General features: G+C 40.7%; 3 protein-coding genes across 3 annotated transcripts; all 3 read left to right on the top strand.

The window, feature by feature from the left end:
* Positions 1 to 53,540: 53,540 nt before the first annotated feature.
* LOC138874811 (uncharacterized) lies at positions 53,541 to 55,489 on the top strand. Its single transcript, XM_070153597.1, has 2 exons — positions 53,541 to 53,862; positions 54,654 to 55,489. The coding sequence occupies exons 1-2, from the start codon at positions 53,541 to 53,543 to the stop codon at positions 55,487 to 55,489; spliced, it is 1,158 nt and encodes a 385-aa protein (XP_070009698.1).
* A 2,312-nt stretch (positions 55,490 to 57,801) lies between these two features.
* LOC138874810 (uncharacterized) lies at positions 57,802 to 62,255 on the top strand. The gene is made up of 3 exons (XM_070153596.1): positions 57,802 to 58,104; positions 58,186 to 58,550; positions 62,162 to 62,255. The coding sequence occupies exons 1-3, from the start codon at positions 57,802 to 57,804 to the stop codon at positions 62,253 to 62,255; spliced, it is 762 nt and encodes a 253-aa protein (XP_070009697.1).
* Positions 62,256 to 65,487: 3,232 nt separating this feature from the next.
* Positions 65,488 to 65,904, top strand: LOC138874809 (uncharacterized). The gene has a single exon (XM_070153594.1). It carries the CDS (start codon positions 65,488 to 65,490, stop codon positions 65,902 to 65,904), a length of 417 nt encoding a protein of 138 aa, XP_070009695.1.
* The last annotated feature ends 6,185 nt before the right edge of the window (positions 65,905 to 72,089 follow it).

Below are 72,089 nucleotides of genomic sequence, written 5' to 3'. Positions count from 1 at the left end.
CACGCCAAAATCGTGATGCTGGCTATGCTAGGTCTACCGCATGTTGAGTGGAGGGGTGCTTTAGATCACACTCCCAGTAGAGTTATTTCTTTCCTTAAGCTCAGCGTATGGTTGAGAAGGGATGTGACACATATCTAGCTTATGTGAGAGATGTCAGTATTGATACCCCTTCCGTTGATTCAGTCCCAGTAGTATGGGATTTTTCTGATGTGTTTCCAACTGACCTTCCAGGCATGCCACCCAATAGAGATATTGATTTTGGCATTGATCTGTTGCCGGGCACTCAGCCCATTTCTGTTCCTCCGTATCGTATGACTCCTCCTGAGTTGAAAGAGTTGAAGGACCAGTTACATGAATTGCTTGATAAGAGTTTTATTCGGCCCAGTGTATCACCGTGGGATGCTCTTGTCTTGTTTGTGAAGAAGAAGGATGGTTCTATGCGTATGTGAATTGATTATCGCCAGTTGAACAAAGTTACAACGAAGAACCTTAATCCTTTGCCTCGTATTGATGATTTGTTTGACCAGCTACAGGGTGCACGAGTGTTTTCTAAGATTGACTTGCATTCAGGGTACTATCAGTTGAAGATTTGGGAGCCAGATATCCCAAAGACTGCTTTCAGGACTCGGTATGGTCATTACGAGTTCCTTGTTATGTCATTTGGGCTGATCATTGCCCCAACAACCTTTATGCATTTGATGCACAGTGTGTTCGGCCCGTATCTTGACTCGTTCGTAATTGTCTTTATTGATGATATTCTAGTGTATTCCCGAAGTCGGCAAGATCATGAGCAACACTAGAGGACAGTGCTTCAGACCTTGAGAGAAAAGAAGTTATATGCTAAGTTCTCGAAATGTTAGTTTTGGTTGGATTCCATGGCATTCTTAGTGTTGAGCCTCGTATTCAAGTGGATCCGAAGAAAGTAGAGGTAGTGCAGAGTTGGCCCAGACCATCCTCATCTACAGAGATTCGCACTTTTCTTAGCTTGGTGGGTTACTACCGTCGTTTTGTTGAGGGGTTTTAATCGATTGGAGCCCCTATGACCAAGCTGACCTAGAAGGGTGCTCTGCTCCAGTTAACGGAAGATTGTGAGGCGAGCTTTCAGAAGCTCAAGACAGCTTTGACTACAACCCAGTTTTGATATTGCCTACATGTTCGGGGTCTTATACGGTCTAGTGTGATGCCTCAAGGATTGGCCTTGGAGCAGTGTTGATGCAGGATGATAGGGTGATTGCCTACGCGTCCATACAATTAAAGGGTCATGAGAAGAATTACCCTGTCCATGATCACGAGTTAGCTTCCATTGTTCACGCCTTGAAGATCTGGCATCATTATTTGTACAATGTGCCTTGTGATATTTATACTGACCATCGGAGCTTACAACACCTGTTCAAACAAAAGGATCTTAATTTGCGCTAGAGGAGGTGGTTAGAGTTGCTGAAGGACTATGATATCACTATTTTTATCACCCGGACAAGGACAATGTGGTGGCCGATGCCTTGAGTCGCTGGGCAGAGAGTTTGGCTTATTTATCAGCATCGGAGAGGCCTATGGCAATGGATGTTCAGGCCTTAGCCAGCCGGTTTGTGAGATTGGATCTTTCGGAGCCCAATTGGGTTCTAGCTTGCGTGGTTTCTTGGTTTTCCTTATTTGATCATATCAGAGATTGTCAGTATGATGACCCTCATTTGCTTGTCCTCAAGGACAAGGTTCAGCATGATGATGCCAGAGATGTGACTATTGCTGATGACGGAGTATTGAGGATGCAAGGTCAGATTTGTGTACCCAATGTTGATGGGCTTTGGGATTTGATTTTAGAGGAGTCCCATAGGTCGCAGTATTCCATTCATCCGGGTGCTGCGAAGATGTATCAGGATTTGAGACAACACTATTGGTGGAGGCGAATGAAGAAAGACATAGTTGGGTTTGTAGCTTGGTGCCTTAATTGTCAGCAGGTGAAGTAGGAACACTAGAGACCAGGTGGGTTGCTCCAGCAGATAGAGATTCCGGAGTGTAAGTGGGAGCGAATCACCATGGACTTTGTAGTTCGGCTCCCACAGACTTTGAAGAAGTTCGATGCCATTTGGGTGATTGTGGATCGGGTGACCAAGTCCGGGCACTTCATTCCTTTGTGTACTACATATTCTTCAGAGTGTCTATTGGAGATTTATATCCGGGAGATTGTTCGTCTGCATGGTATTCTAGTTTCCATCATTTTAGATAGAGGTACTCAATTCACATCACAATTCTGGAGGGCTGTTCAGCATGAGTTGGGCATTCGGGTGGAGTTGAGTACAACATTTTACCCTTAGACGGACGGACAGTCCGAGTGCACTATTCAGATTCTTGAGGATATGCTCTGTGCGTGTATGATTGAGTTTGGAGGGTCTTGGGATCAGTTCTTGCCATTGGCGGAGTTTGCCTACAACAACAGCTATCAGTCCAACATTTAAATGGCACTGTATTAGGCTTTATATAGTAGGCGGTGTAGATCCCCGGTGGGTTGGTTTGAGCCGGGCGAGGCTAGATTATTGGGCACAAACTTGGTTCAGGATGCTTTGGAGAAGGTTAAGGTGATTCGGGATAGACTCCGTACAGCCCAGTCCAGATAGAAGAGTTACGCAGACCGGAAGGTTTGTGATGTTTCCTATATGGTTAGAGAGCGGGTTCTGCTTCGGGTTTCTCCTATGAAGGGCGTTATGAGTTTTGGAAAGAAAGGGAAGTTGAGTCCGAGGTTTATTGGCCCTTTTGAGATATTGAGGCATGTTGGGGAGGTTGCTTATGAGCTTGCCTTACCTCCCAGCTTGGCAAGAGTTCATCCGGTATTTCATGTTTCGATGCTCAAGAGGTATCATGGTGATCCATCAGACGTGTTGGATTTCAGTTCAGTCTAGTTGGACAAGGATCTATCTTATGTTGAGGAGCTAGTGGCAATATTGGACAAGCAGGTTAGAAAGATGATGTCAAAAAACATTGCATCAATGAATGTTCAGTGGCAGGGTCAGCCGGTCGAGGAGGCAACCTGGGAGACCGAGCAGGATATGTGCAACCGTTACCCTCATCTTTTCACTACTTCAGGTATGTCTCTATACTCGTTCGAGGACGAACAAATGTTTAAGTGTGGGAGGATGTAACGACCCGGCCGACCGTTTTAAGAATTTATGCCCCAATCCCCTATTTACTGCTTTCCCCGTGTTTGTTTCTGCTATTGTGAGTTGCCGGGAGGAATTATTGGAGTTTTGGAGAGTTTTGGGACACTTAGTCCCTAAATGAGACCTTAACTTTTGGAAATTTGACCATTGTCAGAACAGTGTGAAGACGACCTCGAAATGGAATTTCGTTGGTTCCGTTAGCTCCGTTGGGTGATTTCAAGTTTAGGGGCGTGTTCAGATTGTGTTTTGGAGGTCCGTAGCTAATTTAGGCTTGAAATGCCGAAAGTTGAATTTTTGAAGTTTTCGGTTCTATAGTGAGATTTTGATCCGCAGGTCGGAATGGAATTCCGGAAGTTAGGGTAGCTCCGTAGTGTTGATTGTGATGTGTGTGCAAAATTTCAGGTCATTCGGTCGAGGTTTGATAGACCTTTTGATCGAAAGCGTATTTTGTGAGTTTTTGAAGTTCTTAGGCTTGAATCCGATGCTAATTCATTGATCCGATGTTATTTGAGGTGTTGCGGAGATTTGTATAAGTTTGGACAGTGGTATAGGAATTGTTTGTGCTTTTGGTTGAGGTCCCGGGGGCCTCGGGATGATTTCAGGTGGTTAACGGGAAGTTGGAAAGTTATAGTTTGCAGCTGAAGTGTCAAATTTGTTGTCATAACCGCACATGTGGCTTGGGAACCGCAGGTGCGAGACCGCAGGAGCGGTAGAAGAACCGCAGAAGCGGCTCGCATCTGCGGTAAGGAAGTCACAGGTGCGGAAAACCCCCCTTTAATGAAATGTCGCAGATGCGACCGGGTTTTCACAGAAGCGGGACCGCAGGTGCGGTTTCACTCGTCAGAAAAAGGGACAGAATCAAGGGTTTAGTACAAAACTTGTAAAATCAAATTGGAGCTCGGGAGAGGGCGATTTTGGGAGAAATTTGAAGAGGAAATCATTGGGTAATAATTCTTTAGCACTTTCTAGTTGTACTCCATTAATCTATTGTTAGTTTTGTCATTTAATTTCGGATTGGAGGTGAAAATTTGGGAAAAATTGGAAGAAAGTTCTTAGACCTAGAATTCGAATTTTGATTGGTAATTTGACCCTGTATTTGAATAATTTTGGTATGCATGAACTCGTGAGAGTAAGAGAATTCTGAAAATATAAATTTTACCCAATTCCAAGACGTGGGCCTGAGGGGTGTTTTGGTCAATTTTACCTAATTTCGTGTATTAGCTTAGAATTATTTGTAGAATCAGTTACTTGAAGTGTTGTTTATATTATGCAATTGGATTGAATAGATTCGGGCCATTTGGAGTTGAGTACTCGTGGCAAGAGCATGGTTTCAGATTAATTTTGAGCTGGTTCGAGGTAAGTGGCTTGCCTAACCTTGTGTGAGGGACATTCCCCTTAGGATTGGTATTATGATAATTGAAATGCCTTGTACGTGAGGTGACGAGTGCGTACTTGTGCTAATTATTGAAAATCCTGTCTTCACGAAAGAAGCATTAATTGTGTTTTTCCTTTCCTGCTTACATTACTTGAAATTTTAGCCCGCTGCTAGCTTAGATAAGCATGTCTAATTGACTTAACTGCTTTATTTGCTTAAACTACCTTATTTGTATTATGTGAAGCATGCTAGGTTAGAATTACTTGTTTTACCTTGGTATGAAGTTGAATTTAATTGAGTATTCTTTGTATTATTGTTGTGTGTTTTACTTTGGCACTACGGGACGACATCCCAGGAGATCCCCTGTACATACTTGATTTGAATTGAAGTGAAGGATACCAAGAGATCCCTATTATATATTGAGGATACCAAGAGATCCTTGGGATACCTAGAGATCCCTGACATATATTGAGGGTACTAAGAGATCCTCGGGATACTGAGAGATTCTTGGCTATTATCCTTGCGAAGAGTGGTATTTACTTGTGATTGTTTTTGTCTCTATTTCAGTTGTTGTTATCCTTAATATCATGTATTAAATTTTACTGTTAGTTTTCAACTTAACTGCTATCTTATTATGTTATACCTCATATTTTATTTAATCTCAGTAGGGCCCTGATCTTCCTCGTCACTACCCGACCGAGGTTAGGCTTGGCACTTACTAAGTACCGCTATGGTTTACTCATGCCCTTTATGAGCATGTTTTTTATGTGCAGATCCAGGTACCTCTACTCAGACTTATCACGCGTGAGACGATGCGCTTGTAGAGATTTCGAGGTATATCTGCTGCGTCCGCAGACCGAAGAGTTCCTTTCTACTCTTTTTTTCGTATTAGCCCTTCTGTACTTTCGTTTCTTTGTTAGATATTCTGGATTTAGATGCTTGTTGACATTCAATGGCTTATGATCATGAGATTCCGGGTTTTGGAAAATGTTATTAGTTTTGAGAGTTGTTATTGTGTATGCCAAACAACATTTTAAACACTATTTTATTTCACTATTTCGGTTTTAAATTATTTTTTCTGCAATCTTGTTTATTTTTTGCATTGATAGGCTTACCTAGTCGTAGAGATTAGGTTCCGTCACCATAGTTCATGGAGGACGAACCAGGGTCATGACAATAACAATCAAAAGTATTGAGCTAAGATAGTTTAAGAGATTTACCATCGAAGTATCAATATTAAAGAATAGATAAAACACTTTTACCCAAGAAACAAAAGGAAAAAGAAAAGGAAGGTGTTGGTATATCTAGAGATGATTTGGAAATGGGGAAGACAAGTTGATGATTATAAGATCACGAAATCTATATCACAGTAGGGTGATCTTTGAGAGTGTTAAATCGTTTCTTGAGTTTTCGCTGGAAAAGTTGCACGAGTGTTTGACAAAAAAACTTAGATGTTGTTCAAAAGGAGGTTGTTGATACGAGTGCTCAAGCTTACCGGTATGTTAAAGCTATTCCTTCTTTCTTTTTGGCATGATCCAAATTATACAGAAGAAACGAGCAAACACATAATTTTAATAAACGACTCTATTCATAGAAATACTAGGGCTCTCTGTGTTCTTGATTCTTCATGTGACATATTATTCTATCATCTGTTCACAGATCTCAGAAAAATACGTAAGTTGAAAAAATTTACTTCATGATATTAATCAAAGGCATAATGGTCTTAGTTTGAAAATTAAGAATATTTTGATGAATAACACTTTACCTCCTCTTACTAGGACACTCAACTAAATTGGAATTAGTTGGCACAATAAATAGGAGTATATAATTTCAAATACGGAATACGTAAAATAGACAGCAAATTATAGCTCTCTAGAGCTTCTAAATCCGTCTTTTTCTCTTTTGTTAATAATTTGTGGTAATGAGTTAATAGTTTGTAGTATATAATTATATGTCCTGGCAACGGTTAATTGAAATTAACTATAACTGTTAATTAAAAAAATTATATATCTGTCACGATCCAAAAATCCCTGGTCGTGACGACACCTAACTTAACCTGCTAGGTAAGCCAACTAATAGACAATATAACTCAACAAAGATTATAAGAAAATAAAGAATAGATAACTGAATATTTATAATTTACCAAGACCTGGTAGTCGACTCATGAGCTTCTAAGACTTGGAATTTACAAAACTGGTACGAATAAATATACGTTCTGTTTGAATGATACGTAAACAGAATAGCAAAATCTAAGCTACCAAGGAAAAGAGGCAGCTATATCCGGAATGAGCGAACATCTTCAGAATCAGCACCCGATATCACCAATAGCTTAACTTCAGAAATCTGTACACATCGTATAGAAGTGTAGTATCAATATGTGATGACCCAAAAGATCATCACTTGATTTATATATCAATTCTATATTCCGAGGCCTTAAAAACCTCCTTTTATCTTATCTCTATTTGCGTGCATAGTCCGCACGTATATCTGGAACGCTTTTATATGGAAAGTTGATAAAAATGCTAATTTTGCCTTAAAAATTGAATTTAAGTTGACTTCAGTCAATATTTTGGGTAAACGGATCCGGACCCGTGCTTTGACGGTCTTGGAGGGTCCATAGAAAAATATGGGACTTGGTCCTATGCCTGAAATCGAATTCCGAGGCACCAAGGCCGAGAAATGAATTTCTGAAGAAAATTATTTAATTGAAATTTTAAGAGTTTTTGGAAATTTAAATGTGTTTGAAATTGATGGTATCGGGACCATATTTTGGTTTCGCAGCCTGATACAGGTCTTATATGGTATTTAGGTTGAGCCTGTAAAATTTGGTAAGAAACGGACTTGATATGATGTGAATCGGACCCTCAGTTGTTAAAATTTAAACTTAAGAGTTATGGAGATTTTTCTTTGATTTTGATGTTAAACTGGTAGTGCGAAATGTTAATTTTGCAATTTGATCGCATGAGTAACTCCATATGATGTTTTTGAGTTAGTATGCATGTTTGGTTTGGAGCCCCGAGGGCTCAGGTGAGTTTCAGATAGGTTTCGGGGTGTTTTGGACTTAGGATTTTCTGTTGTTTTGCTACTTCTAGTGTGCTGGTGTATTGTTCTTCGCGTTCGCGAAGGAACCCTCGCGAACACGAAGAGTAAGTTAGTTTGAGGGAAATTTTCCTCTACGCGAACGCGAGGCTCAGGACGCGACTGCGAAGCATTGGGGGTGTTATCCTTTGCGAACGCGAAGGCCATTTGGCTGGGAACTGGGGGAAGGGATTTTACCCTACGCGAACGCGACGTAGGTCTCGCGAACGCGAAGGTCAGGGGGGTTAACCCCACGCGAAGAAGACCTGTCTAATGAATTTAAAACAGAACCAAAATCGGGAATAAGCCATATTTTCATATCTCCTTTCCTAAAATCAGACCTTAGGCGATTTTTAAAGAGCAAATTTAATCCCAAATCATAGGTATGCGTTCCTAAACTCATCTCCTTCCTTTTCCATCAACACCCATTAGATTTTTTGGCTTAAATATTGTTCTTCCATGGTAGAAATTAGGAATTTGGGTAGAGTTAAGGCTTTTTGAATAATTTGAATTTAGACCTCGTTTTGGGTCGAATTTTGAAACTAATTGCATATTCGAGCTCGTGGGTGAATGTGTGATCGGGTTTTGGTCCGAACCTCAAGTTTTGACCAAGCGAGCCCGGAGTCAATTGTTGACTTTTTAGGGAAATGATAGAAAACCTATAATTAAGCATTGGGTATGAATTATTTAGCATTTATTGATGTTGTTAAATTAATTTGGGTTAGATACAAGTAAATGGAGGTGAATTCTAAAGGAAAAGCGGTATCTGAGACTTGAGTTGGCCGTGGAAGTTCGAGGTAAGTGTTTGGTCTATCCTTAGCTTGAGGGAATAGATATTGTGACTTATTTTCTATGTGCTAGTGTAGTGTACGATGTATAGGTGTGGTCACGAGTATCTATACGTCAGTGTCAAGCATGTCTGTGAGTCTTAAATTGTGATCGTTGTGTTTCTTAATACGTACTACAAATGCCTAAATTGTTGATTCTCCGTCTTGAGCAAGACTTATGATTATCTTGTGTTATTTGTTTATTGTTGAGAATTGGCTCCAGTTGAGGTTTTGTTTGTGAAATTAATTGTTGGTACAAGTTTGGTTATAGCTGATTCCCTTGCCGAGATGTAGTTATTTCTTACTATTGATTCCCTTGCCGGAATGTGTTTATTCTTGTTGTTGATTCTCTTGCTGGGATGTTGTTGATGCTATTGTTTGGGTGAGGAAAGAGAGATAAAGCACGAAGGGTGATGCCGTGTACATTTTCATTGATATTGATTCATATGGTGAGGGAGAGAGATAAAGCACGAAGGGTGATGCCGTGCACATTTCTAATATTTTCATGGTGAGGAATAGAGATAAAGCATGAAGGGTGATGCCGTGTACATGTTCATTACCTAATTGCATTGGTGCGGATTGAGAGTAAAAGCACGAAGGGTGATGTCATGCACTTATTGCCTATTCGTTATGATTTCTTGCTATTTTCGGTTCAACTATCTTAATTGCCTTATTCCACTATTACTGTGATTCTTTATGTTGGTATTTTTCCCCCATAGCATGTTACCCATCCCCGGTTACTTTTGAATTGCTTCTATTACTGTTATTCTGCTAGGTATTGTTTAACTACAGGTTATGTTAATTGTTGTGTCCTAGCCTTGTCACTATTTCGCCGAGGTTAGGCTCGACACTTACCAGCACATGAGGTCGGTTGTGCTGATACTACACTTTGCACTCTTTTATGCAGATCCCGGTACTGGAGCATACAGACCTTTGCTAGGGGTTGCTACCTTCAGTCCATCAGGAGACCTGAGGTAGCCCTGCAGGTGTCTGCAGGCCTTGGTGTCCCCTTCCTATCTAGTTTTCTTATGTTCTTTACTATTTCAGATACAGACATGTATTTACTTCGTTCGGACCTTATTTGTGGTATTCTTAGATAGTCCGTGAGATTGTGACACCAGTTCTGGGTGGTTATGTTTATGGATTCACATTGGTATTAGCTTAAATTGTTAAATTTCTTTCTTCGGTATTATTATTTTCCGCTGTTTATGATATGTTGACTTGAAATTGTTAAGAGGTTAAAAATAAAAAAAGGTAAATTAATCGAAATAGTTAGCTTGCGTAGCTTTCACCAGTATGCGCCATCATGATACCCGAGGGTAGGAAATCCGGGTCGTGACAAGTTGGTATCAGAGCTCTAGGTTGCTTAGGTCGCACAATTCACGGACAAGATTAGTAGAGTCTGACGGATCGGTACGGAGACGTCTGTGCTTATCCCCCAGAGGCTATAGAGTTAGGAACAGTTTCACTTCTATTCTTCTCTGTCGTGTGATTTGATTTCTCAATATTAATTGAACTTCTACTCTTTCCTTTCGTAGATGGCCAGAACACATGCTTCTTCATCCGCTAACTAGTAGCTCGAGCCTTCGACAGCAGCTCCCACAAGGGGCAGAGGACAAGGCGGATGCCATATTAGGGGATGAGGCAGAGGCAGAGCTCAGCCCAGAGCAGTAACACCAACGGGGGAGCCTCAGGTTGAGTTTGATGATGAGGTTCCAGCCCAAATAGTTCTGGTGGGTCCAGCTCAAGTCCCAGAGGTGTTCATTGCTACCCTAGCACTCCAGGATACCCTGGTCCGTCTAGTGGGCCTTATGGAGAGTGTCACTCAGGCAGGCTTGCTTTTTGTAGCACCAACCATCTCTCAGGCTGGGGGAGGAGTACAGACTCCCGCTACCCGTACTATAGAGCAGATGGCTCCCTAGTTTCAGACTCCAACAGCTCATCCAGTTGGAGCAGTTCAGCCGGGTGTAATAGCTTAGACCGGTGATGGACTAGCTATGTCTGCCGATGCTTTGTGGAGGTTGGACAGGTTCATCAAGCTGTTCACTACTACTTATGATGGTACATCTTCAAAAGTTCCCTTGGATTATTTAGACAGCTGTCATGAGGTTCTTAGGAACATGGGGATAGTGGAGACCAATGGGGTCAACTTTGCTGCTTTCCATCTGTTAGGTTCCGCCTAGAAATGGTGGAGAGATTATCATTTGGCTAGACCAGTTGGATCACCAGTTCTCACTTAGGACCAGTTCTCATAGCTATTTCTTGAGAAGTTTCTTCCCGTCACTCAGAGAGAGGAGTCCCGCAAGCGGTTAAAGCGTCTCCAGCAGGGTTCTATGCCTATCACCCAGTATGAGACGTGGTTTATTGATTTGGCTCGTCATGCTCTTCTGATACTCCCCACCAAGAGAGAGAGAGAGAGAGAGAGGGTGACGAGGTTTATTGAGGGACTCACTCAGCCTATTAGACTACAGATGGCTAAGGAGACAGGTAGCAAGATTTTTTTTCAAGATGCGGCCAATGTGGCCAGGCGGGTTGATATGGTTTTAGCTCAAGGGAGCGGTCAGGGGTCTGATAAGAGGCCTCATCATTCTGGTAGATTCAGTGGTGCCTCGTTTGGAGGTAGGGATTATTTTGGTAGAGTCCATCCTCCTAGGCCTTTTCAGTCATCACTTCAGGTTTCTCACGGTGCTCCAGGTGACCGTGGTTCTCATATGCAGTATTCTAATTAGTTGCCCTACAGTGCACCACCAGCACCTATCAGTGCACCTCCGCTCCAGAGTTTTTAGGGTGGTTATCCAGGTCGTTAGGGTCAGTTCCTGGGTCAACAATCTTAGCAGCCCAAGTCTTGCTATACTTGTGCTGATACGAGGCATATTACTAGGTTTTGCCCTCGAGCCTCAAGCAGTTCTCAACACCAGGGTTCTCGTGCTATTGTTCCTGCACTGAGTGTTCCGCACCCGCTCAGCTAACTAGAGGTAGGGGTAGAGGTGTTAGAGGTGGAGGCCAGGCTGTTAGAGGTATAGGTCAGGTAGTTAGAGGTGGAGGCCAGCCAATAGGAGGCCGTCTTAGGGATGCAGTTTAGAGTGGTGGGCCCCAGCCCTGATGTTATGCTATGCTAGGCAGACCTGAGGCTAATGCCTCCGATACAGTTATCACATGAACGGTTTCAGTGTGCAGTAGAGATGCCTCAGTTCTATTTGATCCAGTGTCCACATATTCTTATGTATCATTTTATTTTGCTTTTATCTGGTTGTGCCTCATGATTCTTTGAGTGATTCTGTATGTGTGTCTACACCGGTGGGTGATTCTATTGTGGTAGATCATGTTTATCGTGCTTGCGTGGTCATTATTGGGGGTCTTGAGACCCATGTAGATCTCCTACTTCTCGACATGGTGGATTCAACGTCATTCTGGGGATGGATTGGTTATCCCCATATCATGCTATATTGGATTGTCATGCCAAGACCGTGACCTTAGCATTACTAGGTTTGCCTCATTTGGAGTGGAGAGGGACTCCTAGTCATTTTACCAGCAGGTTTATCTCGTATATGAAGGCTTGTCGTATGGTTGATAAAGGATGCTTGGCCTATTTGGAATATGTTTGTAATTCTAGTGCTGAGGTTCCTTCTATGGATTCTATGCCCATTGTTCGTGAGTTTCTAGAGGTATTTCCTTCAGACCTTTAGGTGATACCACCCGACAGGGATATTGACTTTTGCATTGATTTTTGCATTGATTTGGCTCCGGGAACTCAGTCCATTTCTATCCCGCCATATCGTATGGCCCCACCAAAATTGAAAGAACAGTTGCAGGACTTGCTGGTTAAAGGCTTTACTAGACCGAGTGTCTTACCTTGGGGTGCGCCGATGTTGTTTGTTAAGAAGAAGGATGGGTCGATGAGGATGTGTATAGATTATCGATAGTTGAACAAAGTCACCATCAAGAACAAGTTTCCATTGCCAAGGATTGATGATTTGTTTGACTAACTTCAGGGTGCCAAGGTATTTTCGAAGATTGATTTGAGATCTAGCTACCATCAATTAAGGATTAGGGCATCCGATGTCCCTAAGACAGCTTTTAGTACTCGGTACGGGCATATGAGTTCTTAGTGATGTCATTCAGGTTGATAAATGCCCCAACAACTTTCATGGATTTGATGAACCGAGTATTTAAGCCTTATTTGGATTCCTTCGTGATTGTCTTCATTGATGATATTTTGATTTATTCCCGCATCCGGGAGGAGCACGAGCAACATCTTCGAGTCATTCTTCAAACTCTGAGGGATAGTCAGTTGTATGCTAAGTTTTCGAAGTGTGAGTTTTGGTTGAGTTCGGTTGCATTCTTGGGTCATGTTGTATTAGCAGAGGGTATTCAGGTGGATCCTAAGAAGATTGCGGCAGTCAAGGACTAGCCTAAACCCACATCAGCTATAGAGATACGGGTTTCTTGGGTTTGGCGGGTTATTACTATCGGTTTGTGGAGAGGTTTTCATCTATTGTAGCCCCGATGGCCAAGTTGACCTAGAAGGGTGCCCAGTTTAGGTGGTTGAACGAGTGTTAGGTAAGCTTTCAAAAGCATAAGACAACTTTGACTACAACGTCGATGTTGGTGTTGCCCACAAGTTCAGGGCCATATACAATGTATTGTGATGCATTGCGTATTAGACTTGGTGCGGTGTTGATGCAGAATTGCAAGGTTATTGTATATGCTTCACGACAGTTGAAGATCCACGAGAAGAATTATCCAGTTCATGATTTGGAGTTAGCAGCCATTGTTCACGCGCTGAAGATTTGGAGGCATTATTTATATGGCGTGTCATGTGAGGTGTTCACGGATCACAAAAGTTTACAATACTTGTTCAAGAAGAAGGAGTTAAATTTGAGGCAGAGGAGGTGGTTGGAGCTGTTGAAAGACTATGATATCACCATCTTGTATCATCCAGGAAAGGCCAATGTAGTGGCCGATGCTTTGAGCAGGAAGTCAGCTAGTATAGGCAGTCTTGCATATATTCCGGCCGGTGAGAGGCCCATTGCTTTGGATGTTCAGGCTTTAGTCAATTAGTTCGTGAGGTTGGATGTTTCGGAGCCTAGCCGTGTTTTAGCTTGCACAGTCGCTCGTTCTTCATTATTTGAGTGTATCTGAGATCGGTAGTATGATAATCCTTATTTGCTTATTCTTAGAGACACAATCCGGCATGGAGGTGTCAAGCAAGTTACAATTGGAGATGATGGAGTTTTGAGGATACATGTTCGTATTTGTGAGCCTAATGTGGAGGGGATTCGTGAGTTGATTCTAGAGGAGGTCCATAGTTCTCGGTATTCTATTCATCCGGGTGCCGCTAAGATGTATCAGGGTTTGTAGCAGCATTATTGGTGGAGGAGGATGAAGAAGGACATTATCGTCAATGTAGCTCGGTGTTTGAATTGTTAGCAGGTAAAGTACGAGTATTAGAGACCTGGTGGTTTGTTTCAGAAGATTGACATTCTTGAGTGGAAGTGGGAGTGGATCACTGTGGACTTTGTTGTTGGACTCCCACGGACTCATAGGAAGTTCGATGTCGTATGGGTTATTGTTCATAGACTGACCAAGTCAGCGCATTTCATTCCTGTGGCAGTCTCCTATTCTTCCGAGAGGTTAGCTGAGATCTATATCCGGGAGATTATTCGTCTTCATGGTGTGCCCGTGTCTATCATTTTTGATCGAGGTACGTAATTTACCTCGCATTTTTGGAGGGCAGTACAACGTGAGTTGGATACGCGGGTCGAGTTGAGCATAGTATTTCATCCTTAAATGGACGGGAAGTCTGAGCGTACCATTCAAATTTTGGAGGATATGCTCCGAGCATCTGTCATTGACTTTGGAGGTTTGTAGAATCAGTTCTTGTTGTTACTAGTTGAGCATATAGATGGCTCCCTATGAGGCTTTATATGGTAGGCAGTGTCGGTCGCCGGTTGGATGGTTTGAGCCGGGAGAGGCTCGGTTGTTGGGTACGAATCTAGTACAGGATGCCTTAAATAAGGTAAAGATCATTCAGGATAGGCTTCGTACCGCTCAATCCAGGAAGAAGAGTTATGCTGACCACAAGGTTCATGATGTGGCCTTCATGGTCTGAGAGCGAGTGTTGCTTTGGGTGTCACCCATGAATGGCATGATGAGATTTGGGAAGAAGGGCAAGCTAAGCCCAAGGTTTATTGGTCCTTTTGAGATTCTTGATCAAGTGGGAGAGGTGGCTTACAGACTTGCGTTGCCGCCGAGTTTATCAGCTGTGCACCCAGTGTTTCATGCGTCCATGCTTTGGACGTATCACGGCGATCCATCCCACATGTTAGACTTCAGCACTGTCCAGTTGGACAAGGATCTGACCTATGAGGAGGAGCCGATAGCTATTCTAGATCGGTAGGTTCGTTAGTTGAGATCGAAGAAGCTCCCTTCAGTTCGTGTTCAGTGGAGAGGTCAGCCTACCGAGGTAGCTACTTGGGAGTTCGAGTCCGATACGCGGATCCGTTATTCCCATCTTTTCCCTGACTCACATACTTCTTTTCTATGTCCGTTCGAGGACGAACAGTTGTTTTAGAGGTGGAGGATATGATGACCCTAAAGGTCATCACTTGATTTATACGTCAATTCCGTGTTCTGAGGCCTTAAAAACCTCTTTTTATCTCACCTCGATTTGCGTGCGTGGTCTGGACATATATCCGAAATGCTTTTATGTGGAAATTTGATAAAAATGTAATTTTGCCTTAAAAATTGAATTTATGTTGACTTCGATCAACATTTTGGGTAAACGGACCCGGACTCATGATTCTACGATCCCGGAGGGTCCGCAGAAAAATATGGGACTTGGGCGTATGCCCGGAATCGAATTTCGAGGTCCCAAGCCCGAGAAATGAATTTCTGAAGAAAATTGTTTAACTAAAATTTTAAGAGTTTTTGGAAATTTAAATGTATTTGAAATTGATGGTATCAGGCACTTATTTTGGTTCCGGAGCCCGATGCATGTCTTATATGATATTTAGGTTGAGCCTATAAAATTTGGTAAGAAACGGACTTGATATGACGTGAATCAGACCTTTGGTTGTTAAAATTTGAACTTAAGAGTTATGGAGATTTTTCTTTGATTTTGATGCTAAACTCGTAGTTCGAGATGTTAATTTGGCGATTTGATCACACGAGTAAGTCCATATGATGTTTTTGAGTTAGTATGCATGTTTGGTTTGGAGCCCTGAGGGCTCGGGTGAGTTTCAGATAGGTTTCGGGGATGTTTTGGACTTAGGATTTTTTGCTGTTTTGCTGCTTCTGGTGTGCTGGTGTATTGTTCTTCACGTTCGCAAAGGAACTCTCGCGAACACGAAGAGTAAGTCAGTCTGAGGGAAATTTTCCTCTATGCGAACGCGAGGCTCAGGATGTGAACGCGAAGCATTGGGGGTGTTACCCTTCGCGAATGCGACAGGCTTCTCGCGAACGCGCAGACGACCTGTCCAGTGAATTAATACAAATGAAATGGCACGACATCACCCTTTGTTCTTTTACTCTCAAATGATGGTGCACGGCATCACCCTTCGTGCTTTTACTCTCAATAACATGGCATGGCATCACCCTTCATGCTTTACACTCTTCCTCACATGATAATGAATATAAAATGGCACGACATCACCCTTCGTTCTTTACACTCTTCCTCACATGATAATGAATATTAAATGACACGACATCACCCTTCGTGCTTTACACTCTTCCTTCCCAGGCATGTGAATATCAATAAAATGGCAAGGCAGGAAGTATAAATAACATCAAGGAGAGTGTTCAACGGATATTCCAAACAAATTCTCAATCACTGGTTTACAAGCCAACAATGATTCAATGATCCCTCAAGGGCCATATAATTCAAGTACTTCCACAAATCCCACAATTTATCAACAACACAAGTATGGAATCTAGTATCTCAAAATATCGGCCGTAGCAATGTATTAATGATTATGCATAGAGATGACCGAAATAGATGCATCTATGTATTCTTCGAATTCCATCAAATTTGATCAAGTTATATTAGTCTAAGTCTCGATTCTAATATTTAATGCTATGTTCTCAATATCTAGAAGTCAAGTGAGGCATGAAGCAAGAAGGACATGAAATTCTACAAACACAATTATAACATAATCCACCCCCCGAGTATGATTAACCCTGGCACATATATATATACGCTCGTCACCTCATATATGTATCACCCCCGCATGTAGCAAAAAATAACAAATAGGAGAAAAAATTCACTCATTAAAGTTAGGAAAGACACTTATCTCGAACAAGCAAATTACAATACCGAGCAAGCCAAGCGATGCTCCAAAAGTGCCATCAGGCGCGTAATGACCTCTGAACGGCTCAAAAATAGCCAAAAACAACTCAAATACATCAAATAAAGCCGAAAAAATAATTCCAAATGATAAAGATCAAATCCTAAATCAAACCCCAAATCGGGTAAAAAATCACACCCGGTCCCACGCTTCGGAACTCGACAAAACTCATAAAATCCGACAACTCATTCAATTATGAGTCCAACCATACTAGTTTCACTTAATTCTGTCTCCAAATCAATGTTCAAAACTAAAAAATTCATATTATGAAACTTTAGGCCAAGACCCCCAATTTTCTCTTTAAAATTCATCAACCAAAAGCTAAAATCGAAGATAGATTCATGAAATATAACAAAAACCGAGTATAGAATACTTACCCCAATTCATATGGTGAAAATCACCTAAAACATTGTCCAATTCCGAGCTCCCCAACTCAAAATATGTTAAATGAATAAAACTCTCGTTTTAACACCGTGCTGTCTCGTTTCTTGTGCCACATAATCTCGAAACTCACTTTTTATGCCTCCAGTGGATTCCTTGTGAAATGCTAGTCAAGTTAGGCTCTTAAATCACTCAATTTGACCTTATATTGAAGGAAATAGGTTGGTTTCAATATTTGGAAATAGTGTAGATTTTTAAATATGAAGTCAGTGGCAATTTCGTCATTAATCTGAAAAAAAAACTAGCAACCCAATTCTTAATAAAATGACCATAAACTCCTCATACGATGTCCAAATTCGATGATTCTTTTTGTTATGACTCCAAAATTACGATATAGATCTAATGCTTCAATAAAAACAGAAATTGTAGGTCATTTGCTTAATGTAGTCCCATTTATGCTTAAAGAAACAATATCGAAACATAAAAAACGAGCGCAACACAAACCAAACCTATCTGAAAATCAGTCGAGCCCCTTGGGACCAAGTCCAATCATACCAACAAGTCCCATAACATAACACGGACTTACTCGAGGCCTCAAAACACACATAACAATATCAAAACGATGAATCATACCTCAATCCAAAAATTAATGAACTTGAAACTTCAAACTTCCATAACCGATGCCGAAACCCATAAAATCATGTTTGATTGACCTCAAATTTGGCACACAAGTCACATTTGACATTAAGGGTCTGCTCCAACTTTCGAAATTAAAATCCAACCCCGATATCAAAAAGTCCTCTCTCGATCAAACTTTCCAAAAAATCCAACTTTCGCCATTTCGAGCTAAATTCAACTATGGACCTCCAAATCACAATCCAGACAGGCTTCTAAGTCCAAAATCACCCAACGGAGCTAAAGGAATTATCAAAATTCCAATCCGAGGTCAAATATTAATAAGTTAAATTTGGTCAATTCTTTCAACTTAGAACTTAAATCTTGAAGTTCATTCTTCCAGATTGATTTCGGATAACTTGAAAACCAATACCGGCGATTTACGCAAGTCATAATACATTATGCGGAGATAATCGAGCCATCAAAACACCGAGCGAAGTGCAGATAATCAAAATGACCAGTCGGGTCATTACATCCTCCACCACTTAAACACACGTTCGTCCTCGAACGTGCCAGGAGTCTTCCCAAAGCTATTAAATCACGATGTAACCTCACTAAGCACAAACTCGGGGGTGATCCCACGTCACCCTGATCCACATAAGCTCGACAACACATCATAACTAGAGTTCTTTATTCGTCCCTAGTCCTTAAATCTTAGAACTCAATCTCCAACCCAGAATTCACTACAAGACCCGAATCCCACATCTACATACTGTGCAAGTCTGGGTAAGCTGTATCAAATCATGACCATAACCCAATATGTAATCATATGATATACCCCATCACTTCGACACTCATAGTTGACCACCATCACTGTCGAAAAACAAATTCGGTGCCGGTAGCAAACCTCATACAGATAAGAGCCTCGTTCAAAACATTTATACCCTGCCGATGATGAAAGAAACACGCATAACCACTTAACCACCCTTCTGATCAATAAGCCAAGAACTCACTCGCCCGACCAGGGTCATTGTCCAAATCCTCAATAAAATATAGTTTTATTCTTCCAAACCTTCCTCATCCAGTACAATAACACGAATCTCAAATCTAGAAACCTCATTTAAGCCAACACAAGCAGCCACACTGAGAAGCATCAACAATAATCATATGGAACCCCACATAACCCGGTTCCGTACACTAACAAGTAATAATTCAGACATGACAGATAACAATAAGAAAACTAAATAAAAAGACTATTAAATAAGCTAAACAGGCAGGGAAATTTTAGCACTTCACTATGAACTTTTCTAACAAAGTGAAAGAAAAATACACAATAGGAATAAGGAGTCACATTTCATCACTGTACCATTACGCCATGCAACCCGATCCCATCATATCAATCCACATAGGGTACCCATCAAGCCATAATACTCGGGCTCACTGATCACATGTACGTCAACATCAAGCACAATAGAGTGCACAAAATACAACTGTAGGGAAATCATTAGGAACAAACAATACTGGGAAAGACAAGCACGACTATGGTGCAATAAGCTAAGTAACATCACAAAGACCACCTCGCCCATAGTGCCATGAGGCCTAAACTGAATCACAATATGCGTGCGAAGAATCAAGTAGCCCTCATAACCCGTCGTAGTATAAGAAAGAAACATATAACATAAACCAAGGTGCGAATAACATCCACTCCACCCGATGATATACATGTGATAAAAATTTCGCAAAAAACAAATGAGTCTGATATGATACAGAATACACATTCTCATTAGACTCAAAAGAAACTCCCAAACCAATTTTCGATCATTCCCCAACATGTAATTAACCTTCCAAAATCCGTGGCAACTTTCCGTAACACCTACCATCAATCATCCAATCCTCAACATTTCTTCATAGCTCGCAATCAAGGAATAGCTTGCCAACGAGAACATCCAGTCTCTGAACCTCACGAATACCAGAATCTTCATTCCTAGTTTCAACACCGCTGCTCAGATGGCTGACACATAACTCATGCTACATCATCTTTCGGTAATGCACCCATAAGTCAAAACACAATGTAATTGCCAACAGGCACTCCGATGAAAACATATAGTACCAGTAAAATATTAAACACCCGAAATTGTCCGTGCCATCAAGAACTCATATCCTTCCCTTCAAAACTATCTACAACCTTGTACATACCACTCTGGAACCTCACACGACGCATCGCCTCTAATGTGCTTACCCGCAACACTACAAAAATCTCATAATCAACTTTGAACCATAAGAAAATTGAACACCTCATCAACCGAGAATCTTTTATTTAACTCAATCCAGGAGAACACCACCACATGCAATATAGCTTCGATACCTATAGAAAACATCAACTCCGACTGTGGTTATAACCATGATAAATTCTTTGAAACTCAGTTACACATAATCAAGTAATCATAACTAATCGCCTCCAACACAACCAAATCATGCAGAACGCCAACCCAAAAGCAACTCAATCCGATATGACCGCCTGAGGGAACTTCCTAGAAATCCGAAGCCACTTCTTGCCTCACCCCAACATTGACATGTAGAACTTTCTTGACAAGAAAATACGACAAATCCGATTACCATTCACTATCGATTTCAAGCCTGCCCGTAGATAAATTCAAAAGTCCTTAAAGGCTACATAAGACCTGAAACTTGCCAGAACCTTCTCGATAACCACTCATCTTACTCTGATCTTCAATACATAGCTAATGTGCATCGAGCAAACCGTGCTTCACCAACATATGCTCATTCAAAGGAATAACCAAGCAATCTCTCGGCCCGAAAACTGATACGGCCCATGATCCTACCATCCGATCATCATTAACATACTCCACCACTTAGCTCGAAGCCATAGAACACCTCAAAGTACCATATCTTGACAACGTGCCCTAATCCTTCATGAGTATTTAGCTGAATATTTCAAAAATTCATTCAATACTGATCATAGAACACCCCGAAGACTCTAATGCTTACCCATTATTGCAATAGTCAAACAACTTTCCCAAATGCTCTGAAATGATAACATATGCACTCCACCGAATGGAAACCTCATACGAGACATACGATCCAAACTCATCATGCAAGAGATGGCCTACCGGTTATACTCAAATCGACACCTTGCCATAAATCCACCTCAATCATATTAGCCTGGTGATCAACCAATCATTCCCATGTCTGTGCTTATCAACCAGACATATGAACCCGCCTCATACCACAAATGAACGACTAGAAGATGTAACACTGCATCCACTTTTGACGCTAGACAACACATCACGATAATAATCAAGCATCCATAGCCCGTTGTAATCTATCTGCAGCACCACCAATCGCCAGCACATAGCGAATACTGAGCACGCAATATCACATATGAGCGATCAAGAAGAGTCAATATCATAGATTTCAAGCTAAAACAAGGACGCACAATAAGGAAAGAAGAAAGGGAAATTTTCATAAATGCCCTATAGCCTCCCGAAGATAGGTATAGACATCATCATACCGATCTGTAGGACTCTACTGGACACTTGGTCATGACTTGTAGAACCTACGAACCTAGTGCTCTGATACCACCATGTCACGATAAAAAAATCCTTGGTGGCACCTAACTCAACCCACTAGGTAAGCCAACTAATAGACAATATAACTCAATAAAGATTATAAGAAAATAAAGAATAAATAACTGAATATTTACAATTTACCCAAGACCTGGTAGTACGACTCATGAGCTTCTAAGACTTGGAATTTACAAAGCTGGTACGAATAAATATACATTCTGTTTGAATGATACAAATACAGAATAGCAAAACCTAAGCTACCAAGGACAAAAGGCAGTGATCGCAGCCTACTCCACACTACTAAAAAGTAGGAAGAGAGGGTTGCAATAGCTTTTACCCGATTTGTGGGTCGGGATCAATTTCTACAGAGAGCTAGGAATGGAGCCGAGTATCTATTTAGGTTGGAATTGCGTATTTGTTCCAAATATCACTTCTAATCATTTTTGGGTTTTCTTTATATTCTACTATTATCAAACTACAAATTATAATTGCTACTAGATTAACTGCGAGTAAATTGCTACAAGTTGTATCTAATAGTTTAAAAGGCACTAGGGTAGTGGCATCCTCCTAGGTGGCCAATTGACGGGTAATTGAACCTAAGGCACAATGGAAATGATTGGGGAATATGCTATAACCGTTGCACAATTTTACCCACTCTCACACCTCTCGGTAGAGAAAGTGATTTTGCCCAATTGACTTTATCAAGACCAATAGGGTAGGCAAATTTGCTCAGGCAACTGGGGTTCAAGTCGGGTATTACTCTCTCGAGGTTTAACCCTTTAATTAGGACTATCAATTCTCTTGAGTCCATCCCAATTTCTTGATGGGTCAATTTCGGAGACTTAGGCCTCTTTCTCAAGAAGAACCAAAGTCAACTTAGCACAAACTAGTGTTTGCTACCACCAATTTATAGATTAAACCATGAAATTGCCCCAAATAACAAACACCCATAGTCAATCTAACCTTAAATCACAACACCCATCAATTACTCACACTAGGGTTGAGCCACAACCCTAGCTAATGGGTCTAGCTACTCATACTTGAAGAGAAAAACAGAGAAATGGATGAAGATAAAGACATATTAATTAATTGCTAACGTAAATACAAAGATTCAATGATAAAAACTAAGTAAAAATGCCCAAAATGGCTAAGAAAAGTCTTCTCACAAGTGCGGCTAACGCTTGATAATATCTGTTGCCCTAAAAATGGAAAAAGGTTCTATTTATACTAAGATGGAAAAACTGGACAAAATTGCCCCTGCGGGGTTAGTGCGGACCGCACAAAATGGTGTACGGACACACTAGGCTCTTGAACTTGCAATCTTGACTCTCTGAGCCTAGGCTCTGGTGAACACACAAAATAGACTACGGCCGCGGAGGCTTCTAGCGCGGTCCTCACAAACTCGACCATGGGCCGCACAGGCTTGAACCTCTGAACTTGGCTTCTCTCTGAACCTTGTCTCTATGGACCGCATAGAATGGGAGTGCGGCTACAGAGGTCCACCGCGGACCGCACAAAGTGTAGTGCGGCCGCATTGCTTCGAAGCCTGAAATGCTGAGTCTCTGAACCTCTCTAGTGCGGACCGCACAAAGTGTAGTGCAGCCGCACTAGGCCTTTTTTTCCCGAGTTTGTCTTGTCTTTGGTACTTGTGCAAGTTTACTCCTTTTGAGCTGATCTTTGACATCTTGTCACTTTGTTGATCAAACTTGCAATTAAGCACAACTTATGAGCCTTTTAGGACTATTTTGTATGAATCTATAATCAAAGGGCAAGCAAGAAGGAGCATAAAAATGCATCAAAATCCCTAGTTATCAACTCCCCCAAACTTAAGCTTTTGCTTGTCCTCAAGCAAACAAAATATGACCCACCCCTTAAGGAAAATCCAAGAAATTTTCAGTTGTCCTAAAGCAATCTCAACTAGTATTAATTGGGACTAACAATTGCCCTCAATACAAATGAATCATTAACAACATTTAACCTTCGAAAAACCATGGATCAAGTGCGATACAAGAGCATCAAGAGTTGACTCAACACATCAAAGAACTCTCTCAATTACTTTGGTCATTGTGGAACCCAAACTCACACATCCTCAACTCTCCCTAAGCAAACCTCACCTTTTTAGAATATTGGCACACAAACCGAGGTTAATGAAAATTCACTCATCTCTCTCAAGAAAAAGTCACAAGTCTGGCTCTAAGTACCATATGCTTGCCTCTTATGTGAGTATCCACTAATGTAAGTTTCATTCAACTCAAGATCATATAGGGCTTTTGTGGAATCATTGTGAAGGCTTTTGGTTCAGGGTAGGAAATGTTTTGGTCTAAGTGGGTTCCATCTTCCCTTTAGCACTTCTTTTGATTCATTTGGCAAACATTCTCTTGAATCTTTGAGTCATTTCACTTTTTTTTCTAAGGGGTTAGAGATACACATTGTCACTCTTTCTTATGCTTTTCAAACCTTTTCTCCTTTTTCAACTTTTTCACACCTTTCATTCTTTGATTTTCTTGAATCCCTCTTTATTCCTTTTCATATTGATCACTCTTTTTGTCTTTTGCTTTTATTTATTTTTAGTTGCCTTTTTTGTGCCTTTTTACCACTTTGTTGCCATCCTCATCTCTCCCCTCAAACTTAGACTTTTGCCATGTGCTAAAGGAAAGATCGGGTGCCAAGAGAGAGTATCTTTTAGAACGGGTATAGGCTTGTATCATGGTCCTTGAAAGATGAACGTCTAATGCTCAAAAGGGTTAACTAGGGATCATATCATTGGTAGGATATGGATTTGTTCAAACTATCATTTGGATCAAGGAGGGCCTATAATCATGCCTCAAGTCAAAATTCACTTATGATTTCGCCTCAACAAACATTCAGGGCAAGTTCTAGACTAATGGCTCGGGACTTGGACTTACAATTTCAATTACTCACCACACAAGCTGAGGGATTGCTAAAGACATAGAGTCGGGGGCCCACAACGACCTTAGATACGATTTGAGCACACAATGGTCCTAAAAAACCACTTGATGATTATCGGTCAACACAAGAATCTCAAGGTCACGACTTTCACCATCCTAAACACAACAGTTTGCCTTTGACCATGGGATCAAAGGCAAATGTGCTAGGCCCAAGTGAAGCTTTGCTTGAGGTACCCTTAACTACAAACTACTAAAACAAAAAGAAAAACGGGCTCAAACCCTTAAGAAGGTTGTCACGCCATCCATCATTAGGAAGAGCCACCCAGTTCACACAATACTCTACCTTTGGAAAGAACCGTGGCATTAAGAAAACCAAAGGCTTATTGAAAACTTCCAAAACAAAACAAAAAGCTACGAACATAAATAAGAAGCTAAAAACGAATTTTTTTTTGCGAAAAATAGAATGAATATATACAATATAGGATTTGAATATACACCGGCGGATGAATATATACAATGTGATGTAACTTTATATACAGACCCAAAGAAAGATAAAAAGTGCGATAAAAGTAACTAAATATTAAATTATATATAGACCAAATGTGAAAAATCAAGAAAGCATAAAAAAAATATCAATATATACAGTCATCCAAAAAATAATGTAGGGCTCAACCCCTCAAATAAAAGCTGGCAGTGTCCCCAATGCCAACTAGTCTAACTAAGAACCAAAAATATAGAGAAAAAGGATATAGAAGACTCCCTAGGCCGTGTCTATCTGCATAGGATCATGGGTGGTCCTTGGGTCCTCTGTGTGCTCGGGAACATCATACTGGTTCCCGGTGGTCTGCTCTGCTGCTACTGGGACCAGGGCCTGGACCTTGATAGGATGTGGAACTGGTACATCCGGTGGCTGATTGGAGGAAGTCTCCGGTGGGTCCGCCAACTGGATGATGGCATCATATGCTCTAGGAATCCTCCTCCTCTTCGGAGGTTTCTATGTCTGCTCCGGCTGTGGGTGAGTTGCTAGCACTGGGTTATCAAGTAACAAGTCTAAAGGCAGCTGGTATACCCCAGTCTATCAATATCTGCTCGCAGCACTTTCATGGACTCCTTGGAGGCCCGTGTCTTCCTAAGCTTCTTGTGCTCCCAAGCAAGCTCCTTGAGAGCCTTGCTGTGTGAATCAACTGCCTTGGCCAATGCATCCTAAGTGGTAAGGATTTTCTTCTGGTTCTCAAGTATCTCCTTCAAAGCATCCTCTATCGACTGTGGGACCTGTGCTGGTTGAGGTGCCGACTGAGCCTCTATAGTAGTAGTCAATGTGGACAACTTGGATGAGGCAGTCTGCATCCAGTTGTTTATACTCAGCAGGGCCTAGCTCAGCCGGTGGGCAGTAATGGGATGGGCCCGGGTAGATTGGATCTCCGGGCCTACTGATGTGGAAGAGCTAGGAGGAATGGCTGAAGATGTGGAAGGTCCAGGGGGTAAGTCAGCAGAAGTGGAGGTAGGATCAGCAGGGACCTCTACCACAACTGGCGCTTTAGACTGTCCAGTTGGGGCAGAAGCAGGGGCTTTGTAGTTCTTGTCCTTGGGGTTGTCATTCCCCTTCAAGCTATACCAGGAAAATGGGGCTGTCGCCTTGACCTTGATGTCATATGGCTTCGGCTCCACCTCTAGATCTGTGAAGTACTCAGTGAGGAAGCTAGGGAAAGGGTAGTTCCGGTCATGCTCTGCTCCCACAATGGTGATAACTCTGGACATCACATTCCCCATGTTGATGGGGTACCCCCGCCATAATAGAAGCAACAAAAATAGCTTGATGGAGAGGAAGGGTCTGGTCATGAGTGGTCGGGTCCAACCGGCTGCAAACAAAGGTCTCCCAACCCCCCGCCTCAAAGTTTAGGGTCCTCCGCAATATTTTGACCCCAACTATCAACCAATCAGTAATGGTACCTAGGATTGCCAGCTACTGAGCTAACCATGGACGGACCTCCTCGCCCATCTCCATTTTCGCCATATATAGAGTCTCATCCTCCTCATCGAAACCCAAGTATTCATTAATTGACTTCCCATCGAACAAAACTTTCAAATTACGAACTTTGGTCACTTTGGAGCCCTTTTTGATGTGGGATACATTATAATAAAACTCTTTGACCAAATGCTCGTTGGCGTCCACACAATTATCTAAGAAGTGCTCCCAACCCACTCTAGTTCTGAACTATCTCTGCACGTTGGGGTTGTGGGGTAGTAGATCATTTTTAATGAAACTCTGCTCCGGTATCAACTTTCTCACCAGCCACCACTCCCGAAATTTGTGGTATGCCACCTCGCTTACGAACCTATCCTCCCAGACATCAGGTTTTCATGTTCTGGCAATACCTCCCACCTGAGGCTCACCACCTCCAGCTGCCTCCTCATCTCCCTGTACCTCCTCCTCACCTCCGCCTGCACCATCCTCGGATAATGAAGCTGTGGGGGAGGTGGAGTATTCACCACTGCCGGCTGCTGAGCCCTCAGAAAACTTAGTAGAAACATGCCCTGGTGTTTGGGCAGTGGGTGATGAGAGAGGAGTGCCTCTATGTTTGGCCCTCTCCGGATACGGAATATATTCTAGGACTGAGTCCGAAGAGATCTCCCGAGAGGGATCGTACTCAATCCCCGACATGTCAATGCCTCTGTCAGCCGCTTTTATAGCCTTCCTCATGTTCTTGATGTTTTGCCTAGCTTGGGGAGTGAGTTTGACCATTTTCTGTTTTCCACCCCGGGAGGATTCACCTCTACCGGGTTATTTTGATCCATTGCCTCTTTGTTTTACCATTGTCTTCAAACATCATTCAATGTATTTGTTAGTACCAATCAAGGCAGTTCAAGTTATTGCAGCAGAACAAATTGCAAAACATAATCAAAGTGTTCCAGACAGTCCTCAGAAGCTACCCAGTGTGGACCATACAAAATGGAGTGCGACCGCACAGGGACTAGTGCGGTCCGCATAAAATGCTAGTGTGGTTCGCACAGGGGTGGGGTTCAGAATATCCACCCTCTAAATCTTGACAGTGTAGCCCACACAAAATGGTACTGCGGCCGCACTGGGCCAGTGCGGACCGCACAAAATGTAGTGCGGCCGCACTGCCCATGGGTTATCTTTCAGGAGTTCAACAGTGCGGTCCGCACAAAGTGGTACTACGGACCGCACTGAGGCACCGCGAACCGCACAGGGTGCCCAGAAGTGGCACTAAGTTAGGTCTTGAGATTTTGCTTTTATGATCAATTTCCACCTAATTAGAGGCCCTAATCGATTACCCAGTCCATTAAACTACTAAGTCCCCAGGAATCAACATTTAAAATTATCTAACCTAGAAATCGAACTAATTACGGGAGGAAGAAGAACAGAAGTTAAGAAAAATGGAAATTAAACAAAATTACAAAATTAAACAAAGAAGAAATGAGTGTAATGTTACCAGATTATGAGATGAAGTGAAGTTAAACAGTGCCAATCAAGTAATTATGATCAAAGAAGAAGAGGAAAGTATTTAGAGTCTCTGAGGTTCAATTTTGCGAAAGGGGTAAAAGGAGGCCCTCAGGGTCTATTTATAGAAAAACCCCTGGGGCCCATTTTCACCTACCAGTGCGGATTGCACGAAATGGACTGCGGTCCGCACTGAGCTGTTATGATCAAACTTGGCCAATTATTACACTGCGGTCCGCACAAAGCAGACCGCGGCCGCAGTGGTCCATTGCGGACCGCACAAAGTGTAGTGCGGCCGCAGTGGCCAACTTCAGAGAGGTATCACTTTGGCCTTCACCAGTGCGGACCACACAAAGTGTAGTGCGGCCGCACTGGCTACTTCAGAGACTGAACAATTTCTTCATTATGTCTTGCACTGCATCAACACGATTCCTGCAATATCTCACAACCAGTTAGCCCAAAAATCAATCCTATACTACAAAGAAAATCAAAGAAAACAATAAGAAGAAATACACAAGGGTTGCCTCCCAAGAAGCGCCTGATTTAATGTCGCGGCACGATGCAGGTTACCATCACATCATTTGAAGTGAAGAAGTGCCACCACATGGCTGTTATCAATTTTCCCAAGATAATGCTTGACCCGGTGCCCGTTAACTCTGAAGACTTCACCATTTTTATTTTTCAAATCAAGAGTACCAAAAGGGGTCACAAATACAACTTCAAACGGTCCACTCCATTTGGATTTGAGCTTTCCCGGAAATAGACGTAACCGGGAGTTGAACAAGAGAACCAAATCACATACTTTGAAATCCTTTCCACGAGCATATTTGTCATGAAGCTACTTCATCTTGTCCTTATACAAGGACGAACTGGAGTAGGCATGGAATCTAAATTCATCGAGTTCATTGAGCTGCTCTACACGAAGATTGGCTGCAACATCCCATTCAAGATTCAACTTACTCAAAGCCCACATGGCCTTGTGATCTATCTCAACCAGAAGATGGCATGCTTTCCCAAACACCGACCGATACGGAGACATCCCAATCGGAGTTTTGCATTGACCGTATTTGACAATATGCTTTTGATTTCTTGGCTGGAGACTTCCACTTGACCACTTTCTTAAGGGTGATAGGGGGTAGAAAATTGTGATTGACACCGTACTTAGAAAGCAATATGTTGAAAGCTTTATTGCAAAAATGAGATCTCCCATCACTAATAATCGCACGGGGAGTGCCAAACCTTGTGAAAATGATCTTCTTAAGAAATGCAACAACACTCCGGGCTTCATTATTAGGCAAAGCCACGGCTTGAACCCATTTTGAGACATAGTCAACCGCCACGAGAATGTAAGTATTCCCACAAGAGCTAACAAATGGACCCATGAAATCGATGCCCCAAACATCAAAGATATCCACTTCAAGAATGGTATTGAGAGGCATCTCATCCCTTTTTAAAATTCCACCCGCTCTTTGGCATTCGTCATACCTCTTCACAAAATCACCCGCAACTTTGAACATGGTTGGCCAATAGAATCCACAACTAAGAACTTTCGAGGCGATCCTCACCCCACCGTGATGGCCACCATAGGGTGAAGAATGGAAAGCCTCTAAGATACTCAATTGTTCTTCCTCCGGGATACATCTATGAATCACACCATCCATGCAAATCTTGCACAAGTATGGCTTATCCCAATAGAAATCTAAACTATCCTGCTTGAGCTTCTTCCTTTAGTTAGAAGAGAAATCACATGGGATTGCTCCAGTCACAAGGTAATTGGCAACATCGGCAAACCATGGCATATCATTCATTGACACCGCAAGGAGTTGTTCGTTGGGAAATGAATCATTGATCTCAAGGCCATTACAAGGCCTCCCCTCCTCCTCCAAACGGGATAAGTGGTCCGCCACTTGGTTCTCACTACCTTTCCGGTCCACAATTACTAGATCAAACTCTTGAAGTAGTAACACCCATCGCATAAATCTTGCCTTGGATTCTTTTTTTGTCATCAAGTACCTAAGAGCGGCATGATCGGTGTGAACTATGACCTTGGCCCCCATAAGATACGGCCGAAACTTTTCCATTGCAATTACTATAGCCAATAACTCTTTTTCGGTAACCGTGTAGTTCTTTTAAGCCTCATTCATGGTCTTTCTTACGTAGTACACCGGATGAAATATTTTGTTAACCTTTTGACCTAAGTCAGCCCCAACCGCAACGTCACTTGCTTCACACATAAGCTCGAAAGGCAAGCTCCAATTTGGTGCGGTAATGATTGGGGTAGTGGTCAACTTAAGCTTGAGAAGCTCAAATGCTTGCATACATCCCTCATCGAACACAAACTTTGCATCCTTTTCTAATAGCTTGCACAAGGGGTTTACCACCTTTGAAAAATCTTTTATAAACCTCCGGTAGAACCTCGCGTGCCCAAGAAAATTCCTCACCCCCTTGACGAAAATGGGGGGAGGAAGCCTTGAAATCACCTCTATCTTGGCTTTGTCAACTTCAATTCCATGCTTTGAAATTTTGTGAACCAACACTATACCCTCTTCAACCATGAAATGGCATTTTTCCCAATTGAGTACGAGGTTTGTGTCTTCATATCAGGCCAATACTCTATCCAAATTTCTCAAACATTCTTCAAAGGAATCACCAACCACACTAAAATCATCCATTAAGACCTCTAATATATCTTCCACCATGTCGGTGAAAATAGCCATCATACATCATTGGAATGCTACCGGAGCATTACACAATCCGAACGACATCTGAGAGAAAGTGAAGGTTCCATAGGGACAAGTAAAGGTGGTTTTCTCTTGGTCCTCCGAATCAATTAAGATTTGATTATACCCCGAGTACCCATCCAAAAAGAAATAAAAAGCATGCCCCACGAGACGATCAAGCATTTGGTCAAGGAATGGCAATGGGCAATGGTCCTTTCGGGTCACCTTGTTTTGCTTTTGGTAGTCCATACAAACCCTCCAACCTGTAACTATCCGAGTAGGAATAAGTTCATTGTTTTCATTGGTCACCACATTCATACCACCCTTTTTCGGTACACATTGCACCGGAGAAGTCCATGAGCTATCGGAAATGGGGTACACAACCCCGATATCCAACCATTTGATCATTCTTTCTTCACCACTTCTTGTATAGCCTCGTTCAATCTTCTTTGATGCTCCAAGGAAGACTTTGCATCATTATCCAAGATAATTTTGTGCATACCAAATGCGGGGCTTATTCCCCGAATGTCAGCTAGAGTCCATCCAATTGCCCTTTTCCGCTTTTGAAGCACCGCCAAAGTGGCCTCAACCTGCATGTTAGTAAGGCAAGAAGAAAGAATAACTGGTAAAGTAGAGTTTGAGCCTAAGAATTCATACCTGAGGTGTGGAGGAAGTGTTTTCAACTCCAACACCGGTGGCTCCTCAATTGATGGTTTTGTTGGTGGAGTTTTTCGGTTTTCAAGATCCAAAGACAATTTTCTAGGCTCATAAGAATAAGAGCCCATCCCATGTAAGGCATTAATGCACTCCACTCTATTTGCATCCTCATTGACATCAAGATTTAGTAGCACGGCCTCAAGAGGATCCTCCACGTTGATCGTAGCACTGGTATCATCCACAATCACAGCTGTGACAAGGTCGACAAATGAGCACACCTTGGTGCTATTGGGTTGCTTCATAGACTTGCAAACATGGAAAACGATCTTTTCATCTCCCACTCGGAAAGTGAGCTCACGCGCTTCAACATCAACCAATGCCTTCCCCATTTCAAGGAAAGGCCTTCCCAAGATAATAGGAACCTCATAGTCCACCTCACAATCTTGAATCACAAAGTCGGCCGGCAATATGAATTTGTCCACTCGGACAAGCACGTCATCAATAATACCCAAAGGTCGCTTCATCATTCGATCCGCAATTGAAGTCTCATTGAGGTTGGCCTAGGTTGCCCGATACCTAAAGTTTTGAAAACCGAGTAGGGCATCAAATTGATACTAGCTCCTAAGTCACATAGAGCCTTGGCAAAATCCACACTCTCAATGGTGAAAGGAATGGTGAAAGCACCGGGATATTCAAGCTTCGGGGCCATTGAATGCACTATAGCACTAACTTGGTGAGTCATCTTTATAGTTTCACAATCCATAGAACACTTCTTTGTAACCAAGTCTTTCATGAATTTTGCATAACCCGACATTTGTTCTAGTGCCTCCACCAAAGGCACATTAATAGATAAGCTCTTCATCATGTCAATGAACTTTTAAACTGATTATCATTTTTCTGCTTCGTGAGCCTTTGAGGATAAGGTGGAGGTGGCCTTGGCAAAAGAGCCTTGGATTTTGGCATAACCGGCTCCGGTATGTCAATTATGTGTTCCCTAGATGGGTTCAAATCATTTTGAGTTTCCACCTCGACTTATTGAATATAAATCCTCACTTCACTGTTCACATTTTCATCAACCACATCTCTAACTACTAAAGGGACTTTGTCATCTTGCAACTCAACATCATCATCCACGACTTGCTTTTGCTTAGAGGCATTCACATTACCGCCTCTCCTACTTCTTGTTGTGACCACCATAACATGATTGTTCCCACTCTTTGGGTTCACTACCGTATCACTAGGTAGAGCACCCTTCGGGCGAGTATTCAATGACCGAGAGATTTGGCCTAATTGCACCTCCAAGTTTCGGATAGAGGTGTTATGAGAAGCTAACTGTGCATCAGAATCTGCATTCCTCTTCATCATCTGCTCGAACATCATTTCAATTCAACCTATATCATTACCCGAAGAACTAGGACCTTGAGATGGAAATGGTGGTGGATTGTTCGTTGTTGGTACATTGGGGGCCTTTGAAAGCCTTGCCCCCGGTTTCCTTGGTTTCCATTGTTCCATCCTCCTTGATTATTATTGTCACCCCAATTATTGTCATTACCATTCCAATTCCCTTGGTTGCCTTGATTGTTGTTCTGATTGCCCCAGTTGTTGTTTTGGTTGTTGTTTCCCCAATTGCCACTGTTTTGTTATTGATTGCCCTAATTGCCTTGAGGTCTCCACTGTTGTTGGTTGAAAGAGTTGCCCCATTGGCCTTGATAGTTGTTTATATATTGAACCTCTTCACTTTGGTCATCATAACCATCATTTTGAAAACCATCACATGCATCATAAAATTGCTCAGAATTCCCTTGGTTTTGTTGCCTCCTTTGCCTTCTCTTGTTGACAAGCATACTAATACCCTCCATGGCATTCACTTGGCGAGGATTCTGAACTTGTTGCAACTGTGCCTTAGACAATTGGTTCATAGTAGTAGTAGTAAGCTCAGCTATTGCTTACCCGTGATCATGTAATTCTTTGTGCAAATGGATAACTGTAGGGTCACCTTGAAGCACATTTGCTCTACTCTGCCATGCTAAAGAAGTGTCTGCCATTTCATCAAGTACATCACATGCCTCATCATAAGAAAGCTTCATAAAATTTCCCCCGGCCAATTGGTTCACAATGCATTGATTTGTAGTATTTATGCCCCGGTAGAAGGTTTGTTGGATCGTGGCCTCGGTCATATCATTGTTTGGGCACTCCTTCACCATTGTCCTATACCACTCCCAAATATCATGCAAAGGTTCCATTGGCTCTTGCTTGAAGGCTAATATTTCATCTCGAAGTTCCGCCATATGACTAGGAGAGAAGAATTTGGCAATAAACTTATCCGTCAACTCATCCCAAGTTGTGATGGAATGGTTGGGGAGTCTCTCGAGCCAGTCTAATGCCTTCCCCCGAAGTGAGAACGGGAAAAGTCTCAATCTCAGTGCATCCTTGAAGACATTCGTCTGCTTGCTCCCCCAATATTTATCTACGAACCCCTAGAGATGTTTGTAGGCATTTTGATTCGCAGTGCCCATGAAGTACCCACGCTGCTCAAGTAAGGTCAACATCACATTGGTTATCTGAAAGTTGCCTGCCCGGATTCTTGGTGGGACAATAGCACTTGCATAACCCTGGTTCGGAAGTACTTTGGGAGTGACTCTTGGAGGTGGCGGAGGAGGGTCTGGAATATTGTCATTTGGATTCGCATTGGCATTACGGACTCTACGTTGTCCTTGAGGTGCAAGAGGCACCTCATCTTGCTCAAGATCATGTACCTCCTCCCCCGCTATCACATTTCCAAGAGGGTCATTAGCGTTGTTTAAAGCCATGTTGGTACTTGAGTAATGACACAAACAAGTAACAAAGAAGGAAAGAAGAACAATACACAAAACTAACTAAATAGATAGCCAAAACCGTTAGCTCCACGGTAACGGCGCCAAAAAGTGATTGCAACCTACTCCACACTACTAAAAAGTAGGAAGAGAGGGTCGCAATAGCTTTTACCCGATTTGTGGGTCGGGATCGATTTCCACAGAGAGCTAGGAATGGAGTCGAGTATCTATTTAGGTTGGAATTGCGTATTTGTTCCAAATATCACTTCTAATCATTTTTGGGTTTTCTTTATATTCTACTATTATCAAACTACAAATTATAATTGCTACTAGATTAACTACGAGTAAATTGCTACAAGTTGTATCTAATAGTTTAAAAGACACTAGGGTAGTGGCATCCTCCTAGGTGGCCAATTGACGGGTAATTGAACCTAAGGCACGATTGACATGATTGGGGAATATGCTATAACCGTTGCCAATTTTAACCACTCTCACACCTTTCGGTAGAGAAAGTGATTTTGCCCTATTGACTTTCTCAAGACCAATAGGGTAGGAAAATTTGCTCAAGCAACTGGGGTTCAAGTCAGGTATTACTCTCTCGAGGTTTAACCCTTTAATTGGGACTATCAATTCTCTTGAGTCCATCCCAATTCCTTGATGGGTCAATTTCGAAGACTTAGGCTCTCTTTCTCAAGAAGAACCAAAGTTAACTTAGCACAAACTAGTGTTTGCAACCACCAATTCATAGATTAAACCAAGAAAAATTCCCCAAATAACAAACACCCATAGTCAATCTAACCTTAAAGCACAACACCCATCAATTACCCACACTAGGGTTGAGCCACAACCTTAGCTAATAGGTCTAGCTACTCATGCTTGAAGAGAAAAACAGAGAAATAGATGAAGATAAAGACATATTAATTAATTGCTAAGGTAAATACAAAGATTTAATGATAAAAACTAAGTACAAATGCCCAAAATGGCTAAGAAAAGTCTTCTCACGAGCGCAGCTAACGTCTGATAATATTTGATGCCCTAAAAATGGAAAAAGGTTCTATTTATACTAAGCTGAAAAAACTAGACAAAATTGCCCCTGCGGGGTTAGTGCGGACCGCACAAAATGGTGTGCGGCCGCAGTAGGCTCTTCAACTTGCAATCTTGACTCTATGAACCCAGGCTTCGCGGACCGCACAAAATGGACTGCGGCCACGGAGGCTTCTAGCGCGGACCGCGTAGTGACGAGGCTTTTAGTTAAAAGATGCTTATAGTTATAACCTGTACATTAGTTTAATAGTAAAAGCAGTTCAAAGCATAATAGATAAAAGTATCGTATATAACTCTGCGAGACAGTCAACAATTACTAAAAGGAATTACAGTAGTAGATTTACAATCTTTCCTGGTATAAGAAGTATATCCAAGATATCACGTCAAACGACTCAGTAACACCCTTCGTGCTTCTATCTCTGCCTCACCATATATATATATATATATATATATATATATAATTAATTAATTAATTAATTAATTAATTAATGACAAATCAATTAGCACGGCAACACCCTTCGTGCGTTCAACTCATCCTCCCAAATGTACGAGTAAAAGAAACAACCAGATGATAGAAATATCGATAACATGAATTACAAAGTTGGAAATACGCAAGTAAAATAATGGAAAAGGATACACATGTGGGAAACAATAAAAGACTAAGTAGAAAGCACGTGAGTAATGACAACAATTGGAAAACAAAGAATATCAACTTCAATTAACTAGCATATTGGAGGCCTAAGTACAAATATAATAAATAAGACGGAAAAACATGATTTTTACAAGTTGACAGGTAAGGGCATGAATGGCTAACATGGTGGAAGGCTTATACTAAAGTGCAACAGAATAGATACAACATGAGTATAATTATAAAAGCCGGAAATATGCATAGTATTTGCAAGTTAAGCAAGTAGAAGGTATGAGCAACACATCAACAATTGAAATAGAGATCAATGACATGACAATAGCAATAAGTCACATCATATCTATAATTATGATAATAACAATTCAAGGTAAAGACATGAACATATACACGGAAGAATGATATCAAACATAATGCATGTCCCTCATCCTCGCATGCACGGAGACATCGATTGTGCCATGACCTCACGATAACACATAATCATAACAATATAAATGAAATGGCACAGTATCATCCTTCGTGCTTTTACTCTCAAATGATAGTGCACGACATCACCCTTCATGCTTTTAATCTCAATAATATGGCACGACATCACCATTCGTGCTTTACACTCTTCCTCACATGATAATGAATATAAAATAGCACAACATCAACTTTCGTGCATTATACTCTTCGTCATATGATAATGAATAAAAAATGGTACGACATCACCCTTCGTGCTTTACGCTCTTCCTTACCAAGCATGTGAATATAAATAAAATGCAAAGGCAAGAAGTATAAATAACATCGAGGAGAGTGTTCAGCGAATATTCCAAACAAATTCTCAATCACTGGTTTACAAACCAACAATGATTCAATGAACCCTCAAGGTCCATATAATTCAAGTACTTTCACAAATTCCACAATTTATCAACAACACAAGTATGGAATCTAGCATCTCAAAATATCGGCCGTAGCAATGTATTAATGATTATGCATAGAGATTACCAAATTAGACGCATCTATGTGTGCTCCGAATTCCATCAAATTTGATCAAGTTATATTAGGCTAAGTATCGATTCTGACATTTAATACTATGTTCTCAATATCTAGAAGTCAAGTGAGGCATGAAGCAAGAAGGACACGAAATTCTACAAACACAATTACAACATAATCCACCCCCCGAGCACATACATATATGCTCGTCACCTCATATATGTATCATCCCCGCATGTAGCAAACAATGACAAATAGGAGGAAAAAATCCCTCAATAATGTTAGGCAAGACACTTACCTCGAACAAGCAAATTACAATACCGAGCAAGACAAGTGATGCTCCAAAAGTGCCATCACGCACGTAGTGACCTCCGAATAGCTCAAAACTAGCCAAAAGCAACTCAAATACATTAAATAAAGCCCAAGAAAATAATTCCAAATGATAAGGATCAAATCCTAAATCAAATCCCAAATCCGGTCAAAAATCACAATCTGGCCCACACCTCGGAACTCGACAAAACTCACAAAATCTGACAACTCATTCAATTACGAGTCCAACCATACTAGTTTCACTTAATTCCGTCTCCAAATCGATGTTCAAAACTCAAAGATTCATATTATGAAACTTTAGGCCAAGACCCCCAATTTTCTCTTTAAAATTTATAAACCAAAAGCTAAAATCGAAGATAGATTCATAAAATATAACCAAAATCGAGTAGAAACACTTACCCCAATTCATATGGTGAAAGTCACCTCAAAAATTGCCCAATTCCGAGCTCCAACTCAAAATATGTTAAATGAATAAAGCCCTCATTTTAACAATGTTCTGTCTCGTTTCATGTGCCAAATAATCTCGAAACTCACTTTTGATGCCTCCAATGGATTCCTTGTAAAATACTAGTCAAGTCAGGCTCTTGAATCACTCCATTTGACCTTATATTGAAGGAGATATGTCGGTTTCAATATTTGAAAATAGTGCAGATTTTTAAATACGAAGTCAGTGGCAATTTCGTAATTAATTTAAAAAATATGGCAACCCAATTCTTAATAAAATGACCATAAACTCCTCATACGATGTACAAATTCGACTATTATTTTTGGTATGGCTCCGTAATTACGATATAGATCGATTGCTTCAATAATAACGGAAATTGGAGGTCATTTGCTTAATGTAGTACCATTTATGCTTGAAGAAACAACGTCGAAACATAAAAAACGAGCGCAATACAATCCAAACCTATCTGAAACTAACCCGAGCCCCTCTAGACCACGTCCAAACATAACAACAAGTCCCATAACATAACATACACTTACTCGTGGCCTCAAAACACACATAAAAATATCGGAACGAAGAATCATACCTCAATCCAAAAATCAATGAACTTGAAACTTCAAACTTCTACAACCGATGCCGAAACCCATTAAATCACGTTCTATGACCTCAAATTTTGCAAACAAGTCATATTTGACATTAAGGGCCTGCTCCAACTTCCGGAATTAAAATCCTACTCCGATATCAAAAAGTCCAGTCTCGGTCAAACTTTCTAAAAAATCCAACTTTCACCATTTCGAGCTAAATTCAACTACGAACCTCCAAATCACAATCTGGACACGCTTCTAAGTCCAAAATCACCCAGCGGAGCTAAATGAACTATTAAAAATCCAATTCGAGGTTAAATACTAAAAAGTCAAACTTGGTTAATTCTTCCAACTTAGAACTTAAATCGTGAAGTTCATTCTTCCAGATTGATTTCGGATAACTTGAAAACCAATACCGGCGATTTACGCAAGTCATAATACATCATTCAGAGCTAATCGACCCCTCAAAACAACGAGCGAAGTGCAGATACTCAAAACGACCAGTTGGGTCATTACAATATATACATACACACACACACACACACACATATATATATATATATATATATATATATATATATATATATATACATGGTGGGTATTATCATGGAGAGTATTTATACAATATAGACATGACGTTCCAAGAGATTTTATTGACATACTTCTCATGCATTGCATTCATTTGCATGTGCATTTACCTATGACTCAGATGTCGTTATATACGCATATATATATATATATATATATGTATATGTATATATGTATGTATATGTATATGTATATGTATATGTATATATGTATATGGGATATGGGAAAGGCTATGGCATTATATACGCACCACCACCTGATCAGCTGGTATTCGTTGATGATTTTGCCCACTGTAGCCGAGATGATATTATGGGATGCCCTCAGAGGCCTGATGATGTTATGAAACATGTACCTATGCACGAAATGACATTCATACGCATATGCATGACACTATAATTATTTTCGAAAGGTATAATAAAATTTTTAATAGTAACAAATAATCATGTCCTACGTTCATGTTACTAATTTTACTTTTACGATTACCTTTAGGTATCTTTAAGTGATTAATTTATTTAAATTTAAAAGAAAATTCAATTTAAGTTTGACTTCAGAAGAGTTTGTTTAGCTGATTAGGTACGTTTTTACTTAATGTGGAAATCACTTTCCATAAAGATGGGGTTGGAAAAAAAAGTTTTAAATTTTCTCAAAGCTTATGGTTATTTCATTTTTTTTCCCAATTAGATGGTTAAATAAATAAAGAGACATATCTATTAATGTTTGTTGAAATGTTGGACTACATACAATGTCATTATTTGGACAGGTTGAGTCAATTATTCTATATTCTTTCCATATTTGTTATGTACTTATTTATGTGCCTTACATACTCAGTACATTATTCGTATTGACGTCCTTTTGTTGGGGACGCTGCATTCATGCCTGCAGGTATAGATAATCGGTTTGACGAGCCCTCATAGTTAACGAGATTTGCTTCAGAGAAGGATCGGTAAGACTCCACCTCATTCGGAGTGTAGCCGAGTCTATGAGTCATCGCATCAGAATTTTGCTACAGACTTATGGGTAGGCCGGTACCCTATCCCATATGATGTCAAATAATCTTAGAGGCTTTGTAGACAGAGTTTCATTTTGTATAGTATGTTAGAGGCCATGACGACCCATATATATTCATGTTTTGGGAAAAATGGTTCAGTGATATAGTGTTGTCAACTTACAGTTATACACTATGAGTTATTTCCATGTTAGGCCACGATGGTCACAGAAAGAATGAGTTACAGAGTTGTTCACTAGGGTCAGGGCAACACCGGGTGCCAGCAACGCCTCCCTAGGTTTGGGGCGTGAAACACATCACTCCGTAGCCTATCCGAAACTCACTCGAGCCCTCGGGGCTCCGAACCAAACAAGCACACAAGTCATAAAATATCATACAAACTTATTTGTGTGATTAAATTTCCAAAATAACATCTAAAACTACGGATCTAACACCAAAACACGCAAAATTCTTAAGAACATTTGAAATCACTCTTTTCTCAACCGGATGCCTGAATCACATCAAATAAACTCTATTTTCACCAAATTTTATATATATGACTTAAATATTATATTAAACATGTACCAGGCTTCAGAACCAAAATACAGGCCCGGTACTAATGAGATCAATCATTAATCTAATTCTTTGAATCATTAGATTTTTAGTTCTACAATTTTCATCAAAAATTTATTTCTCGGGCTTGGGGCCTCGGAATTCGATTCCGGACATACGCCCCGGTCCCATATTTTATTACAGACCCACCAGAACAGTCAAAATACGGGTCCGGGTAGGTTTTCTCAAAACATTGACCGAAGTCAACTAAAATCAACTTTTTAGGCCAAAAATTATTATTTTATCAATTTTCCTCATAGAAGCTTCCTGGAAACGCGCACGAACTGTGCACGCAAATCAAAGAGAGATAAATGAGGTTTTTAAGGCCTCGGAACACCGAAGCGAGTTCTGAAACATAAGATCATCTTTTGGGTCATCACACTTTTCCTCGACTTTCCGACTCCAAATAGCTCAAATCTAGCCAAAAGCAATTAAATACTATACATATAGCTATAAGAAACTAATCTAATTAATGAAATCAAGACTTTAACAAGAAATTAAAAAATCACCACAAAAAGTCGCCCTAGGCCCACGTCTCGAAATCAGGTAAATGTAAACACATTCGAACACTCGTTCAACCATGAGTTCACCCATACCAAAATTACTCAAATTTGATACCAAAACCTCTATCAAAACTCAAAATTTGGTCTAAGAACTTTACAACTTTTCCCCAGATTTCTCAACCCAAAACCTTAATTAAATGAAAAAATTAATGATAGATTAGTGGAATATAACCAAAAATGAGTCAAGAATACTTACCCAAATGTTTCCTGTAAAAATCGATCAAATTCTCGCCTCAATCCGAGCTATCTAGCTCCAACAACGGATAATGAAATCAAACCCTCGACCTTTCCATTTTTCTGCCCAGTCCCAACATCTGCATCTGTGGTATCGCTTTTTGGTGAAATCTCCGCATCTGAGAAGTTGACTTAAACTCCGATATATGGCACATGCGCACCACCATCTGCAGATGCAGATGCGCTTGTGCGCTCAATCGTCCGCTGCACCCCAATTTAAGCCTATTGAAACTAAGGAAATTTCAACTTCTACAAACAATGTCGAAACCAATCAAATCACGTCCGATTGACCACAAATTTTGCAAACAAGTCACATTTGACATTAAGGACCTGATCCAACTTCCAAAATCGAAAATTGATTCTGATCTAAAAAAGTCCACTCCCGGTCAAACTTTCCAAAAATCCTCAAATTTCAAACATTCGCCAAGTAACGCCAAAATGACCTATGGACCTCCAAAAACAACCTCCGGACATGCCCTTGAGACTAAAATAACAATACGGAGCTATTGGAACCAACAAAACTCCATTATGGAGTTATCTTCACATAGGTCAAACAACAGTCAACTCTTACAACTCCAAACTTCACCCTTAGGGACTATGTGTCCCATTCCACTTCGAAACTCTCCCGATCCCTACACTTATCACCCTGATAGGTTATGTAAGCATAAAATGAAGCAATGGAGTCAATAAATAGGGGATCAGGGCTCATACTCTCAAAACGACCGGCCAGGTCGTTACATACCCCTCTTAAAACAATTATTCGTCCTCGAACAAGTATAGAGACATACCTGAAGTGGTGAAAAGATGAGGGTAACGGCTGCACATATCATGCTCGGTCTCTTAAGTTTCCTCCTCGAGTGGCTGACCCCTCTACTGAACCTTCACTGAAGCAATGTTCTTCGATCTTAACTTTCAATCCTGCTTGTCCAAAATGGCCATCGACTCCTCAACATAAGACGAATCCTTGTCCAATTGGATTGAGTTGAAATCTAACATATGAGACGGATCACCGTGATTCTTTTGGAGCATAGAAACATGGAATACCGGGTGAACTACTGCTACTGATAGGCAAGGCAATCTCATAAGCAACCTCCCTAACTCACCTTAATACCTTGAATGGGCCAATAAACCTTGGGCTCAGCTTGCCCTTTTTTCCGAACCTCATAACACCCTTCATGAGCGACACCCGGTGAAAGACCCGCTCCCAACCATGAATGCAATATCGCGAACCTTTCAATCCATATAACTCTTCTGTTTGGACTAGGTTATACGGAGTTGATCCTAAATCACTTTTACCTTTTCCAAAGCATCCTGAACTATGTTTGTACCCAATAGTCTAGCCTCGTCTAGCTCAAACCAACCCACTAGAGATCGACACCGTCTGCCGTACAAAGCCTCATACGGGGCCATCTGAATGCTCGTCTGATAACTGTTGTTGTAGGCAAACTCCGCAAGTGGCAAGAACGGATCCCAAGTAACCCCAAATGCCATCACACATGCATGGAGCATATCCTCCAGTATCTGAATAGTGTGCTTGGATTGTCCTTTTGTCTAAGGGCGAACTGTTGTGCTCAACTCAACCCAAGTACCTAACTCATGTTGTACGGCTCTCCCGAACTGCGATGTAAACTGTGTGCCCTGGTCAAAGAAGATGGATACCGGCACGCCATAAATCTTGACAATCTCTCAAATATAAACTCGATCCAGCTGCTCGAAAGAATAAATAGTCATCACTGGAATAAAATGAGCCGACTTGGTCAACCTATCAACAATCACCCAAACTGCATCGAACTTCCTCTAAGTCCGTGGGATCCCAACAACAAAATAAATATTGATCCGCTTCCATTTCCACTCCGGAATCTCTAGCTTATGAAGCAATCCACCTGGCCGTTGATCTCATACTTCACCTGCTATCAATTTAGGCACCGAGCTACATACTCTACTATGTCCTTCTTTATTCTCCTCCACCAATAATACTACCTTAAGTCCTGATACATTTTTGTGGCACCTGGGCGAATGGAATAATGCGAACTGTGAGCCTCCTGGAGAATCAACTCACACAAACCATCTACATTAAACACACATATCATGCCTTGCATCCTCAATGCACCGTCATTTCCAATAGTGGCCTCCTTGGCCTCACCATGCTGAGTCGTGCCCTTAAGGACAAGCTAATGGGGGTCATCATACTGACGCTTCCTGATACGATTATAAAGAGAAGACTGAGAACCCACACAAGCCAAAACTCGACTCGGCTCAGAAACATCCAATCTAAAAAATTGGATGGCGAAGGCCTGAACATCTAACACCAATGGCCTCTCTGCTGCTAGTATGCTAAGCTGCTCAAACTCTCTGCCCTGCGACTCAATGCATCGGCCACCATATTGGTTTTCTCGAGATGGTACAAAATGGTGATATCATAATCCTTAAGCAGCTCTAACCACCTCCGCAGACACACGTTAAGATCATTCTATTTGAACAGATGCTGCAGACTTTGGTGATCGGTGTAGATGTCATAAGGGACACCGTACAAATAATGCCGCCAAATCTTTGAGGCATGAACAATAGCTGCTAACTCAAGGTCGTGGACAAGATAGTTCTTCTCGTGCACCTTCAGTTGTCTAGATGCGTAGGTAATCACCTTACTGTCCTGCATGAACACCACTTCGAGACCAATACGTGATGCATCATAATATACAGTATAAGACCCCAAACCTATAGGCAATACCAATATTGGAACTGTAGTCAAAGTAGTCTTGAGCATTTGAAAGCTCTCCTCACACTCCTCTGTCCATCTGAATGGAGCACCATTCTGTGTTAGCCGAGTTATAGGTGCTGCAATAGATAAGAAACCCTCTACAAATTGACGGTAATAACCCCCCCCCTCAAACCAAGAAAATTCCGGATCTCCGTAGCTGAGGACGGTTTGGGCCAACTCTACACTGCTTCTACCTTCTTCGAATCCACCTTGATCCCCTCACTCGACACTACGTGACCCAAAAATGCAACTAAATCCAGCCAGAACTTACACTTTTTAAAATTTTGCATATAACTTGTTTTCTCTCAAGGTCTGAAGCACATTACTAAGGTGTTGCTCATGATCCTCCCGACACGGGAGTACACCAGAATGTCATCAATAAACACAATGAAAAATGAGTCAAGATAGGGCCGAAATACACTGTGCATCAAATGCATTAATGTTGTCGGGGCATTGGTTAGCCCAAATGACATCACAAGGAACTCGTTGTGACCATACCGAGTCCGGAAAGTAGTCTTCAAGATATCCAGCTCCTGAATCTTCAACTGATGATAGCCTGAATGCAAGCCAATCTTGGAAAACACTCTCTCACCTTGTACTGATCAAATAAGTTATCAATACAAGGCAATGGATACCTGTTCTTCACTATAACTTTGATCAACTAGCAATAATCAATACTTATGTGCAAAAAACCATCCTTTTGCTTCACAAACAAGACTGGAGCACCCCAAGGTGACACACTGGGCCGAATGAAGCCCTTATCAAGCAACTCCTACAACTGCTCCTTTAACTCTTTCAACTAAGGCGGAGCCATACGATTTGGAGGAATATGGATGGGATGAGTGCCCAGTAACAAATCAATACCAAAAATATCCATGTCGGGCGGCATGCCCGGAAGATCTGCTGGAAATACATCCAGATAATCCCTCACTACCGGAACTGACTCAACAGTAGGGGTATCAATATTGACATTTCTCACATAAGCTAGATACGCGTCACACCCCTTCTCAACTATTCACTGAGCCTTTAGAAATGAGATAACTCTACTATGAGTATAATATAAGGTACCTCTCCACTCTAACCATGGTAATCCTAACATAGCCAGCGTTACAATCAAGAATAGCATAATAGGGTGACAACCAGTCCATGCATAAAGTAATATCAAAGTCTACCATACTGAGCAATAATACATCGACTTTGGTCTCAAAACCACTAAGAACAACCAAACACGACCGATACACATGGTCAACAACAATAGAATCTCCCACAGGTGTAGACACATTACAAGAACTCAAAGAATCACAGGATACACCCAAATATGAAGCAAAATAAGATGACACATAGGAATAAGTGGAGCTTGGATCAAATAATACTGATGCATCTCTATGACAGACCAGAACAATACCTGTAATGATGGAGTCAGATGCAACTACCTCTATCTAAATAGGAAGAGCATAATATCTAGCCTGGCCTCCCCCTCTAAAGTGACCTCTACCTGCCCAACCTCCACCTCGAGCTGGCTGAACAAGTGGAGTGGTAGCTGGTGTTATAGCCATAGCCTAAGAACCTAGTGGAGCACGCGATGCTTGAGTAGTCTGTGGAGGTTCACCCCTCCCGAGTCTGGGACAATCCCTCACCACATGAAGAGTGTCACCATACTAAAAAACAAGCTCTCGAAGGACGTGGCTGCTATGGCTGGCTAGGGCATGATCGGCTAGACTGAATGCTGAAAGCACCCCGTTCAGGTGCACTAGACAATAGCGGTGCATAATAGGGAGCTTGGGGCCTAGGAGGGGCCGGAATTCCACTGGCGGCTGGAAGTGCTTAATAAATAGGGTAACTCACATAGCCCCTACCATGATGAGCTACAGATGGGGCACGAGTAAGATTATAAGTGCTAGACTCTTAAAACCTCTTGGCTTCCCTCTCCTCTCTCTCCCGAATCAATATACCCTCCAATCTCCTAGCAATCCCCACTACCTGCTAGTATGCGATGTCCACCTCCAATTTTCGGGCCATGCTAAATCTAATACTAGGGTTGAGCCCCTCGATAAATCGATGGACCCGCTCTCGAACTGTAGCAACCAAGGCTGGTGCATGTCTAGCCAAATCACTGAACTGGACCACATACTCCGACACATTCATAGAACCTTGGCACAACTTCTCAAACTCTATGCACTCATGCATATCTGAGACTCTGAGGAACATATTCGTGCAAGAATATATACGAGAAAGAAACCCCGCTAGACTCCGCAACACCCATAGTACGAAGGATACAGTGGCACTCCTATAGAAAACCTTGAGCATCCTCTGACGCCAAGCCACTAAAAGTAGGAGGGTGGTACTTCTTGTACCTTTCGAGCCTGCGTTGTTCCTCCTAAAAAACTGCTACCCTAGCCTCAGGTTGGACTGGGGCTACTAGCTGCATTAGTATGACCTCTAGAACCTGGTCAACCTGAACCCATTTCTCTAAGGTGTGGGTGGCGGGAGTTTGTACTCCTCCCCCGGCCTGCGGTGTGGGAGGAGAAAGTGGGATCAACTTTGCCTAAGCTAAAGTATCGAACATGATCAGAAACTGGGTGAGGGTCTCCTGAAGAGCTAGTGCAATAATAGGCATCTCAGGTGCCTGCGCTCCAACTGGAGCTACTAGTGGCTCCTCTGTAGCAGCTTGTGCGGGTGCTCTGGCTGCACAACGTGGACATCCTCAGCCCCTATCGTGGCCCCTGCCCCGGCCTCTCGCGACTTTAGCACAGGGCATGGACTGGTCATCTGATCCGGTTGTACGTTTCTACACCATCTATAAGAGAAAGAAAGACAGAAGTTTAGAATCCTAAAGTCAACAATTTCGCACGATAAGGAATCAAGGAAGTAAAACTTTTCCTAACAATTCTATAGCCTCCCAAAGATAAGTACAGATGTCTCCATACCGATCCCCGCGACTCTACTAAACCTGCTCGTGACTCATAACACCTATGAACCTCGAGCTCTAATACCAACTTTTCACGACCCAAATTTCCCTCCGTAGGATGTCATGACGACACATAGTCTCTAAGACTAGGTAAGCCTAACAATTTCCATAAAAGAACTAAAATACGAGTAAACTGCAACATTTAACAGATAATGTATAACAGAAAAACTGCCGCTCAACATGTACAAGTGAGAATCCAAAACTCAGAGTATAAACAACTCCTAAAACCCAGTAATCACAAGACACAAGATATAAGGAATGTACTAATTATCTCTATACATCAACATCTAAGAGAATGAAGAAAAGACAACATAGTAAAGGTAGAGGGGGACCCCGAGGTTTGTGAACGCTGATAGATATACCTCGAAGTCTCCACGTACTCACTACTCACTAATATCGGGGCTGGTAGGAGGTACATGGGTCTGCACAAAAAGATGTGCAGAAGAGTAGTATGAGTACACAACAATTGTTCCAAGATAGTGCAAAGATTAACCTCCGTAGAGTAGTGACGAGGTCAGGTCAGGGCCCTCCTAGAATAAAAAGGAAACAAGGCAGAAGATATAGTAATATAATAGAAAGACTAAAATTTAACAATGAGAAATTACAGAAAGGTAACAATCACATAGGGGTAAACAACAATGGCACTTCCAAGGTACCGCCTCGTAGTCCAAAATGTAAAAATGTAATAGGGGAGCTCCCGAGGTACCGCCTCGTAGTCCCAAAAGTAAATATGTAATAGGGGAGCTCTCGAGGTACCGCCTCGTAGTCCCAAAAGTAAATATGCAACAGGGGAGCTCCCGAGGTACCGCCTCGTAGCCCAAAATGTAAATACACAACTCATAACTGATGGAACAACGAATTTACAGCAAGGAATCCTACAAATAAAGACTGAATACAAAATCAAGGAAGCTGGGATTCAACTAAGCATGTTGCACAAATTTAAAGCAATAATTAACTTAGGTAGACATGCGATATTAGGTTGAACATGATAACTACACATACTAAGGCATCTCAGTTAAGGAATTTAAAGAAGACTACTCAGCAAGAACCGGATTTTCAATATTAAGCCTCTATACGTACTCGTCACCTCGCGTACATGGCACTCACATATCACAAACTGTTATAGCAGTAACAAATCCTAAGGAAATTTCTCCCACACAAGGTTAGACAATTTACTTACCTTGAACCAAGCTCAATCAGTCAATAAGAATGCCTTTTCTTGACTTTCCGACTCCGAATGGCCCAAATCTAGCCAAAAACAATTACATACTATAAATATAACTATAAGAAAATAATCTAATTAGTGAAATCAAGACTTTAACAAGAAATTAGAAAATTACCCCGAAAAGTCGCCCCAGGACCACGCCTCGAAATCATGTAAAGGTAATAAAATCCGAACACCCATTCAACAACGAGTTCACTCATACCAAAATTACTCAAATCTGATACCAAAACCTCAATCAAAACCCCAAAATTCGGTCTAAGAACTTTACAACTTTTCCCCAAATTTCTAAACCTAAAACCTTAATTAAATGAAGAAATTAACGATAGATTAGTGGAATATAACAAAAAATGAGTCAAGAATCGAAAATCCCTCAAATTCTCACCTCATTCCGAGATCTCTAGATCCAATAATGGATAATGAAATAAAACCCTTGACCTTTACCTTTTTTTGCTCGGTCAAACCACATCTGCGGTCCAAACAACGCATCTGCGGTGAAATATCCACACATGTGGAGTTCACTTAAACTCCCAGATATCACACTTGCACACCACCATCCTCATCTGCGGATGCGCTTCTGCGCTCAATCGTCCGCTTCTGCAATCCTCCTTCCGCAGGAGCGGCTCCGTTCTACGGCCTTCACGTCGCACCTGCAACCACTAGAAACCTCATCCTAAGACGCTTCTGCACTCCACTTCTTGTTTTTACGAGCTTGTACCCGCAATGAGAATTTTGCAGGTGTGATTACACCACCAGATGTCCATCTTCAACAATTCACTTAACTCCAAATTCAATCAGTTAACCACTCGGAATCCACCGAAGCCCCTGAGACCTCAACCAATTACACCAACAATTCCTAAAATACGATACAAACAAAGTCGAGCCCTCCAATCACATCAGACAACATCAAAAGCACTAATCGTACCCCAATTCAAGCCTATTGAAATTAAGGAAATTCCAACTTCTACAAACGATGTTGAAACCTATCAAATCACATCTGATTGACCCCAAACATTGAACACAAGTCACATTTTACATTAAAGACACACTACAACTTTCGGAATTAGAATTTAACACCGATAACAAAAAGTCCACTCTCGGTCAAACTTTCCAAAAATCCTCAAATTTTCAACTTTCGCCAACTAACACCGAAATGACTTACGGACCTCCAAATCAACCTACGAACATGTCCCTAAGACAAAAATAACCATACGGATCTGTTAGAACCAACAAAACTTCATTTCCAAGTCGTCTTCACACAGGTCAAACCACGGTAAACTCTTATAACTCAAACTTCACCCTTAGGGACTATCTGACCCATTGCACTTTGAAACTCTCCCGAACCCGATACCAAGCACCTTGATGAGTCATGTAAGCATAAAATAAAGTAGATGAGACAATAAATAGGAGATCAGGGATCATACTCTCAAAATGACCGGTCGGGTTGTTTCACCGACTTTGTTGATTTTGTTTGGTAATTAAAAAATACAAACAAATCCGACCTATGTACACTCCTAACAGTAATACTGGTGTTTTTGTTTTTGGAATGAGGAAAGTACAAGATAAATAAAAGAGACCTAAAGTTGCAGAAGTTTTCATGCTTGTGTTTGCTTGCATACGGAGGCAGAGTCAGGACTTAAAGCTTATGAATTTGATATTCTGAATCGTTTAAGTTACTGAGTTCGAAATTAATAATCCGTAGATATTCAATAAAGTTTTTAAGATAAATTCATAATTTAGACTAAAGCTAGTGGGTTCGATCGAAACTGTAGTTTCTAATCTCCCTCCGCCCTGGCTTGTATGGATAAAAGTGGGAAAGAAGATGAAAAGAAAGACAAACCATTTTCGTTTTGGTACCACCACTTATTAAGCTTTTGTTTGGGGTTACTCAAAAGCCTTTTTTTGGGGCTTGCACAGATTTGTTACTCTCTTGAAACTATTTACCAAAAAAGAACAAAAACATCTATCTATCTTTTGTACAACTTAAAATTAAAAGCATTAAAAAAACTTAAGTATTAGAATTTAAAATCTTTCTTACGAACAAATACTTCAACATACTTATTTATCAATATCCAAATACTTAAAGAAAATGGTTGAGAAGATTTTATGTACAATTCCTGGGAAGAGAACAATGAGAAGGGCTGTTACATATACTATTGATCAAATTCGAATTATGGACTATGGGCAAGAAGGAACATATGTAGAGGAAAAAGGAACTGTATATCCAGTGAAATAGTGAAGTAACTTTGTGATAAATTTAATTATTACTTTAGGCATGTAACATAAATTTGTTAATAAAGGATCTGTAGTGGTATAATTGGGCTGGACCAAGCGTAGTCAACCCAGCTCAAGAGGTAAAAATTTCACGGGCATTCTATTTGGATGCCCCCATTTAACCTAAATTCACTTTTTCTAAAACTTTTAAGTGATACTGTAGTGCCCCGAAAAAACGTTTCGAAATATTATACGGTCATTAAGAGGTCCGACGTGTGCTAATTATATTTATTTGTATTCGAGTTTTAATTAACAATATGAAAGATATCCCATGAACATAATAACAAGCGTATGAGGTGTATTTGAAGTGATATAGGGCCTAAGGAGAGCCCTTGGAACAAGTTAAGTTGTAAATTATATGATAAACTAAAGTTCCAAATGAGTACGCGCAAGATCTAATTTTGGACGAGCATATCTAGATATATATAAGGAGTTATGTGGTTAAGAACCTATCAGATGAAAGATCTTCGAGCCTAATTTCTGACGCTTTAAACCGTTCATCATTTGGACATTCCTGCAAGAAGTTATGATCAAATTACCAAAGGCTGACATTGAAGTACTGTCATAGCATCCGGGTCCGCATCCGAGCTTGGAGGAGGAGTGAACTGGGGATGCGAAGCGTCCGGAGCAACATCTGAAACCCAAAAATTTGGACCTATTAGTATAAAGTGGGGGGGGGGGGAAGTATTTTGCGCTTTTGGGGTTAGAGTTCTTAAGGTCAAGAGGCCATTTTAAGCTCAAATCAAGTCCAACCAAGGTAAGTTGTTAACAAGATTTTGGGTTGATTCTTACTTAATATACATGAGTTTAATTATCATTCTTACATCCAAATACTAGATTTTATTATCATATCCTCAAAAACACAAAAATCATCAAAGTTGTGATTTTTCAAGATTGATCTACTAGAGGCAATTCTAATGCTTCAAACCCGTTTATTATGAGTAGTTAGAAGTGTTTGAAGCATTTGTTAAGAGTTTTAATGGTTGAAAGATTGGATTATAAAATGCTAGTTTATGACATGAATAGTACTTTTGAGAGAATGAAAGAGAAGATGAACAATAATCTTTGCGATGAAATTGATGAATACAATGAACCTATGGAATTATTTGTTATCAAAAGTTGGAAGTGATTGATAAGTAGGGGTTTTGACTGCTTATTTCCTCTCTTTTACTTGCGTTTTAGCTCAAAAAATGCTTAAAGGTATTTTCGGAAACTAATAAAATGTGCTTACTTACAGGAATATTGGGAAACAAGCCAAATAAGTCAAAATCAACTCATAAAGGAGTCAAAAGTGAATAAGAGCCAAAACTGGTCAAAGAGGCCAGCAGTGTGGACCACATAATTCTAGTGTGGCCGCAGAATGAGATTCAGAGAGGTGGTTATTGACAATTCAGACAGTGCAAACCGCAAAAAAATGTGCGGCCGCAGAAGGACAAATGCGACCGAAATCATTATTATGCGGTCCGCAAGATTGAAGAATCAAAGAGTTGATCAAAGTCCAAAAGCTGAAGAGTGCGGACCGCATCACTTTTGTACGACCACAAAATCCTAAGTGCGGCCGTAACCAATTTTATGTGGACCACAGAAGACCTCAAGTTCTAGCCCCAAGTTCCCAAGTGTGCGGACTGCACTAGAATTGTGTGGCCGCAGTAGGCCATTTTGCGGTCCGCATTAGAATTATGCGGCCGTATAACCTCTGTAGGGGCATTTTTGTCAGATATTTTCACTTTAGTATAAATACAACTTTTTGTCATTTTTAGGTTAAACTTAGTTTGCATAGGTGTACTTGAGCATTTTTCTTTACTTTTTTTGAGTAAAATTGTATTAGATTGACTTTTTAGCATTAGTTTTTCTTTATTTAATCTATGATTATGCATTGTACCTTAATTTATTCTTGTATTTCTTCATTTTCTATGAATAGCTAGATCTTTAGCTAGGGTTGTGACCTAACCCTATTGTGGGTACTTAATAAGTATTTAATTTTAGGGCTTGTTTGTGATTGGGTTAGTGATATCTAGCCTCGTTTATGCTTAAATTATAGAATTAATGGTTGCAAATATTGATTCATGCCTTTTTGACCTAGTCTTTGCTTGAGAAAGAGAGACTAGGTTTAGGAAAAATTGGTTAGCAAGGAATTGAAGTGAATTCAAGAAATTGATAGCCTCAATTAAAGGGTCAAATCTAGAGAAAGTAAGACCCAACTTGAGCATATATCACTTGATTTGTGCAAATACCTATTTGGGCTTGAGAAAGCCAAATCAGGCAAAATCACTCAAACTACCGAGATATATAGAGTGAGCAATTGCGTGTGTTTGCTATACCACGAACCCGATAAATCAAATTTGCCCTATAGTTTACAACCCGTTAGGTAGCCACCTAGGTGGAAGTCATGACCCTAGATTCCTTTATCAATTGAAAAACAATTCAACATAAAAAATATTGTCCTTTAGTTTTATCTTTGCATGCAATAGAGTAAAATATAAGTAATACACCACTCAACATTGTGGAGGTACAGTTTAAGCCAACACTTGCAATCAACTTTGATATAAACCTAATCCCATATTCTAACTCCCTGTGGATTCGATACCGACATTTGTTGGGTTATTATTGCATCAACTGCCTCGCTACTTAATTGTGGTGTGGATTTGGCTGAGATCAATTTTTGGTGCCGTTGCTGGGAAGTTAAGCGCATTTGCTATATATCTAGGTTATTGTGTGTTATGTTTTTCTTTCCTTCCGAGTTAATAATTTGTGTTTGAATTAATTTTAGGTACGAAAAATGGCTCTCAACAACGATCCAATTGGAAATGTGCCATTGGGGTAGGACGTAGACGATGATGCAATGGATGAGGTACCTATTGAACCTCAAGCTAATAGACGAGGTTGCCCGCCTTATGATAATGTTCCTGTCCCTCCCCCATCTCCACCAAGAGAAGCGCACTGGGTGTTGCCAAATGAGGGTTATGCAAGTGCTGTAGTGCTGCCTCGAATTAGGGCGAGCAACTTCTAAATTACCAACGTGTTACTTACACTGCTTGAGTAGAGGGGTTTCTTCACTAGAGCTCTACACCAAAATGCCTACAAGCATCTAAAGTGGTTCATCGGTATTTGTTGGGGAAGCAAGCAGACCAATGCCTCTTCGGACGTACTGAGGTTAAGGCTATTTCCCTTTTCTCTACGGGGAAAAGCATTAGACTGGTTAGAGAGGTTGCCCGACTATTCCATCCACACTTGGGATGAAATGGCAGAAAAGTTCATTTCCAAATTCTTCTCTCTAGGACATATGGTAACGTTCCAGGATGAGATTCTTGCCTTCAAGTATGAAACCAACGAGCCATTGAACAAGATTTGGGAAGTTATCGTACCATAGTTAAAGAGTGTCCGAACGATGATATGACCGAAGAAATGATCCAACAGATCTTCTACAAGGGGATCAACACAACTAATCAATGTGTGGTTAACCAACTCGCCAGGGGTAACTTCATGAACACGCCATATGCCGAAGCTTGTGAAATTCTTGATGAGATGGCAGATACCTCTTCAGTGTGGCAAAGTAGAGCCAATGTTCCACAACGTGACCCTAATGTTATTCACCTCCACAAAGAGCTACATGACCACGGTCAAGCTATAACCGAGTTGACAACTACCATGAACCAATTGGCCAAAGCTCAGCTACAACAAGTTCAAGGGCCGAAGCAAGTGAATGCAATGGAAGGTATGAATATTATGGTAAATAAGAGGTGGCAACAAGGTCAACAAATGCAAAACCGTCCATAAAAATTCATGAAAGATAATAGTGGTTAAGATAAAGATGATTCATTCAATGACCAAGATGAAGAAGTTCAATATTTCAACAATTACCAAGGTCAATGAAATAATGCTCAAGGGCAAAACCAACAACAATGGAGGTCATAAGGGAACCAAGGTAATTGGAACAACCAAAACCAATAAGGAAATTGGAGTGGTGGTAATTTTAATCAAAGCAATTGGAAAAATCAAGGAAATCAAGGCAATTGGGGCAACAACAATCAAGGCAACTGGGGAGGCAATAATCAAGAAGGGTGAAACAACAACAACAACTGGGTGTCGGGTTTTCAAAGGCCTCCGATGTTCTAACAATGAAGCAATCCACCTCCCTATCCTTCTCAAGGCCCGAGCTCTTCTTCCAATGAGATGGGTAGAGTTGAAACCATGTTTAAATAGATGATGGAGAAGAATGCCGACTCCTATGCAAAAATAGCCTCGCACAACACTTCTATTCGAAATTTGGAAGTTCAATTAGGCCAAATCTCACAAGTATTGAACACTCGTCCTATGGGGGCACTACCTAGTGATATGGTGGTGAACCCGAAGGGTGGGAATAATATGGGGCATGCTATGGCCGTGACTACTAGAAGTGGAAAAGGTGGAGAAGCAACCACCTCAAATCAAAAAAGGATTGTGGTCAAGAGGATGAAATCTCAAGCAATGTGGTTCAAGCTAATGAAGAAGTGAGAATTGATATAGATAAAAGTGTGGAGGATACGCAAGAGGAGGTGAACCCGTCTAGGGAATACGTGATTGACATGCCGGAACCAGTGGTGACAAAGGCTAAGGCACCAAGGTCAAGGCATCCTCCTCCATACCCTCAAAGTCCTGCAAAGCAAAACAGTGAGAACCAGTTCAAAAAGTTTATTGATATGATGAAAAGTTTGTCCATTAATGTGCCTTTGGTTGAGGCATTGGAACAAATGCCGGGATGTGCAAACTTCATGAAGGATTCGGTAACCAAGAAAAGATCAATGAATTGTAAATTCATCAAGATGACTCACGAAGTGAGTGCTATTGTGCACTCCATGGCTCCAAAGTTGGAAGATCCTGGCGCTTTCACCATTCCTTGCACTATTGGGAGCGCCAATTTTTCCAAAGCATTATGTGATCTCAGAGCAAGTATCAACTTGATACCCTACTCTATGTTCAAAACTTTGGGAATTGGGCAACCAAGACCCACATCCATGAGGTTGCAAATGGCGGATCGGAAAATGAAGAGGACTTTGGGTATCATTGATGATGTATTGGTTAGAGTTGACAAGTTTATCCTCCTAGTAGGTTTTGTGATCTTAGATTGTGAAGTGGACTATGAGGTGCCTATCATTTTGGGTAGACCTTTAATTGCTATGGGGAAGGCACTTGTTGATGTGGAGGCTGGTGAGCTCATTTTCCAGTTGGGTGACGAAAAGGTGGTCTTCCATGTGTGCAAATCAATGACGCAACCGAATAATAATGAAGTTTGTTCATTTGTGAATTTGGTAACCGACGTGATAGTTGATGATGCTAATGCAACAATCAATGTTGAGGACTAATTGGAAGCCATTTTGCTCAACCTAGATGATGAGGAGGAGAGTGATGGGTATGTGAAGTGTGTAAATGCATAGCAAGTCATGGGGTCGTACACTTATGAGCCCCGAAAGCTATCTTTGGATCTTGAAAACCGGAAGACTCCTCCAACAAAGCCCTCAATCGAGGAGCCTCCCACCTTGGAGGTAAAGCCATTGCCCCAACACCTCAGGTACGATTACCTTGGCCCTTCCTCCACTTTACCAGTTATCCTTTCTTTGTGCTTAGCTAACGTGCAGGTAGAGTCAACTTTGGAGGTGCTACAAAAGAGGAAAAGAGCAATCGGTTGGACTTTGGCAGATATCCGGGGCATAAGTCCCGCCTTTTCCATGAACAAGATTATTTTGGAAGAGAGGGCCAAACCCTCCTTTGAACATCAAAGAATATTGAATGAAGCAATACAAGAGGTGGTGAAGAAGGAGATAATCAAGTTGTTAGATGTCGGGGTTGTGTACCCCATTTCTGATAACTCGTGGACCTCTCCTGTGCAATGTGCCCCAAAAAAAGGGGACATGATTGTGGTGACAAATGACAGGAATGAATTGATCTTAATAAGAACCGTTACCGGGTGGAAAGTGTGCATGGACTATAGGAAGCTCAACAAAGTTACACGAAAAGATCATTTCCCGCTTCTATTTCTTGACCAAATGCTTAATAGGTTGGCCTGGCGTGATTTTTATTGCTTAATGGATGGATACTCCGGTTATAACCAAATCCTTATTGCTCCTGAGGACCAAGAGAAGACCACTTTCACTTTTCCCTATGGTACTTTCACATTCTCGTGTATGCCTTTTGGGTTGTGTAATGCACCAGCGACTTTTCAATGGTGTATGATGGCTATTTTCACCAACATGGTGGAGAACATTCTTGAGATCTTTATAGATGACTTTTCTATGGTTGGGAACTCGTTTGAAGAGTGTTTGAGAAATTTGGATAGGGTATTGGCTAGATATGAGGAGACCAATTTGGTGTTGAACTGAGAAAAGTGTCACTTCATGGTTGAGGAAGGCATTTTCCTCGGCCACAAAATTTCAAAACATGGTATTGAGGTTGACCAAGCTAAAATTGAGGTGATCTCCAAACTCCCTCCCCCTCACATCCGTGAAGGGAGTGAGGAGCTTTTTGGGTCATGCGAGTTTTTATCGCCAATTCATTAAGGACTTTTCCAATATGGTTAACCTTTGTGTAAACTTTTGTAGAAGGATGCCAAGTTCTATTTCAATGATGATTGTATGAAGGCATTCGAGTTGCTCAAGTTCAGGTTGATTACTACTCCTATGATCACTGCGCCGGATTGGAGATTGCCTTTTAAGCTCATGTGTGATGCTAGTGATGTTGCAGTTGGAGTGGTGTTGGGGAAAAGAATCAACAGAATCTTCCATCCAGTCTACTATGATAGCAAGACCATAAATGATGCCCAAGTCAACTACATAGTGACCGAAAAGGAGCTACTTGCTATTGTGTTTGCCATGGAGAAGTTCCTACCATATTTTATGGGTACTAAGGTGATTGTGCACATTGACCATGCAGCGCTTCGGTATTTGATGAGAAAGAAAGATTCTAAGGCAATGTTGATGCGTTGGGTGCATATTTTGCAAGAGTTTGACCTAGAGATTCAAGACAACAAGGGTAGTGAGAATAAAGTGGCAGACCACTTGTTTCGTTTGGAGGAGGAGGGGAAGCTACATGACAGCCTTGAGATCAATGATTCATTTCTCGACGAGAAACTCCTATCTGTTTCAATGACCAGGATGCCATGGTTCACCGATCTAGCCAACTATCTTGTTAGTGGCACTGTACATAATGAGTTCTCTTCAAACCAAAGGAAGAATCTCAAACGGGATTGTTTGGATTGCTATTGGGATGAGCAATATCTTTTTCAAATATGTACCGATGGTTTTATCCAAAGTTTTGTGCCGGAAGAAGAACAAATTGGAATTCTTGAGGCTTGCCGCTCTTCACCGTATGGTGTTTACCACGGTGGAGCGAGAACGACTGCAAAAGTTTTAACCTTTTGATTCTATTGGACTACCCTCTACAAAGATGCTAGTGATCTTGTACAGCGTTGTGATGAATGCCAAAGAGTGGGTGGAATTTCTATGAAGAATGGGATGCCCCTTACCACCATTTTAGAGATTGATATCTTTGATGTTTGGGGTATTGATTTCATGGGACCGTTCATGAGCTCTTGTGGGAACGTTACATTTTGGTAGCTGTGGATTATATTTCAAAATGGGTTGAAGCCGTGGCTTTTCCCAACAATGAAGCTCGAAGTATGATGGCCTTCTTGAAAAAGAACATCTTTGGTACTCCGCGAACCATTATTAGTGATGGTTGTTCGCACTTTTGCAATCGGGATTTTGATACCTTACTCACCAAGTATGGTGTCACCCGTAAAGTCTCCACACCCTACCATCCTCAAGCAAGCGGACATGTTGATGTCTCCAACCGGGAGATCAAGAGCATTTTGTCAAAGACTGTGAATGCCAACCGGACTGATTGGTCAAGAAAACTTGATGATGCTCTTTGGGATTATAGGATGAGTTACAAGACGCTGATTGGGATATCTCTAAATCGATTTGTGTTTGGGAAGGCGTGCCATCTTCCAATAGATCTCGGGCATAAGGCCATGTGGGCTTTGAAAAAGTTGAACCTTGAATAGGATGTTGCAGCAAACCTAAGGGTGTCACAATTGAATGAGCTTGATGAATTCCAGTATCATGCCTACACAAGTTCGTCCCTTTACAAGGAGAAGATGAAGTACCTCCATGACAAGTACATCCACAACAAGGAGTTCAAAGAAGGTGATTTGGTGTTATTGTTAAATTCCCGGTTGACGATTTTTACGGGCAAGTTGAAATCAAAATGGAGTGAGCCCTTTGAAGTAGTTAATATAGCCCCCTTTGGTGCTCTAGATTTGAAAAGTAAAAATGATGAGGTTTTTAGAGTCAATGGGCACTGGGTTAAACATTATCTTGGCAAGGTTGATGATGTCCACATTGTGGTGGTTCTTCATTCAAGTGATTGGTAATTTTCATCGTGTCGCGATGTTAAATCAGGTGCTTCTTGGGAGGCAACCCATGTCTTTTTCTTTCTTTTATTTTCCTTGTTTTAGATAGGCTTGGTTTTGTGCTAACCAGTTTTGGAGTGTATGCAGGAATGGGTGTACATTAAGGGACTGTGCATGAAAATTTGGCTAAGTGTCAAATTTTATAGTCTCTGAAGTTGGCCTCTCCAAATTGCTTAAGGATTTGCGACCGCACACATTTTTGTGCGGTCTGCAATGATGCTGCAGCCGCACTCATTTTTGTGAGGTCCGCAACTAGTCATCTCAAAGCCCAGTTAAGGAGTGCGGTTCGCAACATAAATATGTGGCCGCACTCATGTGAAAGACTGGGTCCCACAGGTAAAAAGGTATAAATAGAACATCTCTATTCTTTTTACACTTTTCACTCCTCTAAGACCTAAAGCAAAGCTTGCATAATAAATTCCCATTTGCACTCAAATTGTTCCTTCAATTCATCACCTACATCTTCATTATTGGTACGTTCAATTCTTCATTAGATTTTTTATCTTTTATTTGCTTTTGTTCTTAGATTTAGGGTTAACTATATGCTCAAAAATGTTAATATTTCGTTATTTCTGCATAGAAATCATGTTGGTAGTTTTTGTATGATAATTGGAGTCTGGGTAACTAGTTAATGAGGATTTATTGCTAAGACCATGTCCATTTGAGACCAAATATTGCATGAACCCTAGGTTTGTGCCGGTGCATTTTGAATTATGCGGTCGCACACATTTTTGTGCGGGGCGCAATGGAGGCTGCGCGACCTCACTCATTTTTGTGTGGTCCATAGTCCTCTAAGTTAGGCAAGAGGTGAGCTTCACTTATGAAGCCGCATTCATTTTTGTGCGGTCCGCAATGGCCTGGTGTGTCCACACTCTTTTTGTGTGGTCTGTAATGATGGAACTTCAGAGATCCCAGTAGTCTGAACCTGGGGCTCTACGACCGTACTCATTTTTTGCGTCCCACAATGGGTACTCTGCAGACGCACTCATTTTTGTGTGGTCCGTAATGGGCTATCTGCGGCTGTACTTATTTTTATACGGTCCGCAATGCCCTTCTAAAACAACAATACTGCAGTTTTCCATCATGCTTTTTATACACTTAGAGCTTCAATTGTGATTGATCTCTAATGCTTATGTGCTGCAGATATTGATTTGCTCACGTGGTAGAAGAGATACACCACAAGGGAGGGCAGAACCCTCCTGAGTTCAGGGTCGAGGGAAGAGAAATCTACCACTAGCAATTCAAAAAGCTATCAGCAAGAAAGCAACAGCCAATAGAGCCACGAACACTTCGGAGACTAGTGAGTATGTCCCATCCGGGGAAGCTTCTAAGGGTAACTCCATGCAAGCACAACCAGAAGCCTAGTCAAAACAAAGACAACAATTCCCTAGGAGACTTCATTTGGTTGATGAGTCCTCGTCAGCTGCCAGTTCATCCGAGGGTTCGAAAGAGGGTAGTCAAGATTCTAAACCCTCTTCCTCACATGCTCCCCCAGCTCCAATAAATGTAGACGATGATGATGATGTCCCAGATGATGAAAGAGGGGGAGACACTATTGTGGCAGGGTTAGAGAGGTCAAGGAGACCAAAGATTTAGTAGGACCAGTTTGTCAATGCAAATGCCTTTGCAAAGTTTCGGGAATTGTGGCCACAGAGGTCGATCATTCTTGAGCGACAGTTCTTAATGAAAGACTTGAGCAAACACAATCCCAATTTCCTTAGGAAATTCCAAGAGCGGAAAGGTTGGAGCTGGTTTACCAAAAAAGTTCTAGATGCCAATGAGTACCTGGTCAAGGAGTTCTACGCAAATGTTGCTCACATCAAGCATGGTACGAAGGTTACAAAAGTACGGAATCTAAAGATCCGCTTTGACTCCTGTGCACTGAACCGGTATATGGGGTTTGAAGAATTTGAGGCAGTGCAATATTGGAAAAGCTAGCCATGGGTGATGCAGCTCATCCATAGTTGGCTGAGATTCTAGCAATCCTAGGGTCTACTCCTCCGTGGCTCACAACTGGAGTTCCAAATCTTTGGGCCACAATAAAATTTGAAGCAAAAGGGTGGCAAACGTTTGTGTGTAGCCGCCTTGACCCATGCCTCAATGAAAACATGATCCCAATCCCACGTCAAATTTTGATGGCGTCGATTATGGATGGGTATCTGATAAATGTTGGTGCCATCATGTCCATCAACATCACTCTAGCAGTTCAGAAGGGCGAGAGATCCTACCCGTACCCAAACTTCCTCACCAAGTACTTCAAGGATCAAGGGATAGAGTCCAAGCACTATGATACAGATGTTGATAGCCAATATTTCCTCATATATTTTTAGTACATATATATATGCCTTCAAAATAGAATATATGCATATATAAGCATGCATGAACATTTTTATAATTTTTTTTATAATTTTAAAAGTTTCAAATTGATTTATTTTTTCCCTTTTTACTTGTAGAATTTCCAATAATTATCCTTCAAATTATTTTGTGATGAGTTAGTCATCTAAATTCTATATTTATGCCAAAATATTGTTTAAATACTTTTAGTTCATTTTTATAATTGCATTTATATTTTTAAAGTTAATTTGCATATATTTGCAATTCTAGCTCTATTAATGCATAATTATATTATTAATACATAAAATGGTCTTTTATATTTTTAAAAGGTTAAACAACTATTTTTAATCATTTTAGTACATGAAATTATTTTTTCAGAAATCATTTGTTATTTCTTATAAATTATATAATATTAAAATGGCTATTTAAAATATAGCCTAATTTTATTTCAATTTTAGCCCAAATCCAACCCCATTACCAGCCCAATTTTTAAACCTAAATCTACCTAGGCCCATACGCATCTGTCCAACCCAAATACCCAGCCAAATCCTGGCCGTTGATCATTTTGATCAACGGTCCAGGTTTCCCCTTTCACTAATTAAACCAACTTGTACCCGAAAACCCTAATTCATTTCCCACCTTATACCGTCGTCACCTAATCCTCTCTGCTCTCAAATGCTCTCAACCTAAAACCTAATCTCCAAATGCTGTCACTTATCTATGGCTGTCTCTGGTGACCTCTCACCACCTCTAGGGCCCTCAAGGGACCAGGGTTAGCGACTTGCATCTATGGCTCCTCCCTCGCCTGTTTCAGGCTATTCCTATGTGATTGTGAGTGATATCGTCCTATATTGACTACGATCTATGGTAGTAACCCCATTTACACTAGTCAAACCATCATGTCTATTGGACATAGAAGAAGGCTAGTAGGGGAATCCTATCATCACATTGAACGGGTCAATGCCGTCGAGAAGGATAAATGGTGGAGTAGTAAAATAGAAAGTATATTGGCCTAGTCTGGATATGAACCCGGCAAAGGGTTGGGAAAGAACCTCCAGGGTATCACTAAACCGATGCGGCTGAAAAGTCATGGTACCACTTTTGGGCTCGGATATCAGTACATGTGGCAAGAATACAATGATTGGTCGCCTCTATGGCGCGAACCGTATTACACTCTCGAGCAACTAGTGCCATGCTTGGAACAAGCTTTTCATCAAGTAGATACGATATGCAGGACTACAGAAGAGGAAGCACTAGTTGGGTTGAAGAATTTGTTCTTGGAGGACGAAGACATGGATGGCAGTGCCATAATTGAGGAGGGGGAGTAAGAAAGCTTCACTATTCAGACCGTAAAGAAGGGAGCTATTCTCAGGAACTGGACCTCTACACCATCCTGAGCCCGCCGAGTCTTTGGGTAGCTTGGCATATTTCACTTCTATAGCCATTTTAGGCATTTAGGATTTCCAGTAATTTTGTTTTAAGATTTACTCATTTCAAAATAAATTCTCGATTCATCGAGCCGTACATGTCTGGATGATTTTTCTATTTTAATCAAATGCATTTGCTCTTTATTATTCATTACTATTTTTTACACTTTTTCTTTCTACAACGTTATTATTACTTTTCCTGATGAACCAGTGACTATGACATGTAATGAGGTAATGCAACATGAGAATAGTGATTCAGACGAAGAAGATGAGATACCTAACGAAGTTGTCAGGGAAGTTGAAATTTTGAGAATAAGCCTAAGTCCAATCTGAAAGAAATCGAAGCAGTAAATTTAGGAGATGTCGAGACCGTCAAGGAGACTCGCATCAGCATTTACTTGTCACCAACAGAGAAGGAAAAGTACATTCGTTTCCTAAATGAGTATGAGGACATTTTCGCATGGTCATATGATGACATGACCGGTTTGAGCGCGTCCATAGTGGCTCACAAGTTGCCTACTAATCCCATGTGTCCGCCAGTAAAGCAGAAACTCAGAAAGTTCAAACCGGACATGAGCTTGAAAATCAAGGAGGAAGTTACTAAGTAGATTAAAGCCAAAGTGCTCAAGGTAGTTGAGTACCCAACTTGGTTAGCTAACATCGTGCCAGTTCCGAAGAAGGATAGGAAAGTTAGAGTATGCATTGACTATTGGGATTTAGATAAAGCAAGTCCCAAGAACGACTTCCCACTGCCAAATATACACATCCTAATTGATAATTGCGCCAAGCATGAACTCCAATCCTTTGTAGATTGCTTCGCGGGTTATCACCAGATCTGAATGGACGAAGAAGATGCAGAGAAAACAACTTTCATTACACCTTGGGGGGTATATTACTTCAAGATGATGCCATTTGGTCTGAAGAATGTTGGGGCTACTTACATGAGAGCCATGACACTATCTTTCATGATATGATACACAAGGAAATAGAGATGTATGTGGATGATGTCATTATCAAATCCAAAAAGGCCTCAGATCACATAGCGGACTTGAGAAAGTTCTTTGACTGGCTAAGGAGGTACAACTTATAACTGAACCCCGCAAAATGTGCATTCGGGGTTCCCACAAGAAAATTATTGGGATTCATCGTCAGTCGTCCAAGGACCGAGCTTGATCCGTCCAAAGTCAAGGCTATTCGGGAGTCACCGCTACCTAGAAGCAAAAAAGACGTGATGAGCTTCCTAGTACGCCTCAACTACATCAGTCGCTTCATAGCACAATCCACAATCATATGTGAACCCATTTTCAAGATCCTAAGGAAAGATGCCGAAACAAGCTGGACAGAGGATTGTCAGAAAGCTTTTGACTAGATCAAGGAGTACTTGTCCACACCACCAGTTCTGGTCCCGCTAGAGCCGCGACGGCCTTTGCTACTCTATCTATCTGTGATGGAGGGAGCCTTCAGATGTGTTTTGGGACAACAAGACGAGACAGAAAGAAAGGAGCAAGCCATATATTACCTAAGTAAGAAGTTCACACCTTACGAAGCAAGGTACTCTCTGCTAGAACGCACTTGCTGTGCTTTGACCTGGACAACTCAGAAATTGAGGCATTACTTCTGTGCCTACACTACATACCTCATATTCAGGATGGACCCTCTAAAGTACATATTCCAGAAATCCATGCCGACAGGAAAGTTGGCCAAATGGCAGATACTGTTAAGTGAGTTTGATAACGTCTACGTAACTCAAAAGCAGTCAAAGGACAAGCATTGATAGATCACCTTGCTGAAAATCCGGTGGGAGGAGCATACGAACCATTGAAAACATATTTTCCCGAAGAAAAAGTGTCGTTCGTAGGGGAAGACATTACCAAAGCATATGATGGTTGGAGAATGTTCTTTGACGGAGCTGCAAACTTCAAAGGAGTGGGCATTGGAGCAGTTTTGGTATCAGAAACGGGTCAACATTATCCGGTATCTGCTAAACTCAGATTTCCCTACACCAACAACATGGCAGAATATGAATCCTGTATACTAGGACTCAACATGGCAGTCGGCATGAATATTCAAGAGCTATTGGTAATAGGTGATTCATATCTAATTGTGCACTAGGTACAAAGAGAGTGGGCCACCATGAATTTCAAGATATTGCCATATCTGCACCATGTACAGGAATTGAGAAAGAGGTTCACAAAGATAGAATTCTAACATGTGGCTAGAATTCAGAATGAGTTTGTCGATGCATTGGCCACCTTGTCATCTATGATACAATATCAATATAAGAATTATATTGATCCCATTCCAGTGAGGATCCATAATCAGCTGGCATATTGTGCTCATGTTGAAGAAGAAATAGATGGAAAGCCTTGGTTCCATGACATCAAGGAGTATTTGTCAATGGAAGAATATCCGGAACATGCAAACCACACACTGAAATGCACACTTCGGAGATTGTCCAATAACTTCTTCCATAGTAAAGGAAATTTGTATAAAAGAACTCCCGATTTATGATTGCTAAGATGTGTCGACGCAAAGAAATCTTCTAAGCTACTTAAGGATGTACATGCCGGGACCTGTGGCCCACACATGAATGGTTTTGTCTTGGCTAAGAAAATACTCAGGGCCAGTTACTTTTGGATGACCATGGAGACAGATTGATAAAAGTGCCGCCAAACGAGCTTAATGCAACAAGCTCACCTTAGCCATTCGCTGTCTAGGGAATGGATGTTATTGGTCCGATCTAGCCCACTGCTTCAAACGGACACAAGTTTATTCTGGTAGCCACTGATTACTTCACAAAATGGGTAGAGGCTGTAACCAAGAAAGTCATCGCAGATTTTGTCAAAGATCGTATCATTTGCTGATTCGAAGTTCCCGAGTCTATTATTACTGATAATGCCGCCAATCTAAACAATGATTTGATGAAGGCCATGTGTGAAATTTTCAAAATGAAGCACAAGAATTCCACAGCCTACAGACCTCAGATGAATGAAGTCGTAGAAACCGCCAATAAAAACATCTAGAAGATACTAAGGAAGATTGTAGAGAACCACAAACAATAGCACAAGAACTACCTTTTGCTTTATTGGGATACCATACTACAGTTTGCACATCAACCGGGGAAACTCCCCACATGCTGGATAATGGTACCGAGGCTGTCATCCCAGCTGAGGTAGAGATTCCTTCATTAAGAGTCATACAGGAAGCTGAACTCAGCGATGCAGAGTGGATAAGAAGTCGCTATAAACAATTGGCCCTTATTGATGGTAAAAATATAAACGCAGTATGTCATGATCAACTTTACCCGAACAGAATGTCCAGAGCTTTCAACAAAAGGTTTAAGCCAAGACAGTTTGCACCAGGCCAGTTGGTGCTGAAAAAGATCTTCTCACATCAAGATGAAGCCAAAGGGAAATTCTCTGCCAACTGGCAAGGTCCGTACATGGTTCACAGGGTGCTGACAGGAGGAACACTCATACTTGCAGAAATGGATGGAGAAATCTTTCCAAAACCAATCAATTTAGAGGCAGTCAAAAGAAACAATGCTTAGATTATCTATATTTCCTCATCTGATGTAATTGAACTACGCTTGACCTGATTCACGTTTAAGAGGGGATACGTAGGCAACTTTATGGGTTCGGTGATATCATAATAAAATTTCCATTTTCCCAAGATCAGAAACTGGGGCAGAATTTTGAGGAGGACCCTCAAAACTCCGAAGCAAGTCTATTCAAAGCCATCACATCAAAGAAAGTCAGAAATTGGTTAAGAAACTGGGGCAGAATTTTGAGAAGGATTGTAAAAATTCTAAAGAAGATTCAGCAAGGCCTATTATCCACAAACGGTCAAAAGATCATCTACCAAACTGGGGCAGAAGTTTGAGGAGGACCCTCAAATTCCAATATAAGAAAGCTGCAATGCCTTTGAGATGTGTTACAGTCACTAGTTCATCCAAAATTACTTAATATATCAATATGTTTCTAAAATGACTATATTTTTATCAATGATTACACATTTTTCGAAAACTTTATTTCTGTAACAGTCAGGTATTACCTAGGGGAATTCAAAAAGGCCTCTAGAGCGGAGCAAGGCAAGGCTAGAAGCACGAACCAACCTCCCTTCACGAAACATACAATTTTTCTTTGAACACAGGCTCATCTGATGTAACGATAACATCCGCAAATATATGCACATAGCAAGATTACTATCAATCAGGCCATCAGATACTGAATATATCTCCAGCTAAGACATATGCTACTCTTATTAGCTATTTGCTCTCTGCATGAGGCTAATCCTTGCCTCCACATGAGGCTAATCTCTGCCTCCATATTTGAGGCTAATCCTTGCCTCCACTTTTTCATGAGGCTAATCCCGGCCTCCATACTTGCATGAAGCTAATCCTTGCCTCCGTATCTACATGAGGCTAATCCTTGCCTCCATACTTGCATGAGGCTAATCCTTGCCTCCCTACTTGCATGAAGTTAATCTTGCCTCCATATCGGCATGAGGCTAATCCTTTACTCCCTTCTTGTATGAGGCTAATCCTTGCCTCCATACTTGCATAAGGCTAATCCTTGCCTCCATACTTTCATGAGGCTAATCCCTGCCTCCCTACTGCGTGAGGCTAATCCTTTCCTCTATATTTGCATGAGGCTAATCCCTGCCTTCTTATTTGCGTGAGGCTAATCCCTCCCTCCATATTTGCATGAGGCTAATCTGTGCCTCCATATTTGCACGAGGCTAATCCTTTCCTCCACATTTTGCATGAGGTTAATCTTTGCCTCCATATCTACATGAGGCTAATCCCTGCCTTCCTATTTCAAGAGGCTAATCCTTGCCTCTCTATTTGCATTTTTGCATGAAGCTAATCCTTGCTTCCCCATCTGCATGAGGCTAATCCCTGCCTCCATAGCTGGATGAGGCTAATCCTTGCATCCCTATTTGCATGGGGCTAATCCTTGCCTCCCCATATGCATGGGACTAAGCACTTTTCCGCTTCGCACAAATATTGCTCTATTTCCAGTACTATCTATTTGCTTTTCAATCAGGCAAAACTCTGCCCTCCATTTCACGAAACTAAGCCTTGTCTTGTTAACGTCATATTATTGCATATCATGGGCTGAAATATTGCCAATCTATCCAAAGGCGTCATAGTCTAAAAGGCATCATCCTCATAGCTGGAAGACACCATACCATGGCCTGAGGATCCCTCAAATTCGCATATCTTTATTCAAAGGCGTCATGGTTCGGAGGCACCATCTTCATGGCCCGAGAATACCATTTCATGGCCTGCGAATCCTTCACTAAACAGTTCATGGCCCAGGACATCATAGTCTGAGGACGTCATCTTTAACCGTCCAAAGACAACCTTCATGGTCCAAAGGGAATCTGCATCATGTTTAAATTTTTGCGCAAATACATGTTCATAGTATCTTTTATCTACATGTGACCAGTAAGAAATTGTTGTCCTAGCAGGAGAGACCTCATTCCAGTTCTTTCAACTGTCTCGAAACTTAACCGCTCACGATGGTCGCCTTTGCATCCCGTGTCCGTTCTTACAATGACTTCATCGGTATATTCCGCCAATGAATCCAGAACTACTCATGGCATGATTCCTATAAGACCAGGAATATGTAGGCAACTAGAATACCGAAGTCCGGCCTCTGTCTTTCAAAACATCCCATCTGGTCAAAATTGGCCATCATTTCTTTACCCGAAAACTCTTTCATCCTTCTCGGGTAAAGAGGGTCAGTTGTTGATAGCAAATTTTTTCTTATATATTTTTAATACATATATATACCTTAAAAATAGCATATATGCATATATAAGCATGCATGAGCATTTTTATAATTTTTCCATAATTTTAAAGGCTTCAAATTGATTTATTTCTTCCCTTTTATTATAAAATTTTCAATAATTATTCTTCAAATTATTTTTGTGGTGATTTAGTCATCTAAATTCTATATTTATGCCAAAATATTTTTAAATATTTTTAGTGCATTTTTATAATTGCATTTACATTTTTAAGCTAATTTGCATATATTTGCAATACTAGCCCTATTAATGCATAATTACATTATTAATATATAAAATGGTATTTAATATTTTTAAAATATTAAACAACTATTATTAATCATTTTAGTACATGAAATTATTTTTTCAGAAATTATTTATTATTTCTTATAAATTATATAGTATTAAAATGGCTATTTAAAATACAGCCTAATTTTATTTCAATTTTAGCCCAAATCCAACCCCAATACTAGCCGAAATTTTAAACCTAAATCTACACAGGCCTAATGCCGATCTGCCCAACCCAAATACCCAGCCAAATCCTGGTCGTTAATTATTTTGATCAACGGTCCAGGTTTCCCCTTTCTTTAATTATACCGACCTATACCCCAAAATCCTAATTCATTTCCCATCTTATACCATTGTCACCTAATCCTCTCTGCTCTCAAATACTCTCAACCTAAACCCTAATCTCCAAACGCCATCACTCATCTATGGCCATTTTCGGTGACCTCTCACCACCTCTCAGGCCTCCAATGGCCTCCCTCACATCATTCTTGCCATCTCCAAGGCCCTCAAGGGAACAGGGTTAGCGACTTGCATCTATGGCTCCTCCCTCGCCTATTTTAGGCCATTCTAGTGTGATTCTGAGAGAGATCGTCCTATATTGACTACGATCTATGGTTTATAAACAAGTTCCTTCACTTCTCTATGGTTTTCTTCGAAACCCTAATTTCTTTTCTAAACCTTTTAGATCTGTGTAGATCTAAGATTCTTTAGGTTCGTTTCATGTGAGTTTTATAACAGCCTTGGAATTCTTTATAAGAATCGATTAATTTTCAAGCGATTTACATCTTTTCCTAAAACTAGGGTTTCCGAAATTTTCATTTAAAAGTTGTTTGATGATTTTTTGTGTTTAAACTTCCGCTTCTCATATATTTTGACTAATTAGCCCGTTTGTACTGAAAGCCCTAATTTTCTAGGGTTTTTCGTTTGGTTTCTGAGTACTGGTGCATCTAACTGTGCTATTGCTTTGGGTTCTCCTGCTTTCCCGTGATTTTCTTGTCCTAATATGCTTCTACTAAATTTCTTAGTTCGACCTTTTACTGATTTTATGTGCTTGTGCTCGTTCTGACCATTCATGCTAAGACTTGTATATTTCTCCTTGAATCAATGCCGTTTAATTATGTGTTTTGTTAAAGCTATGTGAAATCCTTACTATCCATGTTCTACCTTATATTATATGCTGGCTCTTTCATGACTTTCTGAACCCTTGATTACTCTAAATCCCTTATTTGCTGGTTTAATTTGAACGCTTTCCTTTAAACGTTTGATTCTTACCTCTTTACTCAATTTGATTGAATTTGCTTGCCTTAATTATTTTTCCTGCCTTGTTTGTATTCCGCTGATTATTACTAATTTATTTCCTTAATTAAATTACTGTTCATTTACCCCTAATTACCTATGCTATACCTAAACTTCACTTGATTTTTTTCCTTAAATACTTAGCATATTTCACTGTTGATTTAATTGTCCCTTGATTAAGGGAAGATCTTGCTGATTTACATGTGACTTCCTTGATTTTCTACTTAATTGATCTTTTACCTTATGTGTCAAGATTTCGATTACTATATAAACCCCCCTCTTACTTCAAGTTCAAAAAAACAACAAACACTAGTTCATCTACAATATTATACTCTCAAAAGCTCTCTACTCTCATTTGTTCCTTGTAATTCTTATTAGTTTAGCCTGCTGTAAGCCAAGGTTGGCTACTGGCCTTATCTCTACTCTGTATTCTGTAAACTCTCCTTGACTGGTATGTTATGATTCAATTCACATTCCAAACTATGTGTTTACATTGTTCCTGCAGTTTATCAATTTTGATTTCCAGTTCTATGAGCTATTCTACTTAGTATGCAATTAGCATGCCTATATTACTGTATCACAAAACATGTTTAAGCTTATAGCTTTATACTACTTGGCATGCCAATCATGCTTTAAATAATTGGTCCACTAGCATGTCCCAAGCTGCATTGTGTGCTTATGATTTCACCCAGCATGACTAAATCCTACTTGTCCTAAAATCTTGAATGTTTCCATGAAATGTTTATCTAGTCCAGTTTGTTCTATTTCACTAATGTAATTCTATTTGTGTCTTAAACTTGTGTGTTCTCAACTTAACTTTGCAACTACCATCTATGTATTTGATTGTCATCACTAAGGTGTATGTTAGGTGTTCCCCCTACCCCTTTCCCTTGTGTGAGGTCTGTTCTGAAGCTGTATGTCCTATGACTTGCTTTCTGATTGTTTTTAAATGTTTTTCATGTCTTCTTAAACTATTCCTACTCCAACTATGTTCTGACTTTCATAAAAGTTCTTTTTACTACTAAGACCTTCTTTCTCTATTTACCAAACTCTTTTAAATTCATTATGCACTCTCACATTACTCTTAGAATATTAGGTTCTGCCCATCTGGCATATGGACTGCCTTGAGGTCCTTGAGATCTCTCTGAACTCTAGCATGTCAGAGCTGGCCCTTCTGCACTGCACTTAAATCAGTTATTGTTGAGAAAAGGTCTAGGTGTGAGCACTACCCGGGATCCTTGAGGTCCTTAGGGAACTTTGACACACCTAGACATGGTATTGTCTATGGAACTTTGGCATTTGAGGCTATTGGAGGCTTGGGAAGTCATTTGGGCCTGCTCTATGCTCCCTATAGTTAACTTATTCTCTTTTCTTTATTTGTTTATGTAATTTATTCAGCTATTCTGTAATGATTATTTGTAAACAACATTGGGGTGATTATTGAAAAAGGATGGGTAGTTATATATGTTAGCTAAATCGGGTAGATACCATGCATATAGGATCTGTGTTAATATATTTGCTATGTTTGCTATGCTTTCACAATAGTAGAAATCATGCCTATAGGATCTAAATGTCTTCCATAATAGAAATCATCTATAGGGTTAAAATCAACTTTACAATTAGATATCATGCCTATAGAGTGTAAAGTGATTGAGTTCAGTTTCTGCTACAGCATGTGTTTACATTCGTCCCACTAGAAATCATGCCTATAAGTTCGAAAATTAGCTCTTAACAATTAGATACCATGCCTATAGGAATTAAAATCAGAAATCCTGCCTATAGAACTAAAAATCAGTTTTGTTGAACAAATCAATTTAATCCATGTTAGTTCATTCTGAATTGGTTTAATCAATTGTCCGCTTCTTTAAATGAGTTTTCAAACACTGCCTTAAATCAATACCGCTAGAAAACATGTCTATAGGATCCCAAGTGCCCATTTAAAAATAGTTCATTGTTTTACTATATCAATGTAGATATCATGCTTTTAAGACATCACTGTTCTACGTTTAGGCAAGCCTGTAGCGCGATTTAAATTCTGCAACTCTGAAACTGTGCTTTGTCATTTAAAACTGTTCAGATTTAATAGGTCTAAATCATTAGGCAAGCTAAATAGGATTTTGACACTTTGTCCTAATTCAATATTGTATAATCACTACTCACCTAGATATCATGTTCTAGGATTTTCTCTTAAATACTTGAATGTTATTTAAAGACGTGCATTTATTTGTTATATTTGTGGAGGTGACTTTGAGCCTATAATTTGTTCTCTTTAAATGCAGTCCTACTTGTTCTTGATTGACGCCTAGACTTTGTCCTTTAAGACCTTAGGAAGGTCTAGAACTGTCCAAAGTAGAGGTT

Source organism: Nicotiana sylvestris, chromosome 8, assembly GCF_000393655.2.
Source record: "Nicotiana sylvestris chromosome 8, ASM39365v2, whole genome shotgun sequence".
NCBI lineage: Eukaryota > Viridiplantae > Streptophyta > Magnoliopsida > Solanales > Solanaceae > Nicotiana > Nicotiana sylvestris.
The sequence above is the reverse complement of the archived record's forward strand: the minus strand, read 5'-3'. Positions and strand labels throughout refer to the sequence as shown.

What these genes read in the sequence shown, in the direction of transcription:
- LOC138874811 (XM_070153597.1), top strand. Translation starts at nt 53,541, where the DNA reads ATGACCGAAGAAATGATCCAACAGATCTTCTACAAGGGGATCAACACA. An exon ending in GCAAGTGAATGCAATGGAAG is followed by an intron (nt 53,863 to 54,653) that starts GTATGAATATTA and finishes GAATTGATATAG; the next exon opens with ATAAAAGTGTGGAGGATACG.
- LOC138874810 (XM_070153596.1), top strand. Translation starts at nt 57,802, where the DNA reads ATGGCCTTCTTGAAAAAGAACATCTTTGGTACTCCGCGAACCATTATT. An exon ending in GGATATCTCTAAATCGATTT is followed by an intron (nt 58,105 to 58,185) that starts GTGTTTGGGAAG and finishes AACCTTGAATAG; the next exon opens with GATGTTGCAGCAAACCTAAG. An exon ending in GTTCTTCATTCAAGTGATTG is followed by an intron (nt 58,551 to 62,161) that starts GTAATTTTCATC and finishes TACGATATGCAG; the next exon opens with GACTACAGAAGAGGAAGCAC.
- LOC138874809 (XM_070153594.1), top strand. Translation starts at nt 65,488, where the DNA reads ATGCTGGATAATGGTACCGAGGCTGTCATCCCAGCTGAGGTAGAGATT.